General features: G+C 30.2%; 1 protein-coding gene across 1 annotated transcript; it reads right to left on the bottom strand.

Moving 5' to 3' along the window:
- Positions 1-41,061: 41,061 nt before the first annotated feature.
- On the bottom strand, positions 41,062-66,992 carry LOC123560642 (uncharacterized). The gene is made up of 2 exons (XM_053516973.1): positions 66,942-66,992; positions 41,062-42,531 (listed from the first exon to the last, which is right to left on the bottom strand). Exons 1-2 carry the CDS (start codon positions 66,990-66,992, stop codon positions 41,062-41,064), a joined length of 1,521 nt encoding a protein of 506 aa, XP_053372948.1.
- Positions 66,993-72,089: the final 5,097 nt, after the last annotated feature.

Raw genomic sequence — 72,089 nt, 5'->3', positions numbered from 1 at the left:
TTATAAATGCTTACTTTATTTTGAGAGTTATATATACATGTATTTTCCCTATAGAATGTCAAGGTCAGTAGTGGCTATTGTCAAGTTAACTTAAAGACACGTCACAAAATAACTGTAATCATTTGTGTTTACCAATCTGGCTTAAGTACACCTCCTATTACGCTACGCTTAGGATCTGAAGACGTGCTATTGATAGTCTCATTCTGTCGACCTTTCCACTAGCCAATCAGTAGGCTTACTTACAATATTTTGTAAGCTTTAAAAATCTATATTTAGCCTGTATTTTTTTTCTTTTTTTTTTTCGTATTTACAATTTTCATGACGACCACATCGCGACTACTTCCTCATGTTTTGAGAGAAATCATGGTCATGGTACGGACTTGGTCGCGTAAAGTGTCAGTTAGCCAGTTAGCTCAGTCGGTAGGGCGCTTGCCCTGTAAGCGAGGGTCCCGGGTTCGAGCCCCGGACTAATTTCATATTTTTCTTACTCATTGCCAGTCGACGCTGTTTCGATGGTTCATTCGAATGCTTGTTGAAACAAGTCCTCTGGTTGGTTCAAATAAAAATAGATTTGCGAAAATAATAAATTGCAATATTGGAAATCCAAAATATACAGAAGACGAATGTGCATGGGTCATTCTCAGATCTTCGTTCAGAAAATCAAGTACTTCAGTCAGATTGTGGTAATTCCATGTCAGATGGTAATTATCACAGGATGAAAAAATAACAAGTACCTAGTTACAATTTGACAGTAACAGATATAAGGCTAAGACAATGCATTTAATGTCTAAATATATCATTCAATTAATGTAGTAGTATGTCCGATACTTCATTTATTAAGATGAGTTTAGACCACACTTTGTTTCTATAGTGTAAGATAGTTATAATATTATTCTTAGAAGAGAATGGCTGAATAAATTTGCAGATGAAGTTGTGTAAACAGGGCATAGATTGCCCACCTATCGTCTTGTGGAATTGTTGAATTATACCAGTATTACAAGAATTATTTGCACCAAGTTCACGTGGGAGGAAAAGTTAGACCACTAGGTATTGGTGGGTCTTTAATACTTCTAATTTCTTGAATACCGATGGATAAAAATAAATGCTATAGCCTATAATTAACGGTTAATGCAAATAGGATAATGTTACACACCGATAGCCACACGAGAACTACATGCAGATATAGATTTGCCATAGTTCGCTACTGCGAAAATCTAAAGTGGTAATATTGGACTGGGAATTCATGGCATGTTTACTGACAGATCAGCACACCCTAGAATGCCAAATGTGTTCATCAAAAACAGTTATAAATAAAAAACGTCATAGATATTAACTACTCGACTACCGCCTTCTCATTTATAAGCGCATCTTGTTTATAAAATGCATGCGATACTGTCTTTACTCACCCTTGTTATCCGGATAATACGAAATGATGTGATAATTCCAAAATGCTACAAACCTGAGGAAATGTCAAACCTAGTATGGACATTGTTTTTTGTCAGTATTTTCTTATTAATCATTTTGGTTGTTTAAAGTATTATAACTGATTCAACATGGTTTAGAAACTGTACCGTTTGCACTTAACAATTTGAATATGGGACATATTGTTCAGTATGGAGAGCCCCAAACAATATGTACATTTTGCTTTTGAGAATGAGTTTTGGCGATTCAAAGCGTTGTCAACCTCATTTAATGGACTTTCGGTAATGAATATTATTTTGTATTATTCAGTTATTATATAAACAATGATATGAACATGTTTAAAAGTTTTTATTTAAGATCAAATAACCTACATTGACAAATATATAAGCATATGTAGTAGCCCATGGATACTGACCCAAGTGTTCATAGAAATTTCGAAGATACGGCTCGAAATGCTATGAGGATAATAGCCAATATTGTAGTTTGAAATTTTGCATATGCTGTGCTAAAGGTACCGATTGTTGTATATTGAAGAAGTATACTCATAAAATGTGGTAACTAATGGCTGTAGCATGCCGAAGTTAATGTTTTAAACACATGATCAGTACCAGGTGTTCCTGAAACATTTTATCAAAAGGGAAAATGTCTATATCTTTGTAAAATTCTGTTTTAAAACTCAAGTCCGCTGTTAGAAGCTTACACGCCTGTATCTTTTCTGCTAGATTTTGGTAAAAAATTAAACAAGCTAGAACAGGTAAATTTAACACCTGACTCTAAATGTACTGAGATTCCACAGCGGGAGGGGGTATACCCATATTTAGAAATTAAGTATGCTAGGGGTCTGTTAGCATTTTAAAAGTGTGAAAATAATAGTACTTTAACAGGTCAGTCTTACTGGATTATGTTGAATACTGCTGTGAATTCATAGAAGTACATTCCCTTAATCCCTTAATTGATAATAGTTTGATATTGTACTTAATAATTTAGTACACTTGTTAACTTTTCCATAAAAAGTTGTCCCCTACCAACATTTCATCTGCAATACAAAATTCACATTCATTTCTATACTGAAATATAAAGAGTTGGTCCCAGTGTATAGGATAAGATCTACGTTCATTTACTTAATAAATGTTCAATATCCCATTCCCTCTTCTTCTGTAAGTTCAATACATTAAGTTGGTGTTATGAATTGTAATTGAGATCAATTTTTTTTGCTTTGTTCCTTGGGCTATAATAACCATGGTATTTTGACTGCTGTTCAAAATCTGTGGTATGTTTTGTGGTGTTGAAAATCCTGGGCATTTTTGAAGACAGTATAATACGTCTTGTAGATCTTGGTAGGTTGAAGATAACCTCCAGCCAAACTTCAAAAGCCATTTCTAAAGGAGCCAAAGATCTGTATAGGTTGACTGCCGGGTACCCCCCACCAGCACTAAAACAAGCGCCAATATATGGCCATATCTTTTCGGCATTCTTTTTCGGGTCTTTATCCAAAGTCATCATTCGGACTATCTCTGTAATTGTTAGAATTACATTCATGGAAAGAGAGTGTTAAAATTTCTTTCTGATAACATATGAGGCAAAAACTCTTAATCTGCGATGGGTTTCATATGCTCTACTTATTAGGTGGCTGTGCCTGTTACCAATATAACAAGAGCTGCCAGAGGACAGCAACGCTCGCCTATTCAACAGCCTTGTCAACTGAATGAATACAAAAGTCGAAAAAGGGGCATAATTTTGTTAAAATGGGGAAAGGGTTATGGAACCTTCACAGTGCTTATCGGCTCATGACTGATACTCATGACTGATCGTGTGATATTTCAATCCTTTTCCCATTAGTTGATACTGAAATACCAACTTACATACAAAAACTTAAAACCAAAAACTGCTAAGTTGCAAAAGGGGCATAATTTTGAAAAAATGCAAAATAGAGTTACGGGACCTGCGAAGTGCATGTCAATTCATGACAGTAAACAAGTATGTGAAGTTTCAATCCATTCCCTTTAGTGAGAACTGAGATACCAGCTTACATACAAAACCGTTACCAAGAATTTCTAAGTCGAAAAAGAGACATGATTTTCTAAAAAAGCAAAATAAAGTTATGGATCCTGTGTATGTGTAGGTCAGTTTACCACAGTAAATAAGTGTGTGAAGTTTCAATCCATTCCCACAAGTGGTTACTGAGATACCAGCTTACATACAAAACCTTAACCAAATCGGGACGTCGGGGTGAGTCAAATAGCTCTACTATTCTTTGAATAGTCGAGCTAAAGATCGTTAACAAGATCGTATCATCATGTTGTTACAAACTCATTCTCCAAAACATGTCCACACACACAAAACTGGTCAATGTGTAATGGTACGTAAATGAAAGAAGTCAATGACGGCTATTATCCACTTTCAAAGACAACACATGTAGGGCATTATCCATGGTCATTTTCGGCTATTATCCATTTTTCACACACGGATCAATATAAATAGTTTTGGCATAAAAACGGCAAACATAAACAACATACTCTAAACTATGTCAGATAGCATAAAAAGCAAATCTAAATATTTTTTTATGAATTTTCAAACTAAACTTACATGGATTTTGTAAACTAATTAACATACTGTGTATTGTATTCACAAAAATAAAGTAAAAACGTTTGAGTTCCATGGAAACAAATCACCATTCGTTCTTTTTGCAACATCTGGTGGTTAAAATCTCTTATCAAGCCACAGCAACTTACCGAAAAACCCGAAACTTTCAGAAGCGTTTATCTGTCATTTTGTAGCATTTTGGAATTATCACATCATTTCGTATTATCCGGATAACAAGGGTGTTACTAGTTGAATACTACAATACTATGAAGCATTTTATCGAAATTGTTTTGTATATTTATTTGGAAAAATAAACATGTGCTCTTTGCTAGGGAATCCATATCTCAGCTTTTTTTAACCACTGTTAATTGTGATAGTTTCCTAACATATTTATTATACATTTATTTGAACTGGAAAGCAGTATTTTAGAAGACAATATTTAACGGTTATGGCCGCATGTAAAATTTCTTGATTCAATTGTTTACAAGTCAAAAAGTTAAAAATCTACCCGCCCGCTACACTCATTATATTCTTAAGAATGTCTACATTTTGCTATATTTATATAGTCATTAAGGTCGTTCTGCACGTCTGATAAACCAGAAGTAATGGCTTAATTTCACTGACCCAAAACAGTTAAAATAAAGCCTGGATTCGGCGTGCGGAAATGATAATCATTGTATGAATTAATGGCAACTGGTGAGTAAATTTGTTACAATATTGCAACGTTACTATTTTTCTAAAGTTAATGTGTGATATTTTAACATCTGACACATTAAACAATTCCAAACATGTCAAAAATTAGTTTCAAATGCGCGGATCTATTTAATCAGGACATAAACAAGCACATGGACATATTTTAGTTCATGATATAATATGACATGACGTAAGTTCAATAGCGAAGTGAGAAGTTTCAGTAAAATAAAGTTTTCCTACAGACTTCCATATTGAACAACTTGTGTGAGGTTTTTTTTTCAAATCAGCCTAGGAAAAATCCTATATGTTTAATTGCCGAATTTTTCTAAGTATATTCAGAAGTTTTGAAAAAACTCAGGGTTTAATCAGGGTTTAATCAAAGTCTACTTTGTAGGAAAAAATGATCCGAACGTATCATGGTAGTCAACAAAACCATTTTTCTCTTTATAGGGAATGTGTAGAAATTGTACTTTTTATTTCCAGGTTATTATTTTCCCCGATATATGAGGACGCTGCCTTAATTAAGCTCTAAATATGAATTATCCTATAGCGAAAAATTACTAATGATAGAGTTATTGGTCTACTATAATTAAACCACCATTATGAAGAATAAATCTTACTGCGTTAGATAATTGTCCTTACTTATTACAGTGCTGTCAAAATTATAATGAAATACAGACAGTTTTCTGTCAATTATGACGATCTTTACTGTGTCATAGACTCTAGTAAGACTTTAAAGACTAAGTTTGGTTCTTTTATTCATGTTAAGAAACGTTAAATGTAATATATCACTTAGCATTTAATTAAAATTTCTATATTTCGTTCAGATTCTAAAGGTTACCGGGGAAACGTTTTTTAAAAGTATTTTATTTGTTTGTGGTTTAACGCCGTTTTTCAACAGTATATCAGGTATGTAACAAACCTGTTTCCGCAAGTAACTGCCATTTTCCCCACATGAATCAGAGGTGGAGGACGAATAATTTCAGACACAATGTCTTTCATAAAATCGTCATGGAGAACATAGCCCCGCCCGGGGAACTCACGCCTCGAACTCGGGACCCCGAGATCCGTAGATCTGCGCTCTCCCTATTGAGCTAAGCGGACGGGCTTTTTCTAAAGTAACATTTGTATTTATGGAATATTTGTTACTTCACAAGTATTCATTATTTTCGGGTCATGGGCATTTCCTCTCATGTCGTTGGTATTCCGTTAAGTTCCAGGCGGGAAATGAGTGTCTAAGATGTGGGATTGCAATAGATTCGTTTTTCATTTTACCTGCAGTAGAATTATCGGTCGGACAGACACAGTTGTGTTCACTAGATGTCTTTTGTTATAAATGTATCAGTTGGTTTGAGTTGCACTACCTCATCAAGTACAGGTTTCGGTCAATGGTGTTTTATAGCCGTAAGCACTATATCTCTTTTCAGCTGATGAAATCTATGTCGGTAGGAGTCTAAACGCCCACCCAGTATATCTGTCTTATTAACATATTTACGAATTATAGCACCTTTCTAATTGGAAGTTAAAGCATTGCGAAGCGAACAAGGCTGCTACTGCAACACGTATCCACAGGCGGCTCCTTAAAAAAACAGTTAATAGTTTTAGTTGGATGTTGTTGCAAGATACAGGAGACGCTCCAAGTCTAGAAGATTTCAAAGTTTAATGTGTTAGGTATACGGCCGCCTCACGGCACTTCAAAAGTTGATGAAATCTGAAAGAAGATCATTAAGGGCATAGAACGCAACCAACAAAACAATACTGCGGCAGATGCGGTTTAACTGAGTCAATGAAAAGCAAATTACACTACACACCCTCTAACAACGGCTTAAGCGGATCTCTATCATAATATGAATGCATATTGAATGCACCCCATGATCACACTATTACACTGATTTTAAATGCAACGTTTATACCTTAAAACTGTAACTCTTAGCACACCAGGCATCAATTACTTTTAAACGTAATTAACTAAATTTCAATTGCGTTATAAGATGTTCAGGTAAGAAAGACAGATCAATATGCTACCAAAAATTACAGCAGTTACTTTAGAAAATGCAGGTAGAGCCATGTATTTCTGTGCAAGTTAGCAAAGAGCTGCAGAGTTCTCATTTAATACTAAGGACTTGAGTAGGTATAGAAATCCCTTATCCCGTTTAATTCGTCGATAAATATCTAATTGGTTTCTACCTGAATACTGTCTGTGTGCATATTTTATGGAATAAAAGACAAATTCTCTGAATATATCTAACTTACCATTTTCTTTGATGGTGATGAAGTTCAACACATCATAATTCTGTGATATATCTAAAAGTTAAAAACTGGTTACAGTAAAATATTTGGTCATTTATTTAAAGAATAATACCTTTTTATTTTTGACATTACAGCACCTGTATCACAATACAAAACATTTACCGTATTTGGAAATAAGTTATAAAACATTCATGTGTCATCCAGGGATAACTATAAACGACACTAAATTTGCAGAATGCATATTATAATGCTTTAAGTTACTGTGATGCCGTCTGTTGTTATTACTTAAAAAGGGTTTTATAAAGTTTTAAACTAGCTGCCCTTCACTCCTCTTTATTTTCTTTCTAACAGTGAACTAAATGGCAATGATGTAAACGGTAATTTCACATACACATAACCGATGCGCATTTAAAAACTACCACGAACGTCTTTAAAAGTATATTAATGAATATACTAGTAATAGAAAGCAAGAAATGTGGAAATGTAGAAATTTCATGATAATCCTTTTTTCTAAACTTCAGAACATTTCACCAATTCCGAAACGGGCCAACTTTTACAAGATGCATTAGAGGGCTGTAATTCTTGCCCTACTCTACTCAACTAAAAATGATAAATAAGTGTAAAAATATTCAAAGCTGTAAGTGTTCTTATATTAAAGAAAAGTTAACCTACACAAAAATAAACAAGTAATACTTATTTCCAAAACACAATATAATACATAAGTCCGACAAAATGCAACAGGGAGTTCTCGTTCCCTGTCGTCTCGGTTAGTAAGTTTACAAAGTTGCAAGGCTATATATGTAACAGTTTTAAAAAGCGGATATAATGAAAGTTTTAACCCTATAGTTGAAGATGTGGTTACTGTGACCTTTGACTTTCTACTCACAAGTTATGCACGCACATGTCATTCAGATCTCCATGGAGTTGGAACACACTTTAGCCACCGCCAATACAGCTGAAGACATGAAAGGGGTTTTTAAACCTTTATAAACTACAACTTGGTTTTATCAAAGACGGAGAAATGCTACATACTGCTTCTGGTCTGTTTTAATAGAACTAGATATCATGTGAATTAAGCATTGTTCTTTATTTTGATGTATAGTACTGCATATTGTCCAACGCAGATCATAAGCAATTAGCTCCAAGATTTGTCAACGACTTTTTGTAGCTTCTGCTATCGATTTTGCACAGAAGAAGAACATAAAGGCATCGTTTATTATTGCATGAAACGCGACGAATAACACAGTACACTTTACAGCATGTACTCGAATGAGCAACAATATGAAATCTCAAAATATATTATTCATACAATGCATGCTAGCTTGAATAAAATCCTATTTTAATGGGCTTTTATGAAAATTATGTAAACAAACTGTTTAAGATAGAGAAATATTATTGCTGCAATTATGTTCTTGATTTCATATTATTACGACAGAGATACTTGAATATACTAAGAGATCCTTTGCAAAAGACATTTATGTCTATAGATTTTTTGAAAGACAAAGTCACCATCCGTCACATTCAATTGACCGAAATGCATATACTAAAATACGTGCGCGACATCAAATAAAACCACACATTGTAAAAGGAGATTTAAAAGCATGTGTTTTGCAAAATATGATGTTTTTGTGAAAGAAATGGAATACTGACGTTTATCATAAATTTCAATCTTTCTGTTTAAAAACTATTTTCATTTTGCGATTTTTAACTCCAGAGCGTAAAATGAAAGTCTCCATTTCAAGTTTATATCTGAACAATAAATGCGGTTAATCAGAGTTTGCACAATATATGGATTTCTTTAAAACTTTAACAACTGATTAAGTTTTCTTTCACAAAGAGTTTAATAAATGTTTGATTTTCACTGGAGTTAGTTTAGTAAAGGGTGCAAAGATAGTTCAATCCGGTTAAGCAAACAATTATATTATTTAAATGAAATGTAAAAGACAGAATGAAAGGCCATACCATTCACTGAAGGACTACGAATGATCATGCTTTATGGTTTCTATTTTACTATTAGATAAGTTGAAATGAATGTGTGACATTCGGAGAAAATTTGCAAAAAAAAACTTTGTAGAAAGTAACATTTTTCACAACACATTATGCGGCTAGGCCACTTCAGTACTTAATAGTACATTTATATTGCAATAAATCTGGAAGATACTTATTATTTTGTTTTACATTATAGTAGCTGAATTTATACCGAACAACTAATAATGCAAGAACCGACATAAGATGGCGATGTGAGAAGTTACAAAATAAGAAATTGCTAATTTATTTTCAAAAGTTGAACATTTAAGGACTTAATATTTAGAATAAATTATATTTTCTCCTACAAAGAAATCTGAAATTAACCAAATTTCTGTAGTAACATAACGTCAACACATCAACATAAAGTTGGAACAAACTTTCCTTAAACCCTTTACATTAATTTGTTGAATATACTGAGCCTACGGAATGTTGCGAAAATATGAACGAATTATTGTATTATAGTTATCAAAGATGTGCGTTGGTATGTTTTTATTTAGCCGAAATTTATTAGAAAAGCAAATTTGTAAACTCATTATTACCTCAAAGGTTAATTTAACCCAGACATATTGGAAATGAATGAAATAAAGACTTAAATGTCTTTTTACATATATCAAATGCAAATGTAATACTAGATAGATTGAAATTAAAATAAATACTCTGCATTTTAAATATTTTCATATCCGAGGTGATACATTACAAATTTCGTAAAAAAAAAAACAAACACATATTTTTTACAGCGATCTGAAAGATGCTGCTTCAATGTGTTTGACAATCTTCTTTCATACGCATACTAACAAAACCTGGAATAACTTCAGTTTTAATAAACTCTGAAAGTCATGTTTTCTTGACTTACTTAAAATATTTTGACAAGTAGTGATGAGATGCCGAATCGCGGGAATCCCATTACAGAAGTGTTAGGCACAATTTACATAAAAGTCGTCCAATGAGCCTTTCGATTTCTTGTTAAAAAAATAAACTAAATTATCGAAAGTAAAATTGAACATGAACAATATACAATTGAGTAAGATGATTAATCTACCAACGTATAATTTCGAAAATAATTGCACACCACGACCATTTTCTAGGTTTGATAACCTTAAGCGTCAAAACATTTATGTTTATAATCATTATTCTTACAGTAATAATTCAGTTAAAAGGTATTTCCCATCTTATAAAAATGTAATGAATGTTAATACGACATTAGAGCAACTCAAAACTGTTCGTGTTTTGATGACCTCAAATATAACGAGTTTTCAACTTTATGAACAGATTTGTAAATACTGTACAAAAGATTCACTTCTATATTCTTTATTATGTAAACGCTTGAAACATCTACGTTTTTTTCTATTTTCTAGTCTTCTTACTATTGTCGAAGGAATAAATCAGTATCAAAAGTGGAAATAAATCAAGATCTGCTTTCTAATGTCAGGTGACACTCCTGCTTTTAGAACAATCCGCCAACGTTTGATTTTTTTGTTGTTAAATATTTAGTTATGCTTTACAAGTGTGGGTTTTAATAAAGTCTAAGGGATTTGGAAAGAGCTCCCTTTAAGTTTTGTAAAATACTTCTGAGTAATAAACGAAGTACAAGCAATGCTGCCGTGTATGGTGAATAAGGTAGATACCAATAATAGGTATGTCCAAATTGTTAGGTAGAATAAAGCCTAGATTCGACGTACGGAAATGAAAATCATTTTACTAAATTGACATCTACAGCAACGTAACTATCTTTCTAAAGTTCAGATATAATATTAAAACATGTGACACGTTGAATAATTCAAAATAATGTTTTAAAACCAGTTTAAAATGTGTGGGACACGTTAATTGCGGACATATATCTAAAAAAAATAAGCACACGGACTATACATTTTATTTCACCATATTTTAGGCCATATGTTTATGTACGACTGTGAGAAGTTTCATTAAAGTCTACAGTCGTTGGTTAAAAGTGAGTCATCAAAATAGCCGCCAAGTAGGTGCTTGTTTTGTCAAACATGAACTTAACAGTTAACATTTTCTCACAAAACACCTAGATACAAAAGATTGTTCATATTTGGTGATATGACCTCTGTTAACTATCACTTGCCGAATTCTGTTAGGAATGGAGGCATAAACGCTTTTTATACAGTGCACTGGAAGATCATACCAACTTTTATTAACTTCATCAAGGAGATTTTGTTTAGATTTGATCAAGTATTTCTTCCTTTCAAGTCTGATTTTGATGGTTCGCCATACATGTTCTATAATGTTTATATCAGGACTCTGTGAGGGCCAAGACATACAGGTTATATCATTTTCATTTTGCCACTGAGAGGTCTTCCTTGATGTGTGCACTGGGGCATTATCCTCCCGAAATATATAGTCTCTTTGTGAGAAATGTTTGGCAATAACTGGCCACAAGTTGCTGTCTAGACACTCTATGTATTTCTGTGAGTCTATATTTCCCTCAATAGCTTCCAAAGTTCCAACACCATTATAAGTTAGACATCTCCAAAACATAGCAGACACACATCCACAAACACCTTTGACTGTCAAGTTTTACTTGTGCTTCGTCTCTAAAGATCACCTTGTTCCAGGTTCTATTTAGAGTCCAATGTAATTTCTGTTTACACCACGAAACACGCCTTTTCCTATTAGTAGTATTGATGGTTAGTGTCTTTCTTACTTTCCTCCTTGTATACATATGAAACTTAAATCGACGTCGAACAGTTCTAGATGATATTGGATTAGGCAAAGTATCATTTACTAGTCCAGTTAGTTCTGCTAAAGGAGCATTCCTGTTACTTCTAGCCAATCTCACAATCTGGCGGTCACACCTTCTACCTGCTGCCAAAGGCCTTCCACTTCGAGGTGCGTTTTCTACACTTTCTCTTGCGTTATACCTCTTCTGAAAACTACACACACCAGATTGACTTATTTCTAACACTTCTGCATTTTTTCTTTGAGAAAGTCCATCACTTACCAAAGATGTAACAATCTCTTTTTGTTCTGGTGTCAACTCTTTCATTTTGACAGCCATTATGTTGCAGACAACATTTGTTTACATTAAAGAGCTATTTCCTGTTTCTGTCAGTCCAAGGTAAACAAATGAACCTAAAGAGAATAAACAACAATGAAAACTTGTTCCAAAAAGAAAATTAACTCGTGGTATTGACCACCAAAGATCAGTCAGTGGTCAGTTCCCTTTGCTGGCGGCCAATTTGATGACTCACTTGTGGCCATTAACTGTACATTGTAGAACTAATTCTGTTCACTAAAATGTTATGAAATTTGTGACTTTCCCAAAGAAGTCCATTATGAAAACAAGGAAGAATTTCCAACAGAGAAAGCCACGTTCCAAAAACGCAGCCTCTTCAAAGGCACACACGAACAACACTCGCACACTACACACACACAAAATGAACACGCAAGGACAAAACAAACAAATACAGGAACACAGCGGGGCACCGCCTTGGAACGGTCAGTGGCAAAAGCACCACTGGGGAGTTTAAACCGGTTTATGGTGCACCTAACCTCACTCTTACCCCCACCATGTTCCAAAGTCAAAAGACAGTGTAAATTAATGTTAAACACAAAAATGCCCTTGTGTGTGTATATATATATATATATATATGAAGACGGAAATCATAATAGCTCAGTCCTGGTGGGATTTAAGAACTACTAATCATAGAGTCCTCTACCTATTCCGTCAGACACAATCAAAGAGGAAAGCGTAGCGTCCAACTGTAAAAGGGCTGAACACCAAACAAGCGATGTGTCTCAAAACAGTTACTTGCGTGAGGTCCTACTTTTTCAAATTAATCTAGCAAAAAGTTAAGGACATGACCCCTTATATCTTTATTTGCTGTATTGTCTACGCATATTATGACATTTTGAAAAATCAGGGTTTAATCAAATTCTACATTGTAGAAATATTTTGATCCGAACGTGCAAAACTACCTTTAGATATTGCAAACGGACAATGTGATACAGAAGGAAACATAACAAAATGCATTAGATAATAGATTATCTGGTGTAATGCATTGAAAAATATATTGAATGGTTTGTTTTCTGATACTTGGAGTTTGGGAGTACCCGAGTACCCGTCTGATATCGACAGCAATACGTCTTAACCTGTTTTAAATAAAAGTGATCGATTTTCAAAAATCTAATTAAACAAAATGTCTTAGAATTATTGTTTGTAAATCTATCCGAAAAAAGAAATATCAGTACGATTAAAATATCAGCACATAACTGGAAAATGTACAACGTCATGAAAGACTATGTTAATTATGTAAATAAGAGGCAATGAAAGATGAATGTATGTTCTAGTTCGTCTAAAATGTATGAAGCGTTGTTATAATATCAGACCAGTTGAATGTCAACCAAAGTACGCCGATCACTGCGTCTTTCAATAAGTGTGCATTTTAAATGAATATCTGCGATTAATTGAACAATACGTTAACATGCATCTTTGTACATTTTACAAATATTCTGTCTGTATTCAAAAGTTATCATTGGCATCCATTGAATGCACTTGAATGTCCTTGCAATTATTATGTGTGTCACTTTGAATACTCTCCTTGTAATTTAAGAAATTTAATATTCAAAGACCTGGCAAATTAACGTTAATATTTATTGCTTTTTACGATGTTATAAATGGAAGTTTCTGAGATTTTTATTGATCTGCACGCGGATAATATTGCACTATATATACCGTGCTACTGTACTAAACATAACAAAAGCGATTTTATATACATTATTTATTGATTGCCTATAGCAAAGCCAGTACTTGACTTTTGAAAGGTTTAAACTGTGAGTGAAAAAATGCCATAGTAAATTAAGAGTTCGATTACCTGTGCTTTTTTTGCTCTTGTTTGTCTTAGAAACTAGTGTTCTTCTATCTCAAAGAGTATAAAAAACTTCACGGTAGAAAACAACGAACCTTCATTATTAAGCCAATTATTTTCCGAATGCTTTTAGAACGTTGTGCGGAAGTTGCAGCAATTATACAAGTTTTAAATTTCTATTTCTTTTTGCGTCCGACGTTTTATTAACAATTTTAGATAATTCAAACTATTTCGGCTTTTAATTTCCAGAACAAATGACACACATTTAGCCTCTTTTACGCACAGTAAATTACAAACTCAGTAAACTGTCTGTTACCATTATGTTTGATTATATAAGGACCGTGATAGACTACACAGGACCTCTCGTTGTTATTATTATGGAAAGACGGAAAATGCAGCCAGTTAATTGTTGTCCCACACGAAATAATATACTTCACAGTTAAGTGTAAGAGGTATAAACACAACAAACTAGCTAAACAAACACTAAAGATGTAGACTAAGTGAGTATTGAGACTAGTCTTAATACTTACTAAAACAGATTGAGGTCATGTGTTCATGCTAGAAAATAATTTCTTTGACAACCTAAAAAAGGTTGCGGTCATGTGTTTATGCTAGAAAATATTTTCTTTGACACTCAAACTTAGCTTGAAATAATACATTAAGCAGAAGTTATGGTGTGTTACCTTATGAGTTATTATAACTAATACTTTTATGCTGTAATAAAACGCTACCAATATCCTAGACATGTGAGTTCAGGGAGATTAAGGGTAATGATAGCTTTTCCGGAAGCACAGAGCAACCCAAACACAGCCATAGAGCCATACATCGCTAAGTAGGCACACAACAAAAGGAAGCTGTAACGGAAAACTATTTTAGGGGGTTGCTTCTTGTCACAAATTGACATTCGGGCCTTACTTTATCTGTAGTGTAAATGCAGGTATTGCATCATCTTTTTGTAAATTTTTGAGTTATTGAGGTAAATGTCAGATTTCACGCATGAAATACCTCTTATATTTTTCTGTATTTCATAACATAAATTTCCATGTAAATTTCATTAAATTCTGTTCAGTAATAAGAAAGTTGATATTTTATAAACTTCAGTAATTCGTGTTTTTATCCCCAAAACCACTATAATGGGCCTCAAATTGTCAATTTAAATTCGCGCCAAAGTAGTTAGATTTCCCGGCTATATCGTGAATCCCGTGAAAATGACAATAGTCATAGCTCACGGCTTAGCCGTGAATCCCATGAAATTTAGTATTTGGCGGGACATTACCCTTTAAATAGACTGGACTAGATATGCCTTGCGCACACCACCTTACGACTTTATAGACGAATCTATGTCTGAATTATTTTCTTGCTAGAAATTTATGCTCGATCGAGGTAAGAAATTTATTTGTTAGATTTTTGTATGATTTTTGCATTACGATTTTTTTTGGGTAAATTTTTGTTCATTCTACAGAATTCTGTAACATTTACTTTTCGGCATATGATTTTAGCTAGTTTCGGTATGTCAGGATGATTTATTAAATTTTTCAGACTTTTGTAAATTATTTCGAAAGAGGAATTTATAAAGTACTTTGTTTCAAAAACTTATGTCAAACATTTCGTTATTATGGAACGCCATTACTGCATTGTATTGTTATGTATAAATTTATATGGCAAGTCTAGTACCATGTATATATTATTGTAATATGAAATTGTGTGACAGTCTATTGCATACACATACAATGTCCGTTTTAGTGTATGGCATTAGATATTATATGGATGCCAACTATCATATAACGTTTGATTTACATTGAATTTTGTTAATTTGTAGTTGTAAATAATGGCTGCAGTTTATCATGTCCGTATCTATAATGTTTCCTCATATACTTTTCATATCATTTCATACTTTAACTTTAGTCTTTTAAGTAAGTAATCTTTGTAATAATGGAAGTAATAAGTGACGTATTTTAATCATGTGACGTTTGAACTTAGTAGCACATATATTTTGTATAAGTAGCACGTATTATTTATGGGAGCCTACGGAGGTATGGTATACCTAAAGGAGCAGTTTTATGCCCTGACTTATTTGTTTTGCTATGGTGCTTACCATATGTTATATATTTTAGCTTCTTCCGCCAGACGATTTTCCTGGTGATGTCATAACCCGGAAGTACAATGCCCGAGGTTCACTTGTCTTCACTCGCCTGGATGTGATATTCCCAGCGCAGAGCTTTCGTCCCATGGTTGTGCCGTAAACCGCAAAGACGATGATTTTTGTTATCCTCTGAAGTCAGCTCAGGGATGCAATCACCTACCACCATAGGGAGCCAATACGGAATCAACGTATTCACGGTTTAAAGGGACTGTATTTTGAATTTAGAAGCTGTTTTGTTTGTGCTACTTAAAGTTCACAATTACATTAAAGACCTGTGTCACGTCAGATTAGAATGGACTATAAGAACTTTTGTATCTAGAGATACTGAACTTTCTTTTTTTTTTCTTTCTTCTAATCAGTTTTTTTTTCTTTTCATATCTATTCATTGTTAATAATCATCTTATGTAAATAAATTTGTAAATATTGTAAAGGGTGTTGATTTGTTCTGATGGTTACTGTCGCCGGTACGGCCTTTCCTGTCACACTTCTAACATCTAACAACAAGTACATTATAAAAATATGCAAAATGCAGTAAAATGGGGGCTGATGGTAAGGGGTAGATGAAAGGATCGGATGTAGGGGGAAGGTAGAGCAAGGATGAATATTCAAGAGGGACAATTACGTTCGTTAAACGCAGACAGGCATGTGCAAAAGGCAAACACACACACAAATAACATACACAGATGAACAGACAAGCAAGAAAAAACAACATTGTAGGGCACCACCCATGACAAACATGCACAGATACACACACACGCATAAGCAGGAAAAAACAACAGTCGGACACCGTCTTAGTACCGCCGGCTGACAAAATTATGGTGGGCACTATAACTTATTCAGTAAAAGGAGAGAGGCAGCAAATGCAAGGAAACGTAAATGCAAGGCAAAGGGATGGAAAGGAGCGATGGGGTAATAGGGGTAGTGAGGAGTAAGAGGAAAGAAACGCTAACAACAAACAAGATAACACACACAACACAAAGTTCGAGACGGACAGAAAACAAGTTGAAAATAGAAGCACCGCATTGGAACGGCCAGTAACCTTTAAAAAGGAAAGTGGGGTCTTAAACGCATGTGGGACATGAATACGTGGCAATATATTAAAGGAAACATGCTCTCCAAAGCAAAAACAAGTAAAGGACAAAGCACAGAACTATTTGAATCTACCAACGTCCCTGTTTTATGCTTTAGTTAATATATTTTATTCAAATAATATTTTAGTTAGCAAATTGCCTCAGTATACGCCCATCACAACCACTTTTAATTATTTTTTATTTTTTTGCTCCACTTTTTAAGCGGGCAAGTTGTCAGTGTTGTCAATTTCGACTTATTCGGCGGCATAGAGTATCCACCTTGTTATCGAACTGCTTTAGTTATTTAACCGTCTTCGATTCAATTCATTGTTTCAACATGATTTATATTTTCGATAAATAATTAATCAAAGTAACACTTAATTCATTAAAAGTTGCAATGATATGAAATTTGACATCATATTGAGCTGTTTAAGGAAACAACTTAAATAATCGTCTGTATCAATTTTTATTAAATACCATTCTGAGCTTTGTGTTGGTGTACCTTGGAAAAAACACTTAAGACATGTATTGTACAAATCAATAGAAAAACGTGACGTCAATTGAACAAAAACAACGTTCAGCAAGCGACCTAAAAAAAAGTTGAACTATTATTTATTGAGAAATAACATAACTTGTAAAGGCATTTATAAGTGTTTGGTATCTTTAGGGAGAATATTTCTTAAATTCTATATTGACTAGAAAAAGTACTTTCGTACAGTGTTATATATATAGCATTCTAACGAAATACCGTCCTTCAAATTACAAATCCGTATTGTCTTGCTCCTATTCTAGCTTCAACAAGTGTCGGATTTCATGCGCTTATTTCATTTTCAGCTGTAAATTTTGTCGCGCCATAAGTTCCAATGATGAAGTCTTCATCGTATTGATTCCATGATCGCCGGGTGTATAGCATTTGGCTATGCCTCAGGATTCTTTTCAGAAAATGTCGTCTGTGGTAATAAGCTAAAATATAGAACTTCTGGTAAATATCATGGGGCATTCACCTCAGGATAAATTCGTTTGTATGTTGGCTTATATTTACTTAAGGGCAAAAATAATTCTTAATATTTTATGCTAACTAGGAAAATACTGACAGTTATCACGGAGATATTTCTCTTTCTAACTGTGAGCCGTACGCGAGTCGCGTACAGCTTGACAATCCTTTGTAGAACACCTTAGCTTTTTTTTCAAAGAAATAATAGTAATGCTCTAGAAATGTTACTTTCGTTGCTTGTTTTTCCTTCAAACTTTTCGGCTTTGGAAGCTTGTGCTGGTGACAACACATTTAGCTTGTTGTTTCTTAGTTTCCCAAGATAACAACTCAACCTTCTGTAATTTGCCAGCTTTTTCGTCGAAGTAGTTTTCCATCCGTGGCCATGTTTGTTTTCTGTTGTAAGGACCCAGTTTTTTCTATCCCATTTTTGTGTCATTTTTCGTTATGCTATGCAGCTCCTGGAAGAGTATTACCTACATACCTCTTCTCTAATAAAACCATGGAAATATCATATTCTGCAGCATGAGTTATCTCGGCCTTTCGGTTATGCCTCAATTGTTTACGTTTTTATGTTGTTTCTTAATCTGACCTTCAATAGACATGTCTACAAACAAGCTTTCGGTGTAGCAGGAAATACGTCAGCAAACAAGGAAAAAAATTGATATACAAGTTCAGAATATTGAATTGTAGCCTATTACATAAATAACTGACACGAAATCAGACAATCAAGAACAAAAACAAAGGGATCTCTATCAACTGATGATGACAAGTGATCTATTTCAACTGATGATAACAAGTGATCTCTTTCAAGTGATAACTTTATCAAAATATGTTTAATTTAATTTTTACACATAGTGATACTGTTTTATTTTTGGACACAAACGTGCAATATTCTTAATTTTAATTAATTATCTCAAGACATAAAAAATACATTAGTAAAATTTTAAGTGTTAAAACGAATCAGCTTTCGTTTTCATACGCCTGGTCTTCTATGCACCACTTATAAATTTAGCCGGCTTACCAGCAAAACAGAAATAAGTCCATTACAGAAGACCAGACGTGTTTTCTAAATGTTAAGCGTTGATGCTTAAGTAAAATACGATAAACCAAATGACAGACGTGTCGTTACGTTTAACCATATTATAAATGAAAAATAACAAAGTCACGTTCCCGCTTGAGCTGAGAAAGATAATACTTTGTACTAGGCGAATATGGCAGAAAGACCTATTTCTATATGTGCTGTGCGAAACCGCTCAATCCAGTCTTTTCTTTTCTAAATACACAATAGTCAATTCTTGTATATTTAACTTTGGCTTTCATGTGTCTGTAGCGTGCACCGCAGCCTAATACGGATTAGAGTCGCTGACATTTCAAGCGTTTAAATAAAACAAATAATGTAAATTTATCCGTTTACTTATATTTAATCATGACAAAATTTAAGCTCTAGGATGATTAGCAATGCTTTTACAATTGTCAATACATACATACATCTTATAGCAATCTGAGGATCGTCGGCCATGTCCATAATTGTTTCTGACTGGTAATCCTAGGTAGGCAACAATAATGATTATTCTGAAACTATGTTAACTGAAGTTTCTGAAATTAAAGAATCTTTCTCCGTTAGGCATTGAAAAAATCTTTGGCAAATTGAGAATTAGTTGCAGTAGTTCCATTTTTAAAGCAAAATGAAGTGTTTGGTGCTTATTAAGAAGATTTCATGTTCAGTTTGTCCACTGAGACAATGATGATATTTTAAATATGGACAACCTAAAATGGTGAAACACATTTATTCAGAAAGATTTACAGCTTAACAGGGCTTATAACCTAAGATTTAGAAACCTCATATTTTGGACTTAAATTTAACAATTGTGCACAGCAATTTAATAATGAAAATATATGAAAAAGGAGCCTTTTTACAGTCTACTTCCTCCAGTTTGATGGAGATGCCCCTCGAGCGGCATCATACGTCGTCCATATTTCACAACATATTCGTTTCGTTTTGCAAAAGCTTGCTCAACGTTAGAGGATTTTAATGATAGATATCGTCATATCCCCAAAACGTATTACAACAGGGTTACCTATATCGTAAACTAAAGAAGGCTTTCACTAAATTTTACAACAGGTCGTCCAAATTTCTAAAGAAATATAACACAAACCTTAAAACACTTTTAAAATTTTGTCTTACCTGGAATATTATGGTAATGTAGTTTATAAAATTCGTAAAATTAAATATAATGCTTATTTTAATCAAATATTTGAAAAATGTGTAAACAAACAAAAGATGATACAATGCGAAAATCGTTATGTAAAGTGCAAGTTTTGTGATTGACCCCTCTACAGCTAGTCGCTACGATTTCCTATTTGATGGTGCGATGACTAATAGTGTATAGTAGAGATGGTACCTAAAAAATTCAAAATCATCTTTACAGATTTTTTTCAGAGTTAAATGATAGCTAAGTGCACCAATTTACTAAATATATTTATGATCTGCCTCTTCTCCATGTAAAAATAGAAATATCTGAAATTTAAAAAATGACTTTTTCAACATATCTGAGGCAAAATGAACAACTCTTGTATTGACCGTTTTTCACTGATTTTAGGATTTCCCCAGTTATAGTCTATGTCAAAAGTTTCCACAATTAAATAAATTTAATAGAGTATATTGTAAGTTTAGTCTACTTTCAACACTTCGAAAGAGCCTATACTGAACTTCCTTTTGTCTTTTAATAAAGTCAAATTCCAAGACAGTCCAAGAGTCTAAAATTCATGAAAAAAATCTGAGTAAAAGAGAATGACATGCTCTGTATTATGAGCTTACCAAAACCATACAAAAATCTTACCTGAAAGAAGTTATTAAAGATTTTGTAATGTAAACAAACCCCAACACCATTTTACCATTAGTATTTTCCGCTCATCAATGCACTCAATTCAGGTGATAATTATTGACCTAACTGTAAATTAGAGGCCCCAATGAAAATCATTTTTAAGTAGTGTAAACAGTTCAAACTGTAAAATTAATCTTGATATCTGAAGTTACCCGCTTACTTTGTATTCAACAATAAATAAAAAACCTTATAATTTCTTTAAAGTAGTTCACCTGTGACGGAAACCGTCAGATAAAGTAATCTTCGTATGCCTTTTCAGCATTTATTCGTTTTTCATGGAAAGCAATAATCGTGATAGTTCCATCCAGAGAATGTTGAGGAGGCCTCCGTGGCCGAGTGGTTAAGGTCGCTGACTTCAAATCACTTGCCCCTCATCGATGTGGGTTCGAGCTTCACACGGGGCGTTGAATTCTTCATGTGAGGAAGCCATCCAGCTGGCTTACGGAAGGTCGGTGGTTCTACCCAGGTGCCCGCTCGTGATGAAATAATGCACGGAGGGGCACCTGGGGTCTTCCTGTACCATTAAAGCTGGAAAGTCGCCATATGACCTATCATGTGTCGGTGCGACGTTAAATCCGACCAAAAAAAAGAGAATGTTGAATTGCTTAAAATATATTGCATATAGTCATTACCTATCAGTTACCTGAAAATGTTGTAATTACAACCAATACCTTTAAACATTGTAATTTTATTTGATGACAATGACTTTTTGTGTTACATTATTTGCAGCCAAGTACTCTTGAACAGCAACAGAAATGCTTCAAAATGACTAAAGCATAAGGAACACTTAAAAATGATTCATTGAAGTGATGAATATAAGCAGTCTTGCTACTTTTTTACACAAACGTGATACCAATTTAATTTCTTTTTTGTTATTTCACATTGTTGGGTATATACATTTTACATTTTAATATATAAATTTTGTGTAAAACAATCTATCATCATTGAGAACAATAAATAACTGGCTTAAAGATTAAAACTTGATAACGTTTCTGAAAGTCATAAAATTTCCTTAAAATGCATTACTTTACTTTATCTTCATGCACAACTAAACTTTTTATCAGGGCCTCGCTACAACTTATGAAATAACTGTCAGTGTAAGCCACAGGAAAAGTGTGCATGATATATGTTGAATACAAAGAGATTTTAACAAAATGTAGGTCATATTTTGTCTGCCTGATCAGTTGTTGGAAAAAAGGACCTATCTGATTTTTCTTTCACTTTTGAGCAATGTTTTATGTTGGCTTCAGTTAATTGATCAATTCAGAGTTGTTCCCCATAGATTTTCTTAGGTAGGTACCATCTCTGTGTATATAGTCTTGTGTAAACAATTGATATACATGAGCCAAATATGCCATTCAGATATGTGTTTGTACTTATTATACAATTCAGTCATGAAATCAAATTTATCCGAGTAAAAGTCTTTAGCTGTAAAGGTGGCTGTTTTGCATGCTGTCCACGAACAAAACCGTGACAAAAAATGTAGGTTGTACTAAAGAGATAATCCTACCGTGCAAGCTCGTGGAAAGCATGCTATTATTAATTTCTTTAATGTTTTTTTTTTCCAAGCTTGGATTTCATTTCTAAAGTAGACATGATAAAAAACAAAGACAAATATCAAACTGGGAATGTCACGTTCCAAAATCGCAGCCTCCCCAAAACGAAACCTACAGCACGCAAAGGTGCACACCACAAACACACACATACACACACACAAAGCCAACACACGAGGACAAAACGAACAAACAAAGGAACACACACACATACACGCGCGCACACACAAAGCCTACACACGAGGACAAAACGAACAAACAAAGGAACACAGTGGGGCATCGCCTTGGAACGGTCAGTGGCAAAAACACCACTGGGGAGCTTAAACCGGTTTATGGTGCGCACCCAACCTCACTCTTACCCTCACCATGTTCCAAAGGCACGGGACAGTGTAAATAAAAGTAATCCCCTCCAGGTGAATCTTTAACACACGTAATGGAAACAAAAAGGCATGGCATGTAAAACACAAAAATGCTCGTGTTAAAAATATAAAAAGCAAACCTTTAGAACCAAAAACGTATGTACTCAATGCCTTCTCAGAAGACAGAGCAACAAGAGAAACACCCTTAAGGGCCCGACGAAACAGGCCGGAAGACAGATATCAAACAGTTCAGTCCTGGTAGGATTTAAAAACTGCTTATCATAGAGTCCTCCCCCTCTTCCGTCAGACACAATCAAAGAGGGAAGCGTAGTGTCCAACTGTAAACGGGTTGAACACTAAACCTGCGGTATGAGTTGTGTCGTAACCTCTTTTAATAAAACGTTTTATAATTTTACCAAATACATTTGGAAAATTACCATGACCAAAGATCTTACGAAGTTTGTAAACCACATCCCCATAAAAAACGGGTTTAGAAATACCTTCTCGCAGAAGTGTCTTTAAATTACTATTGAATTTTAAAACTAAATCAGAATTACGATAGTAAAATTTAGCAAAATATTTACGCAATTTGTAATAACGGTAGCCTTGCTGAAGAAGTTTACTTGTATTATATAGAATACGTTCACTGAAATGCTTGACATGACTACACGCTCTGGCAAACCGAATTAATTGAGAAACCCTTTCTTTGCACAGCGTGGACACCATGCTGCATCTTTTATTACACATTCATCGCCCCACCATCTTTCACTGATTGCCTAACTTTGTAAAACTATTCTTTGACGTACTATTAGTTCTTCTCCTGTCGTCGAATGTTTCAATATAATGAAGATATTTAGCTTTCAGTCGGGACTGATGTAGCATGGTCCCCCACGGTACCGGTGCACTTAACGTAAATGTCAAACAATAAAACAAATTATAACTTACCTGAATAAAATTATATGTCTGCCTGTTCAATCACATGTATTCTTTTATTTAATCCCAAAAAACATCTCCCAAACTTTGAACTGTGACCTCTGAGAAATGTCAATAAACAATACCATATTGAAGAGCATATTGGGAGACAACTCCATGTAACCGGTGCAACAGTAAATAAGTAAAATATGGAAGGCCAGTCTTACAATAATTACATCACACACTTACAATGTCTCAAACAGTCACACTAAAATGTCTTAACTGTTAAAATATTGATGTCTAACATATGAAATTTAACCTTAATAAGAAATTCAACAGCAACACTGGAACAGTCAACTTTATGCAATTTTACTTAATTTTCCTCACAGTGAGGGCACTTGAAATAATCATTTCTCCTAAGAACTCTGACTTTTGAGCATGTTTTTAAGTGTGTCCAATGGCCACAAACATCACATTTGCCCCAGTTCACAATTGTTATGTAACTGTTGTTATCTGCAATGTCAGGCTGCCATTTCTTGCAAATACAACATTTCTCTTCTTCAGAAATTTCAGATTCTGAGTCAGACTGAGAGTCTTCTGACAGAAGTGGAATAGGTCCGCCAGACTTGGAGGTTCCAGATGACTGGGCTTTGAAATGGGCACTGCAGACATATGTGGTTATGCACTCTTAGAGCTTTTTTCAGATTTTGTGGATCCAGTGTTTGGCTGAGAGTAGTATAGTAATTGTTTGTGCGAGCGTTCGACCCCACCTGACCTTTAACCCCTTGGTCAGGACTGACCAATGCCGGACAATTTAAAACCAAAAAATAAACAAGTTTTCATAGTACTATATGAAAACCTGTAGTAAAATATGATTAAACACTTCCACCAAATATTTGTCAAAATCCTACCACGGAAACATGGTCAGTTTAACCTCACTTAACCTCTTATCCCTATAAATTTTAACGACACCGGTGTCGTTTTCTTTAACAAGTTTATCAATCAATATCGTTTGTGAAGCGACGAGTTTAAACAAATATTGGCTCAATGTAAAGCGACACCGGTGCCGCTTTATTGGATTTATTTTCATTCATAAAACCGATATGTTTACATTTGTAGTACAATTCGTTTAAACTTCCTTGTGATCGATTTACGTTTTACAGCTGATTTAATATAAGTGTCATAGGTAAATCAAGTGCATTTTTTAAAAATGGTTATGTGGGAAACCGCAAATTTAACCAATCAAAAGCCTGCCATTTTTCTGCCACGAAGGCAGCAAACTGTCATTTGCTTTTACTTTGGCCAAATCTTTGGCAGAACTTTGGAAAAAATTTGGCAGTTTATTTTTTTTTAATAAAATGAAATTTATTTGATCTTTTTTTCCAATTAGTAATTTATATTACCCAGGGCACAAAAGAATTAAAATTTTTTAATTAAGTTTTTAAAACCCAAAAGTTGTTTCTATTATAGGTACAGGTTCATCCGATAGGTGGGAAATCTAAAGAAAACCTATTTATCAAAGCATAGTTGTTTTTTCTGTAGTTGCAAAAATCTTTAAAAGGGAGAATACCCAAAAAAATTGCCCCTTTTTTTAGAAAAATTTTTTAAATTTTTTTTTTATACATAGATATTAACTTATCAGGGTCAAAGCCCTAAAGCTGCCTCAGCTGTTTTATTTACATTATCAAATATATAAAAAATTTTAAAACACCCTTCCTGGGGCCTAAAATTTTTTCGCCCCCTAAATATAAAATGTGATATTGGGCTTTTAGTCTTTTACCCGGTTCACCTATGGGAAACTTGAAACCTTTTAATAAAATCTTAATATCAAATTAAAAATTTTTCCGGTTTTTCTGATATAAAAACACACCCACCAAAAGCATTTAGAAACATCTATTTTATTTTTTTGGTTTCTAGGAGTTTTAAAATCTTTATAATCTACGATAACCCAGTTTATTTCAAAAATTTTTAAAATTTGTTCAGAGGGCCATTTTTTTATTTGTTAAATTATACCCGGCCACCACGACGGCCCAAAATATTTTTTCATTTGTATGAAATTCAAAAGTATGATTAAAATAGTTTCAAAGAGAAACATTTCACTTTTTAACTTTTTTTCGTTTTTCTTCTTTTTTCCTGTTTTTTCTTTTTAAGTTTAAGAAATTTTTTTTCATTTAATCATCTTTCGTTTGGGGTGAAAACTTCAAAGCAGAAAAATTTCCCCAACAACCCTTTTTTTTTCTAGCAAAATTGTTTTTTCTTTTTTTAAGAAAACATTTTTTATTTTTGAAATTTTCTTCAGTATTAGTAGAAATTTCTCCAACATTAGTTTTTTATTGTTTAATTTTACATAATTACTTGAGTATTAGCAGTAAATTGATTTCCTTGTTTATGTTATTTCAACTCCCAGGTCCTTTCTTTTATTATTTTTTTTTTTATCTTTAAATTTTTATCTTTAAAATTCATTAAAAATTTTTTTGTTTAAACCTTTAATTTACTTAACTCTTCTACTTTATATTGTGACTCATCGACTTTTTTAAACAGTTTAAAAGTTGTTTTTTTAAAATTTTTCCCTGCTAAATTATTAACGTGTTAATTCCCTTCAGTATTAGAAATTAATTTAAACTCTCCTTGTTTAACTGTTTTTTTCAATAAAAATTTCCATTAATTTTTTATTTCTTAATTTAGCTTTAAAATTCTTTAAATCATCTTGTAATTTTTTGGTAATATTACTTAAGTCTGCATATTTTTAAATTTTATGAGGGTTTTGCCCAACAATACAAAACCCAAATTTTTCGAATTTTTTTTTTTAAAAGTCTTCTTTTTTAGAATTGAGCTTTTTTTAAAATCCTCAAACTGTATCATGACCCATCCCCCTTTTTTTGTGAAGCTCCCTTTTTCCCCCATTTCAGATTTATTTTTCTTCTTTTTTTATTTGAAATTAATTCTAAAAAATTTTTTAGTTTTTTTCAGTTTCAAAATTTAAAGTTTATTTATTTCTTTTCAAATTTCAAAACGATACATTTTTTTTGTAACTTTTTTTCAGCTTCAATAATCTTGTCTTTTTTTTTTCCCTTTGTTTAATCAAACTATTTTTTTTTTTCCCTTAAATTTTGAGTGGAAAAATTTTTAAATTTAACTCGAAAATCCCTTCTTTTTTATGTTATCATCGGCCCAAATCAGATTTCTCTTCAAGTTTTTTAAATGGGAATCAACCATAGTTTTCATTTCTTCTTCAATTTTACCTTGTAATTGTTTAAATTTAAATAATGAATTCTTTTTAAAATCTTTGTTAATTTTTCAATATTTTTTTCTTCGGCTTCTAGTGTTTGTTTAAATATTTTTTGAATTTTCCAAGTTTATAGCCCTCAATTACACTTTAATTTTTCTATAAAAAAAACCGTCTTGGAATTTACACCCGCGCTTTTTATCGGATTTCCTAGGTTGATTATTTTTTACCTTCCATATCAAATTGCTCTTTTCATTGTGTTATCAATTTTTCCTTATTTCTTTTAAGAATGTTTCCATTTTCCTTTTTCTAAGCTTTTTGTATTGTTTTTTTGCCATAATCACTTAAATCAATATCAAATTTAACTTTATTTTATACTGTCAGGATAATTTATTTTTTTCATCTTTAAAAAAAATTCCCATTATATAATTATTATATATTACCATAAAGTTTTTTCTTAAAAATTTCCCTTGGGTTTGTCAATATAAAAGGGAATCATTTTTTTTGATTTTTTTCATTAGCAAAAGAGTTGGGGTTTAAATATTTTGTTCATTAAAAAACCTATCATTTTCTCTTTTTTTTAAACCCCGGGGACTTTCAAATAAAATTTTAATGTGAACATTTAATTTGAATATCTTTGGTTTTTTTTTGTAAACTGACTTAGATAAAAAACAAAACGTTTTTGTGTCGCCCTTTTGAATAAAGTATTTTGTTATTCTTTTTGAATTTTTTTATCTTCACAAACAAAATAAAAAAATATTACTTTTTTTGTTTTTTCTGATTCAAGATTTCAAAAGGGTTTTAAATTTTGGGTTGGGGGTTTCATGAATTTTAAAAGTTTTTCTTTTGGGAAATCATTTTAAATTTTTTTTTTTTTTTGCAATTTGGTTTAAGTTTTTTAATAAATCTTGATTTTTAGATTGTTCTGGGTTTTTTAGCATAAAAGTTTTTTTTTAAACAAATATATAAAGGTTTTCGAAGTATATTTTTTAAATTATTTTTTTTTTTCCAGATCCAGAAGATCCACATTTAACTTCAAAAACAGGGAATCTGGCATAAAAGGAAAAAATTTTTTTAAATTTTATTGGATTTACCCTTTTTTTTGTTTTAAATTTTGGGAATTTCCATTTATTTTAAAATTACATTTTTTTTTTACATTATTTTCCCAATACTTACATTTTTTTAAAATTTAATTTTACTTTATTTTAAACATTATTATATAAATGAAATAAAAATTTTAGGGAAATAAGAAGGGGGAAAAAGCTTATTCGGGCAAAAGATGAGAGCTTTAGAAAAGGGAAATTTTAATGAGAGAAAAAATTAAGAAAGCTAAAAAACGGGATATGTACACAAAAATTTTATAAACCAATTACTAAAAAATAAAAAGGGCCCAAAAAGAACAATTTTTGAGTCATTTAAAAATCTTTACCGGGGAAATTAAGGAGCAATTAGCGTTATTTCCCAACAAAATTTTATCAAAAAAATTTGCACAAGGTATTGCTGAATTAACTAAAAAAAATTCAAAAAGAACCCAAAAAAACAACAAATTTTAAAAACCCCGGGCTCCTTATACTTCAATAGATTGGGGGGGGAAAATGAAAACCGCTGGATGGGTTCCTCAAGATAAATTAAAAAGTTTTAGAAGTTAGGGAAAGAGAAAAAAAGGGGAATTAACTAAAAATTTTCAGAAAAAATTTTTCCTAAAAATTGTTAAAAGGAAAAAAGGACCGAAAAAAAAAAATTCCTACAGAAAGATTTAGATGTTTTTATGGATAATGATGTTTTAGAAAAATTATTAAAATTTTCAAACCGTTGAATTATTTTTTTTTTTAATGAAAGGGGGAATTTTTTTTTTCAGATAAAATAAGAAAAGACGATCTTAAAAGCTACTTTTTTTAAGGGGTTACGGGGAAAATATAAAATTTTTTAAATTTGGTTTAAAAAAAACTGGCTCTTTAAAATTAAAAAAGACCCAAAAAAAACAAAAAAATTTAAAAAAAAATTAAACATAAATCGAGATGAACTCATAAAGTACAAAGCCCTTTTTAAAAAAAAATAATATTCTTGGAAAGGGTTTTTCTACATATGGACAAGGAAAAAAAACTTCATAACCCATATATTTTTCCCCCAAAGGGACAATATGGAAATTTTAATTTAACTTAAAAAAACTTTAGGGTCAAAATAAATTTTTTGCTAAGGAAAGAAAAAACTGAAAAGGAAGAAATTAACACAAAAGTAGTTTAGATTTTTTTTGTTTTGGTTTTAATAAAAGTTATAACAATAAAAAAAATCCTTTCAATTCTTTCAAGAAAAATTTTCAAAAAAATTTAACAGAAAAGCCCAGGATTCCCTATCAATAAAAGATTATAAAAATTTAAAAAAGAAAATTGGGGGAAAAGGTTATGACATTTGCCCCATGTTTTTCCAAAATTTTTGGGTTAAGGGTTGGGAGTTAATTTGTGGTTAAATTTAAATGCGGGAAAAAATAAAAAGGGAAAAACCCAAAAAAATGAAGGTATTAAATTTGTTTGAACAAATTAAAAATAAAAAAAAATTGTTCCAGAACAACAGGGAAATATTAAAATAAAAAATATTTTTCTTAAATTTAGATTTTAATTAAAGTTTTAAAAACTTTAATTTTTTAATTTATATATAAATGGAACAAAAAAAAGCATTAAAGTTCTAAAACATTTTTAAAGATGATAAAAATAAACCGAGTGTTTTTTAAAATCAGATTTATCTTTTTTAAATTTTTAAAATTTAAAATAAACTTTTTTTGTTATTTGGATAGTTTTAAACACAAGCCCCTACTCGGGCAAATATAATATGAAATGACAATAAAAAAATTTCTTTTCCAATAATGGAAAGAAGGGAAAAATATAAATATTTACAAAGGGTTCTTACAGTTACACAGAAAAAAAAATAATTATTTGGGGAAACATTAAAAGAAATTGGGTGTTTTGATTTAAAATTTCCGGAAATTTTGCCCCCTCGGGGTTTAAAATTTAAAATTTTAAAAAAAGGGTTTTTTAAAAAATTTTTGATTTTCAACCCCGGGGGGAATAATTTTATGTTGGTTTATAATTTATTTTTCATAAATTGTTTTGGTTTTGAAAAAAAAATTGGTAAAAAAAAACTGAATGGGGAACTAAACCCCCAAAAAAAAAAAAAGGGAAAACTTTTGGATAAAATTTTAAATATTCTTTGTGATCTTTTTGTTTAATCACTTGTAAGGGTAATTTTTGTGATTTTATCTTTTGGCTTAGTACTGCGATTTAACAAGGCTTTTCCTTTTAAAAAAGAACCACAAAGATTTGGGGGTTATTTAAAATTAAAAAAATTATTATAAATTAAATTTAGAAAAATTTTTACAGATGTATTTTTTAGAATAAAAAAATTTTTAATTTGGGGTTTAAAAACAATTTTCATTTATTTAAAAAAAATTTAAATTTAAAAAACAAAAGGGTTTTTAAACTATAATTAAAATTTTAAAATTAAAAACTTTTATTAATTTTTTTTTTTTTATAATGTAAAAAAAAAAGTTTATGACAAAAAAAAAGGAAATATTTATTTATGTTGTTGCTCAAGGGAAAAGAAATCATACATGGGAAAAACCCGTGGTCCCGGGAATTTAAAACTCTGGGCAGGTATCTTTGACAAATTTTAAAGAAATTGTTTTTTAAGCGGAAATTGGGATCTTTTAAATTTGCACAGCTGGGAAAAAAAAACTTTGGAAAAAGCAGGAAAAACAGCACTTGAAAAATGGAACAAAAAAGGTTGGAAAAAGAAGTTGGAAATTTAGCTGCCGAAAAACTTTTTGAAAAAATTTTAAAAAAAAACCTGCTCGGCAGTTGGGAATTTAAATTTCTAAGGGAAATTTCAAAAAAAAGAATTAAAAGTAAAAATAATAATAAAAATAATTTTGATAAAGAGGAGGATATTTATATAGAATTTAAAAAGAATAATTTTTCGGGTCTGGAACTTCAGGGACCCAAAAAAAACGATTAACAATTTAAATTTTTAAAAACAAAAAAAAAAAATTTGAAAAAAAAATAAAAAAATTTTATAATTTTTTTACATGTTTAAAAAAAAAAATATTGTGAAAGATTGAATTAACTCCCAATTTAATTTGATCCACCTTAATATCTTCTTGGGGAAAAAATTTTTAAAAAACAAAAAAAAGGGTATCACTTTCCAATTTAAAAAAAAAGTTAATTTTTTTTTGGGGTTTTAAAGGTTTTTTTTGAAGTAAGTTTTTTAAAGGGAAATAAACTTTCCCGATGGTGGTGATTAAAGATGGAGCCCAAATTTGGGTTAATTTAAAAATGCAGCCTTTATTAATTTATCATTTTTGTGGTTTAAAAAAAATGGAAAAAAATTTTTTATGATTTTAATTAAATTTTTACAAAATAATTTTTAAGTAAAGAGTTTGGTTGAACTTTTTGAAGTTTTTGCAAAAACAAAGGGGAAAAAATGAAATTTTTTTTTTTAGATACTTCTGCAAATGGCCTTGGGGTTTTATTTTTAAAATTTGGGGGTTTTCAAATTTGAAAGGTTTTAAACAAGAAAAAAAAAAAGAGGTAAATGTTTTTAAATTTCCCTTAAATTAAATTTTTCATTTTTTCAGGGTTTAGAAACTAAAATTATAAAATCCAAGCAAATTTTAAATAACACTGCCAGCTGAAAGATGATGATGAATTAATTTTTAAGCTTAAAAGTGCTGATGTGTAGGAAAATTTTAAAAAAAATTTAATTCCCAAGGGTTTCCCCGTTTGGTTTTTTTAAAGAATTTTGGACTTAATTTTAATTTTTTGAAAAAATTTACAAAAGCAAGATGGTCATCCCCCAGGGAAATTAAAGCACCCTCAAATGTACACAAAGTTTTTTACAACTTTTAGAAAACCGGGGGGGGGTAACAAAACCCAAAAAATGAAAATTTTTTTTATTTAAACGACCCCGATAAAAAGTAATTAAACAAAAAATGAAACCACATTTTTAAGGGTACATTTTTAAAATTAATGCAGAGGTATGTTTGTACTTTATTCGGCGCTTAAGGGTTTAAAGGTGTTTTTTTTCCAAAATCAGAAAATACAAGTATATCAAGAAAAATTTGGGTGTAATTTAAATTTTTAAATTTTAAAAAAAAAAAAATAATAAGACTTCTGGGAAATCTGCTAAATAGATCAAACTTTTAAAAGTTTTATGGATTTGTTCAAATTTTTAATTTGGGAAAATAAAAAGGGAATAACTTCCCGAAGACCTAAGAAAAATTTTCCCTTAACATTTTAAATTAACTACACTTTCCCCCTGCCCCAAAAACCTTTACCCCAAATTTTTAATTTTTATGAGGGGAAAAAGTTGAAAAAAAATCTATTGGGAAATTTAACTTGTTTTTTGGTTTTTAAAAAAAAAAATTTTAATTTTTATATAATAGTATTTTAAAAAAACGGGGTTGTAAAAAACCACACATCAAATTAAAATTTAATTTTAAAATTTAAACCTTTTCAGATGGAAAAAGAAAAAAAATTTTGCACAAGCTTTTAATAATTAAAAATTTCCCCATACTTTTTGATTAAAAATAACAATTACTTGGAAAACTTCCCTTAATTTTTTAAAAAAAACACAAATTAATCAAATTAAGAAAACTGTTGCAAAAAAAGGGGGTTGAAATTACCCAAATTTTAAAAAAAAAAAATGTCCCTTTTAAAGGGCAAAATGGTGGATTTTTAGGGCTTTTGCTGGTTTTTTGGGGAAAAAAAAATTCCCTTTCCAAAGGCGCAAAAAAAGCTCCAAAAAAAATTAGCCCCTTAGGCATTGGCGCTTTGTCTGGGCTGGCCCCGTACTGGGGTTAGTAAAATAAATTTTGGAAAAAGGTTTTTGATTTCAGTAGCTAATGATAAGAGAAAATTGGAAAACACCATATTTTTACACCAAATAAGAAAGCAATTTGTAATCGGAGTGAAATTTAAATTTAAAACAAAAACAAAACAAGACGGGGATTTTTTGGCATGTTGGGTGCTTAGTCTTGGGGTACCTTTGTTTTCATTTTTTGTTAAGTGGGAAAAGGGTTTTCAGATTTATTCTCAAAAGGAGCCTTTTCAGAAGAATTCCTATAGGAAAAAAAAAAAAAAATTTTAAACAAACCATTTTTTTAACTTTGAAATGAACAAGGGGAAAACAATTTAAAAAATTAAAAAAATTTTTGGTGGTTTAGTAAAATAATTTATTAAAATTTTAAAAAAAAAGGACGAGTGGGAATTTTAATTTGGGGGGGAAAGCCATTGGTCCTGGAAAAAACATTGGGTTTTTTACTTTTAAAAATTTTGGGCTTTGATCCATTTGGCTTCCTCCCCCAAAGAAGAAATTTTTTATATACCAAATGTAAAATACAAAAATGTTTTAATTTTTAAGACAAACAAGATTTCTTTGCGGATTTTTTATTTTTTTTTTTCCCTTTTAAAAAATTACAAGATAAATTTCCGTTGTATGATTTTTTTGTATAAAATACTAAAAATTCATAATAAAAAGTAAATGAACAAACTAAATAAATTATTTTTTAAAAAAAAAGGACATGTATTTTTAAATGGAATTTAAATTAAAATTTTAAAGGGAATTATTTAATAAAAAAATGAAAAAAAATAAAAAAAAATTAAAAAACAAATAAAAGGGGAAATTTTTTTTAAAAAACCTCCATTGTTTTTTTAAAAAGGTTTTACCCAAAAATCCCCTTGGGGGATTTTTTCAATGGAAAACCCCTAAATGCTTGCCCGGTTTAGGTTTAAAATGGTAATTAAAGTTTTCAATTAAACAAAATTCATCTTAATTATTCTTGTTTATGCAATTTAAAATTAAGAAAGGAGAAGCTAAAATTTCAACTAAAAAAAAAGAAAAAGTTAAAACTTCAAAGGGTTTTTAATGTAAAAAAAAACAGAAAAAATGAATCCCATTTCTATTAATTTTGCCCAATTTTAAAAAAATTTTTTTTAAAAAAATGGTTTTTTATATTAATTTTTTAAACGTTATAATATTTTAGTTAACAATTTTTAGGGCTAAAAATTTTTAAATTTTTAAATTTTAAATTTTAATTTTAAAAATTAATTTTAATTTTAATTTTAAAAATAAGCAAAAAATCAATACCATTTTTCAAGGGAAAATATCTTTTAAGGTTTAAAACATGAAAAGATGTTTTATTTAAAAAAAAATTAAAGATGGGGTTTTTTCACAACGAAAAACTTTTTAAAGGGTGATTTCTTTTGGTTGGGAAATTAAAAAAAAGTTTCTTTGTAATTTTTTATGAACTATTGTTTCTTAACAACAAGTTTTTTTAATTCCTTTACATTTTTTAACATTTACTTCGTTTTCTAATAAATATGAATACATTTTACTTCTTAATCCGAAAAATTCAACAAGGGGAATGCCGGCAGCTTCATCTTTAAATTTTCCAATTACTTTTTTATTTTTATCAAAATAAAATTTTGAATTACTATCGTAATCACTATTATCAAATAAATCTTTGTCCTTATAAAAATCCTCATATGCATCTTTGGTTTTTATTTCATAACATAATGAATCAGGGTCAGTGAATAGAAATTTTTACAATTCCCTCATACTTTTCCTTAATGTAATTAAAATTGAAAACCCATACATTAAATATTTTGATAAATCTAGAATGCACATTCCAACTAACAAGGTCTGTTTAATAACAACTTTCTTTTATTCTATGAATACCAAAAAGGTTAAGTTAAACATCGTTGAACTAACAAATAAAGGGTTTTGGGGCTATGTATTTTAATAAATATTTTCATCATGAGTTAATTTAATATTAACCCTCTTGCGTAAATTCTCCATCGCTTACCGAATACGAATTGTTCATTAACTTAAAAAAGTCTTTTTCAAATGAATTTTTTGCTTTAGATCTTTTTTGAGTATTAAAATCCAATATACTTTTTTAACCCAAGGACTTTCGTCAAAAGTTAATATTTTTATGTATTTTTGTTACTTTTAACCCTAATTGTGTATATAGTTCAAGTTTTTATATAATGAACTACATAATTTTGTTTTTTCTTTAAAATTTGGGAACTATTTTTTTTACATTACTTTTTCCTATTTCAAATTCTGTTTTAATAGTTTTACTATAGTCAGAAAGCCATTGATCTGGTATTTTAATTTTTTCAGGAGCTAAAGGATAATCGTTGTGGGTTTTATGTAATTCTTTTGGATATTCAAGATCACATTCAACTATAAAGTTACTTTTACCTTTTGCAATTAATTTCTTAAATTGTTTTCGGATATAAATTTAAAGTTTCCAGAGGTAAAGGTTGACACATAGCCCAACCGTAAAGGGTTTTTGGCGTCGAGGTACATAATGTAAATTTTCTGTCAAGTTTAGGATTATAATCCTTCATATATTTATTGTTTGCTATACTATATCTGTTTGAAATATAACTTATTCCTCCTCTCAGTCCCTTTTCAAAAAAGATACATATCAATATCAGTTTTTTAAATCAACTTAATTCCCGTCCTTTTTAACATTGCATCCCAAGCTAAACCAGGACTACTAAAATAATGACAAGGATCTAAATTTTTAGTACTCTAAAAATAGTTTTCTAAAATTTCGAATACATCAGCTAAAAGTAAACGTCAGTTTTTAGATATAGATCATGATATTCTCCCATTGTTTTAATTTTAAATTTATTCCAAAAAATTTTTTGCATGTTCATATTCGTTGTCAGAAAATTTTGTTTTCATTCAAAAATTGAATAAAACTCTTCTTTGGAAGGTAATTCTGTTTCTTTGAATTTTTTAAATGAATCCATGTAATCATATGGATAAACACCTTTTGTCTTTAATAATTCAACATTTTCACAATTAAATTCAGTTGATGTGTATTTAAATTCTGGAATATTTTTTACTAAAGTTATCCAATGATTGAGACATAAATTGGAATGAATCAATAAAGACCAAGTCAGAAATCATAAATGCCATATATCTTTCCATATTGTTAGGAATAACATTAATTTCTTTTTTAAATTTCCCTATTTGTTGCATAATAAAATGACCGTCATAACCTCTTAAATTATGAAAAATAACAGGAATTTTATGTGTTAGTTTAAAATTAATATTACATTCTGAGTGAGCACTTCCTCTGAATTTTCCTGTTATATGACAATGATCCCGGACCTTTGGTCCGTTTGGAAAACTTTGTTTTTCATCACGTACTGGCACTTCACCTTCTATATATTCTTTTTCACAGATATGACAAAACTTTTGTTTTTTAAATTCACTTTCATCTTTTTTAGACATTCTTAGTTCTTTGTTAAAATGTTCTTTAAATATTTCTTTACAATATTCCTCTTCCTCAAGCATTTTTTCAATAAACTTATAAACTGCATTAGGACCTCTATAAATCTGGGTTGGTTTAGTATTATTTATCGTCATAGCAACAAACAACTTTATAGCCGTAACCACAATCATATGATTTGATATGGTTCAGTAAATAAAGATTCAGTTGATGGTAAAGCAGTTAAAACTTTTTTAGTTATTGATTCAAAATCAGCATAAATTACAAAAGGTACTGCTAAACCTTTTTGATAAAATTTTTTAAAATTTTACTTCACTTCCCTCTTTTGGGATTTTCACACCTTGGGTACCATTAATGGCTAAACAATTTGGAATATGTTCATTTAATATTCTTTCTTGAGTAAAGTGTTGCAGACAAGATCTACAAAAATGTTTCTTGTTTGTATTTTTTGTTTTGTTATTCATTAATCTATTAAAGTCTTTTATCCAAACATAATGTTGGACTACAGTTCTTGAGGGCTTACAGTCATCATCAGTTATTTTATCATTTATTTTATCATTAGTAATTAGCAACATGTCACAGTGTTCTTCGTATTGATATTTTGATATGTACAATGGATAAATACTATTTTCTTCATATCCAAATATATTAAATGATATTTCATTTAAAACTTCTATTTTAGGTATTTGATTTAATGTAACAGGAAATTTAATTCCAGTATAATCAAGATCGTTTATATGTTTTTATATATTTGAAATTTTTTGGGGGTCTTTTTCAACAGGAAATTTGTAAGCTAAATGACACCATCTAAAACATTCGTTATCATCATTCTTTATATTTATTAATCCTTTCATTGAATTTTGTAATGGTTTTGGTAATTCGAAATAACTTGAAGCAGCCAATGGACTATACTTATATCTATTTATATAATGAGTATCAACTGACTCTATTCTCCAGCCACTTCCTTCAGAAATCCAATTACCAATTCTATTTATTATTTCATCAAAAGCTTGATGTAAAGTTTTTTTATTTCGTTTGTGTTAATAATTTCTAAGCCTTTGATTGAAAATAAGCTGATTTATATATTGTATCAGTTTTATCCATTTTTGCAAAAGTTATTTTTAAAACAATGTTTATTTTTATACCTTTTAAAGTTTTAAGTTCAAATTTAAGTATTTCATAAGAGTCGTTTATAGTTAAATTTAATTGATTTTTTGGATCTTGTCTATATGTAATTTTAATTTCAAATTTCTTATAATATTGTTTTGTAGATCTCTCGATTTCCATCTATATATTATATTTAGAAAATAAAATTCGTTAAGCAAAAAAGGATTAAAAAAATAATTAAAAAAATAATTAAAAAAGATAATAAAATAAATAAAGTTTTAAATTATCTTTAAGAAGAAATAAAATATTTAAATTTATATCTTTTTCCATTAGTTTTTGATATTCCACATTTTACTCGGTTTTCTCCTTTGCAGCACATTGTTATTAACCCAGAATTAATACCAAGGTCTTTAGACGCTGCATAATTGCTTTTATATGTTTTTTCTTCATTAGTATCACAGTCGGTTACAATAACTTTTTTAGGATTGTTTCGAATATTATTTGGTCTGGGACAATCACATAATCTTTCAGCATTTTCTTCTTCAGTTAATAGACAACCACAGTTCCATTCAAATAAATTATTTTTTAAAAGATAAGGATCTATAACATTTTGTAATTTATCAACGACGTGGTTTTTATATTCATCGTTAACTATTTGATCAAGTTTTGATTTAATAATATTTCTTCTTTTAAGAACTTTCTTATATGAATTTTTGTCTGGATTCATTATTTCTCCTAAAGTGCTAGATAATTTTGGCATAATCATTCTATCTACCTTTCTATTAACCATCTATATATAATATACTTATAGAAAAAAATCTTTAAAAACGCACCTAATGAAATTATATTGATTTGAGAAATTTGTTTACATTATCTATATCTTTTGAATAAGATTTTAAAGTCATTTTTTCTAAATTGTAATCAACTGTTAAAATTTTAATACCTTCTTGAAACATTCTGTTTAACCATTCTTCGTGTAATTTGTGTAGTTTTTCTAAATAATCTAAACCAACTTTGTTTTCTTCCGTTCTGTTTCTTTTTTGGAGTCTTTTAAAACATATTTCTTGGTTGGTTTTAACATAAACAAATCCATCAATAGGGTTTTTTCCGTATGGTTTTATAATATGATCAGTTAAGAAAAGATTGTATACTGCCCACTCGGGGTCATTTATAACACCGTTGTCGTGATGTTGTTTTGTAAAAACGTTACTGTTAGTTAAATAACAACGTTCAAGGACAGAAACACCATCAAACTGTTTAGCAGAAGATAACATTTTTATATGACTGTTTAAAGTTGTTAGCTGAAAAGGAAATAAATATTTGGAAGGTTCTTGAGCAGCAAGTTCAAAAAGGTTATATGAATTATAATCAAAGTCCGTAACATTTTGCCATTCGTGAATTGGTTCTGGAATTATATTAAAATTAGGATTATATTCTTTAATAATATCTAAAAACGTACTTTTTCCTGATGCAATATTACCTTCAACTGATATAATTTTTCTCATTTATATAAAATACTTATAGAAAAAATCTTTAATTAAAGTTAATACAACTCTTCTTCTTTTTTACTTTTATATCCGTTAAGTTTAAATTCCTTCATATGCATTTCAAGAGGTGTTGAATAATTTTTTTCTTTCTGCATTTCTAATAGTATTGTAAAAATATCCTGAATAACTTGTTTATCTTCTTCTTTATTTACTTTTCCAGGATCATTAGGGTCATGAACAGCTAAAGCTGCAATCCGTGCTTTTGTTATTAGTTGTTTTATTTTGTGATGATGTGCTTTTAAAATAAATTTCTTGTCGTCAAGTTTAAGTCTGTTAGTAAATATGGTAATTACTGATGGAACAGCGCCAGCAACTACTACAAATATAGGAATAGCTGGAACAAGTGCTAATGCAGCTGAACAACCAAAAACACCTGCTGTAATATATAATCCGGTACTTACTCTCCCACAAAATTTATAACTTTTTCTGTAAGCAGCAGCTAGTTTAGTTAAGTGAATAATTAATTGATCTATGATTTCTATTCCATTATTATTAGAAATAAGATTTTTATTACTCATTTATATAATTAAACTTTTTATTTTCTAAATTAAATTTTTTCAAGATCGCTAAACGGAACCCAACTATTAAATTTTTCATTGTATCCTTTCCATTTTACTAAAGCTTGTTTTTTCTTATAGTCTCGTCTAATAACTTTTTCTATTCTAAAAACTTCTTGTGTAGTAGGTAAAAGTTCTTGTTCATAAAATGAACCTTGAATTATTTCATCATTTAAATCTTTAATAGTGTATGTTCTGGGATTTGTATTATTAATTTTATAAATTATAAATATTTCCTCTGTCCAATTTGGTGTATATCCTTTTTCAAAATGTCTTTTAAGTTTACTTAAGCGAACTCGATCACCAATTTTAAATTTTGCTTTACTCTTTGGTATCTTTAAATCACCATATAAATTAAAGTAAACAGCACCTCTATTTAAGTTTTTACTAGCTTCGGTTGGTGTCATTTTTATACTAGAATGTTTTGTTTTGTTATATTTATCAACCATTTCCTGTAAATTATCTAAATAAGTATAAGTATTATTTGCTGTAAAATATTTCCACATTATTCTTTTTAAACTTCTATTAAATCTTTCTATTACTACAGCTTTGCCTTCATTAAATGTATGATACATATTAATCTTATTTTTATTCAAAAATGATTCAAACTTTTTATTATAAAATTCTTTTCCTTCATCCACCCATAAATTTACTGGTAATCGTCCTTCTAAAATTATTTTTTCAAATGCTTCAGTAACAGATTCTCCAGTTTTATTCTTTAATGGAATAACCCAAGCATATTTACTAAATATATCAATAACGGTTAACAAGTACTTTACTCCTTTATTATATTTTGAAAAAGCTTGCATGTCAACTAAATCAGCTGACCAAGTATCATCAATATCATTAACTATCACTCTTCGTTTCCTAAATTTTCTTTTAATTGGTTTGTGTAATTCTTCTGCTAATTCATCGCTCCAGCGGTAGCTCAGAGTTACCGGCTCTGCAGTGATTCCGGGGGTAGTAAAAGTTTGCTCTACCCCCTTTTCCCGTTTTTTGATTTTTGTCCGAGACCAAGTGTGTATTTCGTTTTGATGGCTGGTTTTACAACTAAATGTTTTGCAATCTTTTCTCCAAATGTTTTTGATTTAGTTTTATTTAAATTGGAAAGCATTTGCTTATCACATGTACCCTTTTTTACACCACTGTCATAGCAAAAATCATGGTCCATACATACTGCATCCAGTTCATTGACAGGGGGTCCATTATCTAGGGGATTTCCTGGCCCACAATAATTATATCCTGGAAGTGTTAAACCTTTCTTAGGTAATAAAGGTAACATTGCTTTATGAATATCTAAATTACCTGCTTTGATAGTACTTTTAACGAATTTTGATTTCGTTTTTCCGCAAGATGAACAGGTAGCTTTTATCATTTTTCTCCCATTTTTTGTTATAATATAATGGGGGTTTATATTATCAGTAAATCTTCTTTCTTTCAAACAATATATTTTATTTTGTAAACTCATCTTATATTATATATGTTTAAAATTTTTTAGTTGGTTTAAAATCTGTGGATTTTAAATTGTCTGGCATTGGTCGGTTTTTTAGAAGTGGTCAAAAGGTCAAGTGGGGTCGAACGCTCGCACAAACAATTACTATACTACTGCTGAGTTTTATTTGCCTGAGCTACAAGGACATGTTGCACTGACTTTTTATGAAGATCTCCATATACCGGTAGGAAAGATGGAACAAACTTCCTTTTCGGTTTTGATACTGGCTTAGTTATGGTCCTTGACTTGAAAAAGCTGTCTTCCGTTTTTGAAGAATCAGAGAAGTTATCTTCCATTTTATCTTCCATTTTTGAAGATTCAGAGTTGGGAATAGGTTGACTGTTGTCATGCTGAGGATCTTCTTGTGTGGTTTGGGATTTCTCAGCATAAATAGTTGATGGTGAAATCTGAGAATCAACAATAGCCTGTCTGTCAAAAGGATGAATACCAGTTCTGCGAAATGCTGAAATAAGATTTTCTGCAGATAGTGCCTTTAGGTAAGGTTTGCTAGTAAGACTTGCAATCTGGTACTTTGTAACATTCATGCCTGGGTTCCTTTTCATGAAGTTCTGACATTCGGAGTAGTACATTGATTTGAAAGGTCCAAAGACTCCAACATCCAAAGGCTGCGTTACATGGCTTGAATGAGGAGGAAGTAGGAATAAAATAACATTGTTCTTCTTTGCCCAGTCAGTCAGAGTAAGAGAGGTATGTGATCTATGTCCATCATAGAGTATCAGAATTTTGGATCCATCAACATTTCTAGAAAGATTTGCATAAGTTGCAAAGTGGTTCTTCAAGTAATTCTCAAATATACATGTATTGGACCAGCCTGTCTTGGACATTTCACCTGCAGAACCAGGGCATGCATCATTCAAGAATTCAGGATTCCAACGTTGTCCTGGAAATACATAGTAAGGAGGTATGGAGTTGCCTAAAGCAATTCCAGAGGCTATGATAGTTACTGTTTGCGATCTGGATGAAGTGACATTCTGTGGGATAGTGTTTTTATCACACACAATTTTAGGTGGAGAATGTTCAGAGTTGACACCTGTTTCATCAATGTTGGATATACATTGTGGTTTATCAGTCAAATCATTAATTGTCAAGATAAAACCAAGCTCACTGTAGTAGTTGTTGAGAGCTTCTCTGGAGGCAGACTTTGCACGTGCAATTGACAGCTTCTGGGGTTTCTTTACACACAAATCAGGCCACCTTTTCAAAAGACCATAAAACCAATTATCACTCAGGGACTCTTTGGCTTTAACTTGTTTGCCTAGAGATTTTGCATAATCCCATGCCATGTACTGGATTGAAGATTTGTTGTACCCATAGCCGATACTTGCCATATATGTAATGTGGTTGACAAGTTTCTGTTCTTCTACATTTGAAAAGATACTGTCAAAACCAATGTGACACTCAAGCGGTACCAGTCCTAAATGCCTGTCTCTTAATGTAGACTCTGGAACAGAATAGTCCCTGGCTGCCCTATAAACTGAAATTCCCTTCCTAGTGGCCTCAAATGCTCTCCTAAGGTTGTCTCGGTCATACTGCAGCTTCCTTTTCTTCGAAGGAGGACCCTGCAAAAAAAGAAAAGCAATCATGACCAACCAACTCAAATTTAAATATAGGTCTGAATGGCGGATTCGTATTGTTCTCATAAACCGTTAGTAGTTATATATATGGGGTAGCGAGCCCGATTTTGACCCAACTTAATTTTAACCCTTGACCTAAACCGACCAATGCTGACCAATTTCAACAAATTTAAAACAAATTTTAACAAATTGTTGTTAAAACCTATAGTAAAATATGATTAAAGATAATTTTAAACACTTCCACCAAATATTTGCCAAAATCCTGCCAAGTGGCAACAATGTGGCAGTCGCTGCCAACTTGACAAACTTTTGGCAAAACTTTGGCAAACACAAATTCAACCAATCAAAAGCCTGCCATTTTTCTGCCAAGTGGCAGCAATGTGGCAGTGTCTGCCAACTTGGCAAACTTTTGGCAAACTTTTGGCAGATTATTTTATTGATAAAATGTAAAGGTATTTGATTTTATTTCAATTAATAACTACATTATTAGTCTTTAATTATTTTAAATACATATGATATAGATGAGTTTACAGAATAAATATATTGTTTGAAAGAAAGAAGATTAACTGATAATATAAATCCTCATTATGTTATAACAAAAACGGGAGAAAAAATGATAAAGGCTACTTGTTCATCTTGTGGAAAAATGAAATCAAAGTTTGTTAAAAGTACAGGGGGTAATTTAGATATTCACAAAGCAATGTTACCTTTATTACCTAAGAAAGGTTTAACACTTCCAGGATATAATTATTGTGGGCCAGGAAATCCCCTAGATAATGGACCCCCTGTCAATGAACTGGATGCCAGTATGTATGGACCATGACTTTTGCTATGACAGTGGTGTAAAAAAGGGTACATGTGATAACAAATGCTTTCCAATTTAAATAAAACTAAAATCAAAAACATTTGGAGAAAAGATTGCAAAACATTAGTTGTAAAACCAGCTATCAAACGAAATACACACTTGGTTGGGACAAAAACAAAAGTCAAAAAACGGAAAAGGGGGTAGAGTATACCCCCGGAATCACATGGAGCGATGAATTAGCAGAAGAATTACACAAACCAATTAAAAGAAAATTTATGAAACGAAGAGTGATTGTTAATGATATTGATGATACTTGGTCAGCTGATTTAGTTTGACATGCAAGCTTTTTCAAAATATAATAAAGGAGTAAAGTACTTGTTAACCGTTTATTGATATATTTAGTAAATATGCTTGGGTTATTCCATTAAAGAATAAAACTGGAGAATCTGTTACTGAAGCATTTGAAAAAATAATTTTAGAAGGACGATTACCAGTAAATTTATGGTAGATGAAGGAAAAGAATTTTATAATAAAAAGTTTGAATCATTTTTGAATAAAAATAAAATTAATATGTACCATACATTTAATGAATGAAAGGCTGTAGTTATTGAAAGATTTAATAGAAGTTTAAAAAGAATAATGTGGAAATATTTTACAGCAAATAATACTTATACTTATTTAGATAATTTGCAGGATATGGTTGATAAATATAACAAAACAAAACATTCTAGTATAAAAATGACACCAACCGAAGCCAGTAAAAACTTAAACAAAGGTACTGTTTACTTTAATTTATATGGTGATTAAAATATCAAAAGTAAAACAAAATTTAAAATTGGTGATCGAGTTCGTTTAAGCAAACTTAAAAGACATTTTGAAAAAGGATATACACCAAACTGGACAGAGTAAATATTATAATTTATGGAATTAATAATACAATCCCAAAACATACACTATTAAAGATTTAAATAATGAAATAATTCAAGTTCATTTTATGAACAAGAACTTTTACCTACTACAACGAGAATGTTTTTTAGAATAGAAAAAGTTATTAGACGAGACTAAAGAAAAAACAAGCTTTAGTAAATGGAAAGGTTATAGTGAAGAATTTAATAGTTGGGTTCCGTTTAGCGATCTTGAACAAATTTAATTTAGAAACTAAAAAGTTTAATATATAAATGAGTATAAAATCTTATTCTAATAATAATGGAATAGAAACAATAGATCAATTAATTATCACTTAACTAACTAGCTGCTGCTTACAGAAAAAGTTATAAATTTTGTGGGAGAGTAAGTACCGGATTATATATTACAGCAGGTGTCTTTGGTTGTTCAGCTGCATTAGTACTTGTTCCAGCTATTCCTATATTTGTAGCAGTTGCTGGTGCTGTTCCATCAGTAATTACCATATTTACTAACAGACTAAAACTTGACGACAAGAAATTTTATTTAAAAACACATCATCATAAAATAAAACAACTTATAACAAAGCACGGATTGGAAAAGTAAATAAAGAAGATCCAAATAAAGTTATTCAGGATATTTTTACAATACTATTAGAAATGCAGAAAGAAAAAAATTATTCAACACCTCTTGAAATGCACATGAAGGAATTTAAACTTAATGGATATAAAAGTAAAAAGAGAAGAACTGTATTAAAGATTATTAAAGATTTTTTCTATAAGCATTTTTTTATAAAATGAGAAAAATTATATCAGTTGAAGGCAATATTGCATCAGGAAAAAGTACGTTTTAGATATTATTAAAGAATATAATCCTAATTTTAATATAATTCCAGAACCAATTCACGAATGGCAAAATGTATAAACCCAAGCGGAAATTCATATAACCTTTTGAACTTGCTGCTCAAGAACCTTCCAAATTATTTATTTCCTTTTCAGCTAACAACTTAAACAGTCATATAAAAATGTTATCTTCTGCTAACAGTTTGATGGTGTTTCTGTCCTTGAACGTTGTTATTTAACTAACAGTAACGTTTTTTACAAAACAACATCACGACAACGGTGTTATAAATGAACCCCGAGTGGGCAGTATACAATCTTTTCTTAACTGATCATATTATAAAACCATATGGAAAAAAACCCAATTGATGGATTTGTTTATGTTAAAACCGACCCAGAAATATGTTTTTAAAAACTTCAAAAAAGAAACAGAACGGAAGAAAACAAAGTTGGTTTAGATTATTTAGAAAACCTACACAAATTACATGAAGAATGGTTTAAACAGAATGTTTCAAGAAGGTATTAAAATTTTAACAGTTGATAACAATTTAGAAAAAATGACTTTAAAATCTTATTCAAAAGATATAGATAATATAAACAAATTTCTCAAATCAATATAATTTCATTAGGTGCGTTTTTAAAGATTTTTTTCTATAAGTATATTATATATAGATGGTTAATAGAAAGGTAGATAGAATGATTATGTCAAAATTATCTAGCACTTTAGGAGAAATAATGAATCCAGACAAAAATTCATATAAGAAAGTTCTTAAAAGAAGAAATGTTATTAAATCAAACTTGATCAAATAGTTAGCGATGAATATAAAAATCATGTCATTGATAAATTACAAAATGTTTATAGATCCTTATCTTTTAAAAAATAATTTATTTGAATGGGACTGTGGTTGTCTATTAACTGAAGAAGAAAATGATGAAAGATTATGTGATTGTCCCAGACCAAATAATTATCGAAACCAATCCTAAAAAAGTTATTGTAACCGACTGTGATACTAATGAAGAAAAAATATATAGAAGCACTTACAAAGCATCTAAAGAATTTGGTATTAATGCTGGGTTAATAAAAATGTGTTGTGAAGGACAAACCGGTAAAATGTGGAATATCAAAAGTTAATGGAAAAAGATATAATTTAAATATTTTATTTCTTCTTAAAGATAATTTAAAACTTTATTTATTTTATTATTTTTTTAATTATTTTTTTAATTATTTTTTAATTTTTTTTTGCTTGAAGATTTTTTTTCTAATATATATATAGATGGAAATTGAGAGATCCACAAAACAATATTATAAGAAATTTGAAATTAAAATTACATATAGACAAGATCCAAAAATCAATTATATTTACTATAAACGACTCTTATGAAATACTTAAATCTGAACTTAAAACTTTAAAAGGTATAAAAATAAACGTTGTTTTAAAAATAACTTTTGCAAAAATGGATAAAACTGATACAATATATAAATCAGCTTATTTTCAATCAAAGGCTTTAGAAATTATTACACAAATGAAAATAAAAAAAACTTTACGTCAAGCTTTTGTGAAATAATAAATAGAATTGGTAATTGGATTTCTGAAGGAAGTGGCTGGAGAATAGAGTCAGTTTGATTCTCATTATATAAATAGATATAAGTATAGTCCTTTGCTGCTTCAAGTTATTTAGAATTACCAAACCATTACAAAATTCAATGAAAGGATTAATAAATATAAAGAATGATGATAACGAATGTTTTAGATGGTGTCATTTAGCTTACAAATTTCCTGTTGAAAAAAATCCTCAAAATATTTCAAAATATAAAAAACATATAAACGATCTTGATTATACTGGAATAAAGTTTCCTGTTACATTAAATCAAATACCTAAAATTGAAGTTTTAAATGAAATATCATTTAATATATTTGGTTATGAAGAAAATAGTATTTATCCATTGTACATATCAAAATATCAATACGAAGAACACTGTGACATGTTGCTAATTACTAATGATAAAATAAATGATAAAATAAATGATAAAATAACTGATAAAATAACCGATGATGACTGTAAACCCTCAAGAACTGTAGTCCAACATTATGTTTGGATAAAAGACTTTAATAGATTAATGTTTAACAAAACAAAACATAAAGAAAAAAAACATTTTTGTAAATCATGTCTACAGAATTTTTCACAAGAAAGAATATTAAATGAACATATTCCAAATTGTTTAGCTATTAATGGTATCCAAGGTGTAAAAATGCCAAAAGAGGGAAGTAAAGTACAATTTAAAAATTATCATAAAGGTTTAGCAGTACCTTTTGTAATTTATGCTGATTTTGAATCAATAACTAAAAAAGTTTTAACTGTATTACCATCAACTGAATCTTCATTTACTGAACCATATCAAAATCATATAGATTGTGGTTACGGCTATAAAGTTGTTTGTTGTTATGACGATAAATATACTAAACCAACCCAGATTTATAGAGGCCCTAATGCAGTTTATAAGTTTATTGAAAAAATGCTTGAGGAAGAGGAATATTGTAAAGAAATATTTAAAGAACATTTTAACAAAGAACTAAGAATGTCTAAAAATGATTCCAACCGAATTTAAAAAACAAAAGTTTTGTCATATTTGTGAAAAAGAATATATAGAAGATTCAATCAAAGTACGTGATCATTGTCATATAACAGGAAAATTCAGAGGAAGTGCTCACTCAGAATGTAATATTAATTTTAAACTAACACATAAAATTCCTGTTATTTTCATAATTTAAGAGTTATGACGGTCATTTTATTATGCAACAAATAGGGAAATTTAAAAAAGAAATTAATGTTATTCCTAACAATATGGAAAGATATATGGCATTTATGTTTTCTGACTTGGTCTTTATTGATTCATTCCAATTTATGTCTCAATCATTGGATAACCTAGTAAAAAATATTCCAGAATTTAAATACTTATCTCAAGAATTTGATTGTGAAAACATTAATTTATTAAAGACAAAAGGTGTTTATCCATATGATTACATGGATTCATTTAAAAAATTCAAAGAAACAGAATTACCTTCTAAAGAAGAGTTTTATTCAATTTTAAATGAAACACACATATCTGATAATGAATACGAACATGCTAAAAATATCTGGAAAAAATTTAAAATTAAAACAATGGGAGAATATCATGATCTATATTTAAAAACTGACGTATTACTTTTAGCTGACGTATTTGAAAATTTTAGAAAACTATGTTTGGAGTACTACAAATTAGATCCTTGTCATTATTTTAGTAGTCCTGGTTTAGCTTGGGATGCAATGTTAAAAATGACTGGAATTAAGTTAGATTTAATAACTGATATTGATATGTATCTTTTTATTGAAAAGGGACTGAGAGGAGGAATAAGTTATATTTCAAACAGATACAGTAAAGCAAACAATAAATATATGAAAGATTATGATTCAAAGAAGAAAGCAAATACATTATGTACCTTGACGCCAATAACCTTTACGGTTGGGCTATGTGTCAACCTTTACCTCTGGAAACTTAAATTTATATCCGAAAACAATTTAAGAAATTAATTGCAAAAGGTAAAGTAACTTTATAGTTGAATGTGATCTTGAATATCCAAAAGAATTACATAAAACCCACAATGATTATCCTTTAGCTCCTGAAAAAATTATTATACCAGATCAATGGCTTTCTGATTATAGTAAAAATATTAAAACAGAATTTGAAATAGGAAAAAGTAATGTAAAGAAGTTAGTTTCCACTTTAAAATGAAAAAACAAATTATGTAGTGTTCATTATAAAAATCTTGAACTATATACACAATTAGGGTTAAAAGTACAAAAATCATAAAATATTAACTTTTGACGAAGTCCTTGGTTAAAAAAGTATATTGATTTTAATACTCAAAAAAGATCTAAAGCAAAAAAATTCATTTGAAAAGGACTTTTTAAGTTAATGAACAATTCTGTATTCGTAAAACGATGGAGATTTACGCAAGAGGGTTAATATTAATTAACTCATGATGAAAAATATTTTATTAAAATACATAGCCAAACCTTCATTTGTTAGTTCACGATGTTTAACAAGAATTTGTTTTTGGTATTCATAGATAAAAGAAAGTTTTTATTAAACAGACCTTGTTATGTTGGAATGTGCATTCTAGATTTATCAAATATTAATGTATGATTTTCATTATAATTATATTAAGGAAAAGTACGAGGATAATTGTAATTATTGTTTATACTGACACATGATTCATTATGTTATGAAATTAAAACCAAAGATGCGTATAAAGACTTTATAAGACAAAGATTTATTTGATAATAGTGATTATAACCCAAAATCAGAATTTTATTTTCGACAATATAAAAAGTAATTGGAAAATTAAAGATGAGCTGCCGGTGTAAGTTGTTGAATTTGTCGGATTAAGAGTAAATGTATTCTTATTTATTAGAAAATGAAGTAATGTTAAAAATGTAAAGGAATTAAGAAAACTTGTTGTTAAGAAAACAATAGTTCAAAAAATTACAAAGATACTTTGTTTAAGTTCAACCCAAGTAACACACCTTTAAGTTATTCGGTCTGATGATAACACAATCTTTCCAGTTATGTTTAATAAAAATCTTATCATTATGATGATAAAAGATATATTCTTGATAATGGTATTGATACATTAGCTTATTCTTAAAATTAATTAAAACTTAAATTAAAACTTAAATTAATTCTTAAATTAAAACTTATAATAATTAAAACTTAATTAATTCTTAAATTAAAACTTAAATTAAAACTTAAATTAATCTTAAATTATAGAACCATAATTGTTAACTGAATATTCGTAACGTTTTAAAGAATTAATAAAAAAGCATCATCCATTTTAAATTCATTTGCATAATTAATAGAAAGAGATTCATTTTTTCTATTATTTTTTACATGATAACTTTGAAGAATTACACTTTCTTTATTTTTTATTTGTAATTTAGCTTCTCCTTTATCTAATTTAATTGCATCAACAAGAATAATTAAGATGCAATTTTGTTTAATTGCCACAATATTACCACCCTGAACCAAACCAGGACTAGCATTTACAGTTTTCCATTGAAATAATCCACCATCAGTATCTTGGGTATAACTTGTTAAAAACAATGGAGGTTTTCTTATTAATTGTCTTTCTATTTTATTTACTTTTTCATTGATATTATTAAATATTCCCATTATATTAATTATTCCAGTTAAATAAAAACACAGTTTTAATAAGTTAAATAAATGTCCTTATTAGTTTAAAATAATTTATAATAGTTTGTTCATTTTGTTTTACATTATAATTTTTAGTATTTTATACAATAATCATACAAACGGTACTTTATCTTGTAACATTTTAATGAAAAATAAACAATAATATCCACAAAGCATACTTGTTTTGTCTTGATATTGAACATTGTTGTATTTTACATTTGGTATATACTTAATTACTTCTTTCGGCGGAGGAAGTCCAAATGGGTCGAAATACATGTTATTTACATAACAAACCCAATGTGTTCCAGGTCCAACAAAGTCATCCAAATTTATAATTCCACACTCGTCCTTTTCTTTTAATTTTGGTAGACCTGTGGTCTCCGAGAGTTTCACTCTTGGTAAGTTATTTCTACTAAATACACCCCTAAAGTTTTTAATTTTTAATTGTTTTACCCATTGTTCAATTTCAAAGTTAGAAATAGGTTTGTTTATAAATTTTATTTTTTTTTTTACTATAGGAATTCGTCTGTAAGGTCTTCGTTGAGAATCAATCTGTAGTCCTTTCCACTTAACAAAGATGTAATCAAAGGTATTCCTAGACTAGCAGCCACATACCTAAAAACCCACCGTCTTGTTTTGTTTTTGTGTTAATTTAATCACTCCAGATCCTACTAGTTGCTTTCTTTGATTAGGTGTAGATATGGTGATATCATATTTCTCTTATCATTAGCTACTGAAATCATACCATTTCCAAGTATTTTACTAACACCAGTACTGGCTAGCCCGGACAAAGCACCAATGCCTAAAGGGGCTAATATTTTTGGAGCTATTTTTGCTGCCATTGGAAGAATTGTTTTTCCTAACAAACCAGCCAAGGCCCTAAAAATCCACCATTTTGACCTTGACTGGACATCTGGCTTTTTGAAATTGTAATTTCTAATCCCTTCTTATTTGCAACAGCTTTTTTAATTTGATTAATTTGTGTTTTTGTTAAAAGTAAAGGGAAGTTTCCATGTAATTGTTCATGTTTTAACTTAAAAGTATGTGGAATTTTGTTGTTGTAGGCTCGGGCTAAATTTTTCTTTTGTCCATCTGTAAGGTTAATTTTATATTCAATATAATTTGATGTCATTATATATTTTATATTTATTTTAATTTATATTTATTTTATTTAAACAATGACAAGTTCATTTAAACAATGACAAGTTCATTTAAACAATGACAATGACAAGTTCATTTAAACAATAACAAGTTCATTTAAACAATAACAAGTTCATTTAAACAATAACAAGTTCATTTCCAATAGTATTTATTTCAACTGTTTCCTCATATAATACAATAGCGTAAACACGAATATTAGCTGCCGGTGGAATATTTAATTTAGCTATTAATGTAATATGCTTAGGATCTTCTGTTATTACTTCCTTTTTATATTCCAAGTTAAAATGAATAAATCCAAACAAACTTTGAAAATTAAATCTATTTAAAAGGCTTCCGGTAGTCTTATTATTTTGTTTATAATAATAATTAATTACATCATCATATATTCTTGATATACTTGTGTATTCTATTTCTGGATAAAAAACACCATTACCAACTTCAAGACGACAAGAGCTCAAAGTGCAATTTTCATTTGCTGCATTAATTTTAAATGTATCTAATAAATGTGGATTCATTTCTTGATTATTACTTTTGTCAGGTCGTTGTAAATAAACAAATACATGTTGTGGTTTTGTTACACCAGCTGTTATTCTAAAGGTTATATTAGTTTGTTGTGTATCAGTTGATTGTGTTATCATTTCCCTAAGGTATGACCATCTTGCTTTTGTAAATCTTTCAGTAGCAATTAGTTCAAACCCAAATTCATTGAAAACCAAACGTGGAACCCATAGAATTAATTTTGTTACAATTACTCTACCAGCATCAGCAGCATTAGCTCTAAAAATTAATTCATCATCATCTGTCAGCTGCAGTGTTATTTGAATTTGACTTGGAGGTAAAATATTAGTTTCTAAACCCTGAAAAAATGAATAATTATTTAATGGAATTTTAGCATTTACTTCTTTACCACCTTGGAGTAATTCTTTTCTAAATTTGAAACCTGAATTATCAGCAGTAGCAGCAGTATCAGTAGTATCTAAATAAATAAATTCATTTGTTCCAGTTGATTTTGCATAATCTTCAGATAGTTCAACCAAACTCTTTACATTTATTACTTTGTATAAATTATTACAATCATAAACAATTTTTCCATTTTGTTTAACCACTAACTGATCAATTAATGAAGCTGCATTATTAATTAGAGCAATTTGGTTATCAGCATACCCAGCACCATCAGCAAGCTTATTTACTTTAAAACTTACTTCAAAATAACCATTAAACCAATCAAAATATGAACTTCTATCATTAATTGTAAAGTGATATCCGTTTTTTTGTTGCTTAACATTATTTCCTAGGACAGATATTAAAGCTGTATCTAATTGAATAGGAGTTAATTCATATCTTTCACAATATTGTTTTGTTCTAAACATGTATATATTATATATTATTTTATTTTTTATTTTATTTTTTATTTTATTTTTTTATTTTATTTTTTATTTTATTTTTTTATTTTATTTTTTATTTTAGTTAAAACTTTATTTTTTATTTTAGTTAAAACTTTATTTTTTATTAAAGTTAAAACTTTAGTTTTTATAAATTAATCTGTTAATACGTTTTTGCCGAGCTGAAGTTCCAGATCCTGACAATAATCTATTTAATCTTATATTAATATCCTCCTCCTTATTATTTTTATCATTATTTTTACTGTTATTCTTTTCTTGTAATTCCTTAGCAATTAAATTACCAACTGCTGGAGCAGGTTTCTTTTTAAGTTTTTCACAATTTTATCAGCAGCTAAATTTCCAACTTCTGTTCCAACCTTTTTTGTTCCACTTTCAAGTGCTGCTTTTCCTGCTGTTTCCAAAGCTTTTTTCCAGCTGTGCCAATTGAAGATGCAACTCCGCTTGAAAACAATTTCGTTAAAGTTGTCAAAGATACCTGTACCGTGTATGATTTCTTTTTTCCTGTGTGAGCATCAACATAAATAAATATTCCTTTATTTTTGTCATAAACTTTTTGTACATTATATAAAACTAAAATTTATCATTTCATAATTAAAGGTTTAAAACTTTAGTTTTAATTAATTTCTTTTAAAATTAGTGTAAAACTTGTTTCAACCTCATTAAATATTAATTATTCTACCAATACATCTGTAATATATATTCTAATTGAATTTATAATATATTTATTAATTTCAGAATATCCAACTCTTTGTGGTTCTTTTGTAAATGATAAGCTCTGTTAAATCTGCAGTACTTAAAGCATAGATAATATCACTGAAATTACCATCAACAAGTGAATTATCAATAAGATCACAATGAATGTAAATTGTATCCACAGAGTTAGTTATATTTGGTGTTGTAGTTTCCCCATTCAGTATTTCTCATGCTTTTTTCTCAAACCCAAGCAATGTATGAAAATTTGACATTCTTAAATCCAACATAAAATTATCTGTAATTGAAATCAAAATCTTAAAACTACTTAAATCAAATTCCAACTTATTGGAGCAATTTCTGATTTATTAAATTCAAAATCATCATTACTTATTAATGTTTCTCTAATATAATTATTAATATCTGTGTAACTGTAAGAACCATTTGTAAATATAATATCTTTCCATTCTTTACCATTATTGTAACGAATTTTTTTATTGTCGTATTCATCACTAATATTATGCCAAGAGTAGGTCATAGTGTTAATACTATCCAAACCAACAACATAAGTTTTTATTTTTATCTAAAATTAAAGAACGACTAAATCTGATTGTAAAATCACTCGGTTTATTTTTATTATCTTTAACTGTTTCAGAACTTAATACTATTTTTTGTTCCATTTATATAATTATTAAACATATCTTTTTAATTAAAAACTAAATTCAAGAAAAATAATTTTTATATAACATTTCATGTTGTTCTGGTAAAAGTGAATTCATTTTTAATAGTTCATCAATTATTCTAATACCTTCATTTTTTAGTTCTTCATTATTATTTCCAGCACAATTGAACCACAATTAACTCCAAGTCATTAACCAATTCTTTTGGATTACATGGACAAACGTCATAACCTTGTCCTCTAATTACTTTTTTAAATTTCATAGATCTTTTATTGATAGGTAATCCTGATTTTTCTGTTAATTCTTTAAATATTTTTCTTGAATGAATTGAATGTTTTTTATTATTGTTATATCTTTTATTAATCAAATCAATCAAATCATCATCAACTTTAGTGTTAATGACTTCTTTTCCAGTTATTCTATCCTTAGCAATTAATTTGTTTTGACCATAAAGTTTATTTAAGTTAATAATTAGATTACCGTATTGTCCATTTGGTGAAACTTTATATGGGTTATGATATCTTATTCCTTTTCCTTTATATTTATCTGTGTTAAGAATATAATTGATCGTTTCTCTATATTTTCTTAAATTATTCGACTTAGCTATAATTTCTTCCTTTCGCTTCAGATCATGATCTGTTTTGTTTGTCTTTCTAGTTATTGCACCAGATTTATTACCCAATTTTTTTATTTCATCCGATACATGTTCTATGATACCCTCTACTTCTTCTCTAGTCATTCTTTTATCAGGATTTTTAGATTTGCTGTGAAAAAAGTTAAACACTTCTTGTGGTGTGTTATATTTTTTATCTAAAAGTTTTAAATCAATATCTTTATTAAAATTAACTGTAAATTCTTTTGGTCTTGCTCCCAATTCTTTTTCTTCTGATTCTTCAAGAGATTCTTTAGTGTCTTCAAACTCATCACCATCATCCGTATCCGTATCCAAACCCACATGATCTTCAGGAGACCCTGTAATTGGTGGTGGTTCTTGGAATAGCTGTTGGAAACCCTGATATGTTTGTATGTCTTTCATTTCATCACCTAGTAACGCTAATTGCTCCTTAATTCCAGGTAATGCTTTTAACTGACTTGATAATTGTTCTTTTTGACTTTCTATTTTTTCAGTAATTGGCTTATAAATTTCAGTGTACATATCCCGATTGTAGCTTTTTTAATTTTTTCTTTCATTATTTCTTCTCTAAGAGCTCTCATCCTTTTGTCGACTAATTTTTTTTCTTATTCTTATTTCATTAAGTTTTGATTGCATTTATATAATAATGTAAGATAATGTAAGATATTGTAAAATAATGTAAAATATTGTAAAATAATGTAAAATAATGTAATATAAAGTTTTAAAACTTTAGTTTTTAATTATATAAATGGAAATTCCAAATTATGATACAAAAAGTGATAAATCCAATAACTTTAAACAATTTTATCCTTTTATGCCAGATTCATGTTTTAGAATGTTAATATGTGGTCTTCTGGATCTGGAAAAACAAATACATTAATGCATATACTTCGAAAACCTCTTATATAATTATGATAAATTATACTTGTATGCTAAAAACTTAGAACAATCTAAATATCAAGATTTAATTAACTCACTTAAGTCAAATTGCAAAAAAAATTAAAGTATATCCAAATGAAATACTTGAATGTTCAGCTGATCCCAACCAATTGAACCTTGTGAGAATCTTGAATCAGAAAAACAAAAAGTAGTAAATATTGATGATTTTGTATGTGAAGATAAAAAAGTTCAAAATGAAATAACAAAATACTTTATTCAAGGACGTCACAAAAACTGTTGTGTTATTTATTTAAGTCAGTCTTACTATAAAACACCAAAAGATATTCGAATTAACTGTTCACATTATATTTTATTTGAAAGTCCAGGTAAACGAGAAAATGATATGATTGGTAATGAACAAAATATAGATCGTGATACTTTTGCTAATGCAACAAATCAAAAATATGATTTCTTATATATTGACAAACCAAGGAAGTTTTTAAGAAAAAACTTTACTGGTAATATATAGATGGGTGTTTTTAATGATACAAAACAAATAAGTGAAACTGAAAGTGTAAGTAAAGTTAAATTTGATATTGATTTAAGTGATTATGCTACTAAAAAACAATTCAAAAAGCTTAAAAAGGAAACGGAATCGTATCTTCACAGAAATAAGGAACTCGATAACACAATGAACAGAGCATTGGATATGGGAGGTAATGAAATAATCAACTTAGGAAATCCAGATAAATCCACCGATGTAGTTTCAAGACGGTTTGTGTATAAAAGAATTCAAAGTGTAATAGATGACTATAAACTTGAAGATGTCAAAAGTATAAAACAAACACTAGAAGTAGAAGTAAAGAATATTGAAGAATTAACAAAAGATTTTAAAAAGAATTCATTATTAATTAATCAATTACAAGGTAAAATTGAAGAAGAAATGAAAGCTATGACTGATTCTATTTAAGAACTTGAAGAGAAATCTGATTTGACAGATGATAACATAAAAGAAGTATTTCGAGTTAATTTAAACATTTTATTCACCCAAATTCAAGAATTAAAAGATAGTATGATTAAACATGAAGAACTAAAAGACAAGATTATTGAAGCTGAAAAAAAGTTACAAAATATGTATCAGTTAGAAATCAGAACAGAAATAAATAAACTAAATACTGAAACTGAAAATAAGCATAAAGATTTATTAGAATTAATTTCAAATAAACTTGCAGAATATAAATCTGAATTGGAAAAGGCAGCTTCACAAAGAGGTGATGATCATGACACAGCATTAGAGAATTTTAAAGAAGAAATTAATTCTAAAATAGATGACTTTAAAAAACAAATTCGAAATTGGATTAGTATTGTTGACAACCGTCATAATTTAAAGTATGCAGACTTAAGTAATATTACAAAAAAATTACAAGAAGATATGACGCAGCTTAATGCTAAAGTTGAAGAACATAAAAATGAACTGGACTTTGTAGTTGAAAAATCAGTTAAAAAGGAGAGGTTTAATACTGCTAATACTGAAGCAATTAACACAGTTAATAATCAGATAGAAAATTTGAAGAAACAACTTGTAGACCTGATTAATAATGTTGATGCAAGTCACAATATAAAGTACGAAGAGTTAAGTAAACTTAAAGGTTTATTACAAGAAGATATTAATAAATTTAATAATCAAATTAATGATAAAATTAAAAAAATAATAAAAGATATGGACTCTGTAGTTGAAATATCAGCTAAACAAGGAGAATCAATCACTGCTAATACCCAAGTAATTACTGCTAATACTAAAGCAATCACCGCTAATGTCGAAGAAATTACCACTAATACCCAAGAAATTACAAAAGTAAAAAATGTTTTCTTAAAACAAGAAACACAATTAGCTAGAACAAAAGGTGTTGTTGACAATTTATCTGCTTCTGAAGTTGCTACAACAAAACGAGTTGATGATTTAGCTGAAATAATTCTTAAACTTAAAAAGAAAGACAGGAAAATAGAAAAAAGGGTAGAGGAAGTGAGACATGAAGCGTTTCTCTTTGAATACTATTATAATCATACTTTTGATTACATACAAATGAAAAAGTATTTTGACCGTCGTGGTGCCTGGATACATTCAACATATAAAAATATGGCCGATCTGAACTATTTAAATATATTTGAAATAAGATCTGGAATTATCTTAGATTATAAAGATTTTATAAGCATAAACCAACAATATAAAATAGATGTACTAGATATGCTTTTGAGTGGTGTGTTTATAGTCAGAAAAACCGGAACTTATATAATAGATATTAAGATTTTATTAAGGGTACGAGCTCTTTAGGTGAACCGGATAAACCGACTAAAAGCCCAATATCACATTTTATATTTAGGTGGCGGAATTATAGACCTCAGGATGATGTTTTATTTTTTGATATATTTGATAATGTAAATATAACAGCTGAGGCAGCTGAGGACTTTGACACTGATAAGTTAATATCTATGTATAAGAAAAAAATTAAAGTTTATCTAAAACAAGGAACAATGTTTGATATTCATCCTTATGAGGATTCAGCATCTACAGAAGTAACATTTATGCTTTTGATGGGTAGTTACATTAGATTCTACATATCGGATAAACCTGTATCTTATGATGGAAACAGACTTTTGGATTAAAAGTTTAATTAAAGTTTTAATTACTATGTGTACCCTAATAATATACTTACTAATTGAAAATAAAATCAAATACCTTTACATTTTATCAATAAAAATAATCTGCCAAAAGTTTGCCAAAGTTTTGCCAAGTTGGCAGCGACTGCCACATTGTTGCCACTTGGCAGGATTTTGGCAAATATTTGGTGGAAGTGTTTAAAATTATCTTTAATCATATTTTACTATAGGTTTTAACAATAATTTGTTAAAATTTGTTTTAAATTTGTTGAAATTGGTCAGCATTGGTCGGTTTAGGTCAAGGGTTAAAATTAAGTTGGGTCAAAATCGGGCTCGCTACCCCATATATATAACTACAACCGTTTGGTGAAAAATCAAATCTCTGTTCTATCGTGTTCTTTTCATTTTTGTGTCTAATGAGACAATTATGAACGTTATTATATCAAAAGTCTATATCGTACGTCAGTTGTTGGCATATGCAGTTCCGTAAATTAACACCGTTTAAGGTACAGCAGAACTTTAAGAAATCCACAAGTTGTTTCTTATTTCTTGATACACTTTGAAGTTAAATGGAAGCAAGAAGCCTTTACCCTGTTACAATTATAATTATACTATCGTATTGTTTATAAAGTCAAGAATACCTACATATGTGATAATAAATTGTCATGCTTTGGAAATTATAATTTATTTGCCTCTAAGAAATTGAAAGGTTAGTGATTTTCACTATATATTCAATATAAGCGATGGTGATACTTTTAAAACAAAATTGGAAGCAAGAAGATGTTCAGTTAGAATAAATATTTTCACATTAAATTGAAGAGAAGATATTGATGTATACTGTCATATCTTCTTAAATATTCACAAACCAAAAGACATTTGAAATTGATTATTGAAAATAAATTTCCTATGTAATCTATTGCTCAAAGTAATATCAGTAGGGAAACCAATATTGATCATCGGATAATTTTCAAGGGGGGCAACCTACCATGATAAGCCAGTCAAATATAATAAAATCTGGGGATGTATATAATTATATAAAATTTGAATGATACACTCAGTGGCGGTATATTAAATGAGTAAATGATTGTTGAATACACGAATGAATACCTATGCAATCTGACATATTCTTAAATATTTTTTAATCAAAAGCAGTTTTGTCAGTTAACATGAAATCACTAAACATATCTACTATTTATAATTGCTAAACTTGTTATTAGATGGGAAACTAAATAAAACGTTTAACATCCTGGATATATTCCAGAGAGGAGAAAAGTGTTTAGGATAATGGATAGTTACTAGTATACGAAGTTTAAAAGCCCTGTATACAAAACTGGGCAGTGTTTTTCAATTCAGTTGATAAACTTTGGTATGTTTGGTTTTTGTATATACTTCCTCTAAGGTCTTTATATAATTTGCATGCTAACAAAAAGTAAAATGCATCCTATTAATAGATGTATATAACATATAATACATTTCCTATCAATCTTTGGATGTTTTCTTTTTGTGCCATCTACATGTCAGTATTAATAACTTATGCGCTGACAATCTCAGTCTTGTTAAGGATAGTCTGCAAATTGACATTAGAAATTCATGTGAAAAATCAGCATCCTCGAAACAGCTTTGGAAATACAAGGACACAAAAAATAAATGATAAAAGTTGAAATAATATATCTGTAGGTAAATTTGTGAGCATGATAGCTAAGCTGAACCCTATCTCCACAGTGCATTGGAAGAAAATGAGTGAAAACTTTTGGCGCAAATTTTTTGTATCGTATGCAACCCAAACTGCTACACAATATTTATTTTCAAATCAAACAAATGCCAAAATAGTGCATACGAGCGTTACTTTTTCAAAACAATGTCGTTAAACATTCTAATGCACTGAACGCGTGCACAGCTTTTCTAAAATATTTCGCCACCATGTTTATTTCAGGGAATTAAATATATGATTGTTCTTTTACCTCAGATTTCCTTATTGAAATAAATATGACTTCTTATTCAGTGTTGGAGATATACATTTAGTATAGTTTTGCACTGTCCGATCTCTTTAATCTGTTACCGATCCTTTACAATTAAAGAATGAACGCAATGTGTAAACATAGTTTTTCGCTTTACACACCTCCCTTGGACAAGAAAGCCGTTTCACTTAAAATATGTAAGCATCCGCTAGCAAAATATTAATGAAAGATCGGAACTTTTTCTAAAATAAATTTCAATTTCAATCATTTTCAGAATCTGGAAATATTGCACATTGTGTTGAATATATAAATAAAACAAAAAAAAAAAAAACAACAAAAAAAAAAAAAACATTTTAGAACTAATCCGGGAACTAAATGTTTCAGCCGAACAACGCATTTCAAGATGACACAAAACTGATTTTTCTTTGTAAACAATGTCAAAGTTCACCTGAGGGAAATTGCTGAAAAAGTAAAAGTGCTTACTTGTTTCTGTTTTATGTCATGTAGAAAACAATCAACTCTCAACTTTAAATGCATATATGTTCTATAATTACTCTAATATAAAAAAATTGCCCGATCTTTTCTGTAAGAAATAAAACGAAGCAATTTAAACTATTTGTTTACACTTCAACAAAGTGAAATTAAAGGCATGTACTATCTCGAGACTCCCGTGCATTTTGAACCTCGTGGTGAATAAAACTGAATTTACTTTAGAGTATGGTGTCTCAGTTGAGCCAGTTATCTGTTAATTTCAGAGAACATACATTAAAGAAGAGGTTATGACATAATGCATGTGTACGAATATTTGAAAGTCTACCCTATATAGACGACGATAGAAAACATGTGTACACTCTATATAGCAAGTCTATTATTTTCAGGCATATATTGGACACTGATCCCAATGTGCGTAATTTTCAGATGAAGAACTCGTGATCCTTGGTTTTGTAGACAGTCTTAGTACTGGACCGCTGCTTCCGCTGTCAACACCATAATAATGTGAAGTCAGTGTCCATTTCTATGTCGGAATTGCAATACACATTTATTATCAGTTTTAAATCTATGAAGGTGTTAAAAAATAGCATTCTTTAACAAAGAGCCAATATACAAAAAAAGTTACTTTTGAGATATTTCTGATTTTAATCATCTGGTTTTTGCGCGAAAACTTAAAGTGCATTTTGTATGTTTCGTAGTTATCTACAATTGTATACAAGTTGTATTACCTCCGAACATAATATTATTTCGATGTACATTTTCTCTGCAATTTATTCTCACTGTGTTTTTAAAAACATCCTGCATAAATTCTCATATTGTATAAAACATCGATAAGTCAAAATTGGTTCTAAAGTTTACGACGCATGAAACATGTAATAAGGAATCACTGTACACATCTAACTTGTCCCGGACCAGTATGTGGAAATACAGTGGCCCAATGTTTCAAGACTGTCTAAAAAATATTTGCATATATCGTGATAAGCAAATATTTCGATTTTCCGTGAGATAAGCAACGCGTAAGTACATCAATTCCAGTGTAATAAATTAAACCATTCTTAAACTTGCACAATCCCTGGATCGTTGCTAAATATTGTTCACACTAAGTCTTACAGGTACACCGCATATAGAAAAAATCTTATTCACACATTGCACTACTTTTATGCATGCTGAAAAACTTTTATGTATGCAGAAAATTTCGCTTTAATAGATGCAGTGGTCAGATTTGAAAACAGGTTTTGTAATAAGTTTAGTTCTATTTAGTAAGACAATTCTCCTATGCATTAATTGAAACTTTGAACTAACTTTTGCCATTCATGAATTTTTAATAAAGTAATTGAAAAGGATTTATAAATGTAAGCGACAATTTAGAAAATTACAGGTAAAATATCTGTTTTGTTTATTTCCAAATTTCAGTTTTACTTTTTATACCGCTACTTTTAGTTAAGGTTTTGCAAACTGACCTTTTTTGTGCTATGGAACAGCGGCATTTGAAAGTTTTTGTTCACTATATTTTTACACCCAAATGAAGATCACTCTGATTTAAGATGGCGGAAGTACCTTAATACTTTTCTAAACTTCATGATATTAACATTATCTAAATACGATTTAAAATCGAAATTTTTTTTTGAAAACAGTTTATAAGAAGAAGACATTGGAATTTTTTTTTATTTATACCAGTGCTCTCTTATTCTTTGTTTGAAGCTGAGCATTTAATACTCCTTGGTTGACGACATGATGAAATTCCCATTGCTCTAATATTGATTTGATTAAATTTTCCAATCAAATATAATTTGGTTAATGTTACATTTTATATATAATCATTTTTTCTAATGTATCTGTTTCTTTCCAATATATTAAACCAAAACTCCATTATCTGACACAGCCTATGGTTTATAAACGTCCTCTTCCTAACTAAACGGACTTTGTGACTGTAACCATAATTTCTTCCAAAACTGCCAATTAATATTTTTTAACTTGTTAATTCTTAACATACCTCACATCCAAAGTTTAAAATCTGTTTGTTTGTTTTTGGGTTTAACGCCGTTTTTCAACAGTATTTCAGTCATGTAACGGCGGGCAGTTAACCTAATCAGTGTTCCTGGATTCTGTACCAGTACAAACCTGTTCTCCGCAAGTAACTGCCAACTTCCCCACATGAATTATCAGAGGTGGAGGACTAATGATTTCAGACATAATGTCGTTTATCAAATAGTCACGGAGAACATTTAAAATCTGTATAATTAGCATATCGAAAAGATCAAGTGTATGCGATACTGATTAATTATGAAAATTCTGTACAATTCCCTGTAACGCATAACCTGATAGAGCTGCAAATGTTTTCAAAAATGATCTATCGGTGGTGAAAAAAAGACCCGAAATTTGTGAAATTATTAATTATTTAAATTTCTGCATTCCCATATAGTAAACTACAAAACTAAGTTTCCTATTAGTCTTTCCCCCCACCCCACTTAAAAAATCAAAAAAAAAATCGGATATAACAGTGGTGTCGCCAGCATTCAATAGTAAAAATATTTGAACATTCCTGGATCAATGCCATGAAACCCTTTTAGCATAAAACTATATTCCAGATCACTAATGTACATAGCAAGGTGACAGGTACCCCTTTGACGAACCCCTAAAATACACATACAACTTTCGCTTAGGGAATTTTGTATCTTACTTCTTGACTTAACATTTTAGGACAGAAATTATTCTCCTTCTTACACCTATCTGAATTAATTTTAGCTAAAGATTATCTCTCCTATAATCAAGAACTTTCGTATAATCTACAAAGTAGACAAACTGGCCCAGTTGTTCAAAACTTTCGTTAAATTTAACGAATCGTTAAGTTAACGGTCGTTAAATTTTGATTATTATGTTAGCTAACGAAATGTTAAATTTTCAGTTGTTGAAAGTGCTGTTAAAAATTTTGTTAGCTAACGAGGCGTTAAATCATTTAACGAAACGTTAAAAATTTTAACGAATCATTAAAAATTTAACAAGGACATCATATTCCATAATACACCACTTTTTACACTTCCTCTTATAACATTGAAAAAAATGCTTCAATACCAAAAAATGTGTTACCTTGGCCTTTTGTGTAGCTAATAGCTTTTCATGTTGTCCATTCTTGTATATAATTTTTATGCAGTCCCTCTTTCTTTTAACTAGTAATGTCACTGACACTCGTTTTTGTAGTCTTTACTGACGACAGCACATTTAGTTGATTGTTGTTCTAGTTCAAAATACAAAACAACGAGTCAACACCATGTAATGTGCCAGTAATGGTTCACCCATACTGATCCTGTCACTAAAGCAAACATCCTTAATAAGCAATTTGAATCAGTTTTCTCCCCACCTAAGCCCCTAAGCCTTAAACATTTGTGCTCCAAACTGTTAACATCCCCTTCCTCCCTAATGGACCAAATAAATGTGACTCCAGAGGGTGTTGACAAACTCCTTCTTGGCCTATCCCCACATAAAGCGTCGGGGCCAGACGAATTATCCCCCCGTGTTCTCAAGGAACTTCATCAAGAAATCGCCCCCGTCCTTTGCCACATCTTCAATTTATCCCTAAATACAGGCATTGTCCCTCAAGACTGGAAAAAGGCAACAGTTGCACCAGTCTTTAAAAAAGGTCTCAAATCAAAACCCAGCAACTATCGACCAATCTCTCTGACCTGTATTGCGTCCAAACTCCTTGAGCACATCGTGGTTTCAAATCTTATGTCCTTCTTTGACAAACACAATATTATCAGCCAGTTCCAGCATGGTTTCAGGTCGGGTCATAGTTGCGAAACTCAGCTTATTAATTTTACCCAGGAACTTTATAGTAATTTAGAACAAGGCCAACAACCTGACGTCATCGTAATGGATTTTTCTAAGGCATTTGACAAAGTTGACCATTTGAGGCTAATTTACAAGTTACAATCCCTAGGTGTTAGTCCCCAAATAACTAATTGGGTCAAATCCTTCCTCTCTAATCGTACCCAGAAGGTCGCAGTTGAAGGTCACCTGTCCAGCGAACTTCCAGTCCTGTCTGGAGTTCCACAGGGGTCTGTCCTTGGGCCTTGCCTTTTCCTTGTATACATTAACGACCTGCCTGACTCAGTCAAATGTAAAACCCGTATGTTTGCAGATGACACCATCGTTTACCTCACGGTCAAATCAAATAATGATAGCATAGCCCTTCAAGAAGATCTCCATAAATTAGAAACATGGGAAAGAGTCTGGCAAATGGAATTTAACCCCGACAAATGTGAAGTCCTTAGAGTAAGTAGGAAGAGAAATCCCTTTATATATCCCTACAGGTTACATAATACAGAGTTAAAGTCCACCTCATCAGCTAAATACCTAGGAGTAACTATCTCCAATGACTTGAACTGGTCACAACACATAGAAAACATAACTTCTAAGGCAACCTCTTCCCTTCGATTTATTCAGAGAAATGTCAAGACAGATAACATAAAGGTCAAAGAAGCTGCATACACCACCTATGTCCGCCCACAGCTAGAATACTGTTCAACTGTGTGGCATCCCTGGCAGAAAACCCTCATCCATAAACTTGAACGAGTCCAAAGGTCAGCAGCTAGGTATGTTATGAATGATTACAACTATACAAGCAGTGTAACTGAAATGTTGAAATCCTTAGAATGGAAAACTCTCCATTACCGTAGGTTAAACTGTTCATTACTTTTGTTTTACAAAGTAAGGACCCAGACCGTTGCTATTGACCAAGGTTACTTGTCCCCCATTAGAAAGAGAGGCTGGCGGCGGTCACTATGTAATTCTTCCATTCTGTCCTATTTTAACTGTAGCATACTGTCCTTTTATCTTTTACTTTTAATACTGTAATATACTAAATTTCTTTAACAACTGTTTCTCTGACAGCGCCGACCAGTCATAATCGGAAATCGATTGTTGGTTGTAACGATGTAGATGTAGATGTAGATGTAATCTTTCATATTTTGTCACACGTTTTCGCTACCTTCTCTTTTGTTATTCTTCAAAGTTTATCCACTTCATATCACAATATTTCCTAGTTACTTGCAATACATCCATATTCAGGTATAATTCTGCAAGTTATATCAAGGTTATTATCCAAGCACTTTTGTTATTCTTCCAATTTTATGTAAAACTACATCTTCTTCCAAGAAATGTCAAAGGAAGTACTGACTGGATTAACTCCCTTCAATTTTGAGGCCCACCTCGGGGTATTGTATACCTTTTGTTATTTTCTTTTATTTAGACAGTCAATTTGATTTGTGTCCTGGGAAGCTGTTATCTCTGATCAGGTGTACTTCTCAAATATTATTTAGGAATATAGAAACAATTATTTTTAAGAATGACACAGATTTGCTTTTAAAGTAAAGCAGCAGTTTATGTTCCTAAATATGAGCCACGCCATGGGAAAACCAACATTTTTTTTGGTTGGGTTTAACGTTGCACTGACACAATTTTAGGTTTTATGGCGACTGAGAAAACCAACAGTGTGGGTTTGCTGTTCGCTAACATTTTCTCTAATGCAATAGGCTTTGAAAGCAATCAGCATCCGGGCAGTCTGGTCTGGATCAATGCTGGATGCAAACGCACTATGCTGGTTTTTTCTTGCTGCGGCTCATATAACTATCTCCCTTTTGTTGATCATGAAATGGTTGATAAAGACTTTTTTAAAAAGATCTTTCATTGAAATTAGTAGAAATATACGGCTTTAAAAACCAAGTTTTAAACAGAGGCAATAATCACAAAAAGATGTAAAAATAAATTAAACATGCATTTTACAATTTCAAGCATTTTATGCCATAAAATCTTTTAATTAACAAATATAACAGCGATCATATAATTTATGGTTTTATTTGGTTCTATTCTATTCTATTCTGATAGTCAGAATGGATAAATAATTTGGTAAGCAAGATTTCTTTCCCTTTAATACTCTTCATAATGAAAGTCAAATAAATATTAAAAGTTACACATGAATAACTTTGTATTCATCCGCTGATAGTTTAAATCAGCTGTTTTGCTGGGACTACTTTACAGTTTTTGTTTGACACGATACTATACACATCGTTTTAGAAAATCTTTGTTGAATTTGGCGGTCTTCACTGTGGCCATATTGAAAATTGGATCACTTTAGAAAATTTAAAACAGAAATAACTTTTGATGATGGACTAAATTTTAAATTCTTGAGTGAGAGTTTCCCAGTGGGGAATTTCATTGTATAACGTTTTTTAAAAACGGCGAAATCCAGTGACTTTGTTCATGAAGAAAAGTGAAAGATCTTCCAGAAAGAAGATAGATTATAAGAAGATGGCGTCGGGGTTAAGCCCGGTTACCGAAGTGAAAGAGGAGAAGAGTAAAATCGCCGAAGTGACAGCTCCCGCTGGAGCCTCAATAGCAGATAAACTTTCTGAGCCGAAAGACACATCTACACCGGTAAAACTCACACTTCCGGTGAAACCAGGTGATGAAAAAAGTTCGCTTCTAAACAAGTTAGCAGAACTGGATAAGAAACAGAAACAACTCCAAGAGAAGAAAGAACTAGAAACGTTACGGAAACAGGTCGAGGAACGAGAGGAGGCGGTGCGTGAATTAGAGAAATCCCTCACCGAACCGGTACGTAAAGGTAAATCCAAAGAATCATCTTCAGGGGAATCAGGCGGTGCCAAGCCGAAAAAACACAAATCAAGATTAGCAGCTAGTTTTCAGGAAGGACAAACACCATCTACCTCAACAGAATCAGGACAATCAGGTACGAGTTTATTAAATATTGATACGTTGAGGCAGATGCCCAACCTCAGAGAACAAGTCAGAAAAGAACTGAAAAAACTAGGGCTTGAGATTGCAGACTCTTCTAGCAGTAGCACTGACTCTAGCTCAGATTCAGATAGCTCAGAGGACGAAATTGATGACACAATGGTAGAACAAGTGTTAAAACGTAAAAAACATAAAAAACACAAAACAAAATCTGGCATTACGTCCAAGTCATCAGATTCAGTGAAGAACAAACAAAAATACCCTCATTCGAATCTAAGATATGATTTTGTAAACAGGAACATCTCTTTTGAAAAAATCGAATTCAACCTATTTATAGCGGGAGAGTTGGAAATCATTACCTCCACAAAAAAAGGAACAAAAGAAAAAGAAGCACGATTAAAACTGTTAAAGAAATTAATGTACCTTAACAGTTCTTATGAATTTTCGGTAGTTAAGTCATTATATGCCGCTGTTCTGAGGGAAATCGAATTAGGTCATAGTCAATGGGGAGATGACTTTCAGTATGTTGAATCGACGGTTTTACCCAGGTACAAAGTACGTTATAGTAGAAACCCAGAGCCCGTTTCACTAAGACCTAAACCGTTTTTTGAATTACACCAGGAAAGCACAAGTACTGGTTCAAATGAAGAACCTAGAATATAGTTCTGCAGTAAATATCAAAGGAATAAATGTCCTCAGAAATCTTCACATATTATTGCACTAAAAGGAGGTAAAACTCGTTTTGCAAAACATGTTTGTGCTACGTGTTGGCAAACAGACAAAAAAGAATTAGTACACCCGGAATGTTCAAGTGCCTGTCCTCATGCCAATCCGTGACTCTTTAATGATATTCAGTCAATGCCTTCAGATTCAAAACATGGAAAAAGTTCAAATGAATTAGTTGATATTTTCTTACCAAAATTTTGTAAAAAATCTATGAATGCTCCAGATTCAACTAATAATAAATCTTGGTCAACTGATTGCTTCTGTAATCACAGGAAAGATTGCAAAGTTTGTTCATCTGTTAAAAAAGAATTATGTACTACGTCTCAAAGAAAAATTGAGATTAGTGAAACAGTAAAAGCATCTGGTAAATACAATTTTGAAGGATGTAAAATTCCTGTAAATGAAAAGATTGATACTGAATTTCTTCGTAAAATGTTGGGTGGTTATACAGACACATTAGTATGTGATTTATTGAAATATGGATTCCCTATTGAAGTAGATCAAGAAGATAAAAAGGTTTTAATTTGCAAGTCAAAAAGTGTAAAAAATCATACGGGTGCCCTAGCTTACCCAGGTCACATGTTAAATTACTTAAAAACGGAAGCCTCACATGGTGCTATTATTGGTTCATTTACTACATGTCCTTTTCAAGAAGGTATGGTTATTTCGCCCCTCAACACAGTACCTAAGGCAGATCCTAATAAACGTAGAGTTATTCTAGATTTAAGTTATCCAAAGGATGGTACTGGAGTTAATGAATTTGTGTCAAAAGAGTTATATCTGGGTGAAAAAGTAGATTTGGTTTTTCCAAAGATAGATGACTTTGTGTCTTTAATTAAGACTAAAGGTCAAGGTTGCCTGATGTTTAAACTTGATCTTCAACGGGCTTACAGGCAAATTAGTATCTGCCCGTCCAGTTATAACTTGGTAGGATTTACTTGGAAACATCATATATTTTTTGACACTGTTCTGGCCATGGGTTTAAGGTCATCTGCACATATTTGTCAGAGAGTAACTAATACCTTTGCCTTTATGATGTATAAATTTGGGTTTTGTGTCTGCAACTATTTGGATGATTTCTGTGGAGTTGAAAGAAAAAAGGAAGCTATATTTGCCTTTTCTTTGCTCAGAGAACTGTTCGTTAGGAGTGGTATTGAGGAAGCCTTAGATAAAGCTTGTCCTCCTTCAGAAATAATGGTTTTTCTTGGTGTTCTTTTTAATAGCCGTACTATGACAATGGAGGTCACGGAGGAGAGACTTGAAGAAATCAAACAACTAGTTTCAACTTGGTTAAACAAAGAAACTGCCTCTTTAAAAGATATTCAAAAATTACTAGGAAAATTGAATTTTGTAGGTGCATGTGTTAGATCAAGTAGGATTTTCGTGAATAGAATTTTGAACTGGTTACGGGAATGTTATACTGATACAAAAAGTGTGTTTGTAATTCCAGTTGAAGTTAAAAAAGATTTATTATGGTGGCACAAGTTTTTGCCTTTATTTCAGGGGAAAGCACTCATTGATTATGGAGAATGGTTACAGATAGATTCGGTTTTCAGTTCTGATAGTTGCATGACAGGTTGTGGGAGTATTTCTAATTTGTACACAGAAATTTGGCTCTATTTTTTTTTCTAATTTTGTACATTTTAGTTCCTGTTTGAATATTAATTGTCATCTTTAATAATCACCCACTTTAGAAGATATACTTTAGTCTAGCAAATTAAACCAGAATTACTTCCCTAAATTAATAATTTAAAGGTCTTTGAACAGAATATATTAAAAGTCAAAGAAGTACAATGTATATATATTTAAAGCTCTTGGTACAATTGATTAAATGTGCATGGTCCAAAAGTGTAGCACTGACCCTTAAGATAGGTGCCTGGGAATTACATGTGAAACTCTGTCTCATTTTCAGGCAGAGTTTTATGCTAAATAAAAATAAGAATGCTTAGAAATATTCATATCAAATTTGTCCTGCATCAGAACACTTTAGATCTTACATGAGACTTGACCCCCTAAGTGTTACCAGAAGTTTGAGGCTATACATTTATACCAAAAAGTAATAAAGCTTGTTCCATACTTGTAACATTAAACAGCTATTTGTAAATTTGGTAAAAATGAAAATGTATAGTCTACAAAGAAAAAAAAAGTACTTTGCCTCAGTATGTAAGTGACCAGTATGATTATGTCAAACATTTAAATTACAGACATATCTAAATACTCCGAAGCCGGATTATAAGATTGAATTCTTATCTCAACAATAAAAAGTATATTTTTTACACTTTTTTTTTAAAGAAAAAATGTTGCAAATTAAGCTACATCAAGTACCATTTTGTAGACAGAAATGACTCAAAATGTGTTATTTTGTATTTATTCCATTAATAATTTGACCTTTTGCTGCTATATATGCCACATTAAACATTACCACCATTCACATTATAATCCAATACTTGATATGAGTATTTTCCTATTTATTAGATGCATCTAGTATCTTGTTTTAACTAGTATTTCCAGCAAAATATATTTTTAACATTACCCAAAACTTCAGCTACATTAAAAAACAATTTAAGTGCCTCAATAACAGTCTGTTACATGAAAACTGGAACTTCAATTCCCAAATGCAGTAAAACTGCATGTTTTCAGTGACTATGACATTTAGTATTTGATGTATTTAGATTTCTCAAATGAAGTTACTTAAGGTTAAATTTTGCGATATTTGTCTATTTACAATGAGAGAATGAATTTTCAGCTTATTAATTTCCAGAAAATCATTTATAAATGACTTCACATTGATATCAAGTGCATATCAATTAAAAGGGGGTAATTTTACACCATACTGCAAAACATGCATGGGGAAATGCAGACTTGTGTGATTGTTTTATTGTTAAAAGGTGGTCTAAACATCCCTTAGTGTATACAATCAATCAAATTGTTCTCTTTTATAATACTTGTATTTTAGAACCTGGTTGTAAAAAAATGTCTCTGTCTGTCAGTAATATTATTACAGACAGACTTTTTAGATAAACATTATTAGTAAAATACAAACTGAAACATAGAATCAGCCAAAATAATTTTTGGAGATAATAGAATATATTTAAAAATCCATTTCATTGCCTGACATTACTATCACAAGAGTAATATAACATGTTATGATTTTAGACAGAATAAAACCACATGGAGGTATGTAAAATCATGAATAGTGAAAACATTAAATATCAAAATGTAATATAGCTTAATTCTTCTGCTAAAATTCGGCTGATTTAATAATATGTGACCATAAATTTTTACCAGAATTATTATGTATCTAACAAATCATGTAAACAATATCAAACTTTTTTTTTGGACAAAGTAATAAGGATATGGCATTTCTATATTATATCATTCAAAGGTACAAAGTGAAAAAATAAAAGATAGAACTGCATGATTGTACAAAAAAAAGATGAAAAATTCCTTGTCCAAGTGTATGAATTTTTACTTTCTGCTGTCTTATATACTTTTTTCCAGTGAAACTGGAAATATACATGTGCCCTTTTGAAATATATATTTATAATATTCTCAAATCCTGTTGCATTATTTGGAAAATATAGATCAGCCCTAGTCTTATTCAATAGGTAAACTATATAGTTGTGTAAATGTGGCACCTGACAGCATTTTACTTACTCCACCATTCATTACATTCTCCTACATATGTAAAATGAAATTCTTTTGGTGTATTATACCTAGATGTAATGT

The sequence above is a fragment of the Mercenaria mercenaria genome, chromosome 10 (genome assembly GCF_021730395.1).
Source record: "Mercenaria mercenaria strain notata chromosome 10, MADL_Memer_1, whole genome shotgun sequence".
NCBI lineage: Eukaryota > Metazoa > Mollusca > Bivalvia > Venerida > Veneridae > Mercenaria > Mercenaria mercenaria.
The sequence above is the reverse complement of the archived record's forward strand: the minus strand, read 5'-3'. Positions and strand labels throughout refer to the sequence as shown.

Coding starts and splice junctions, on each gene's coding strand:
- LOC123560642 (XM_053516973.1), bottom strand. CDS start 66,992: ATGGCCACAGTGAAGACCGCCAAATTCAACAAAGATTTTCTAAAACGA. Junction 42,532..66,941: donor AAGATTTTCTAAAACGATGT/GTATAGTATCGT, acceptor CTTTTTTTGCAG/GGTCCTCCTTCGAAGAAAAG.